Genomic DNA, 72,089 nt, shown 5'->3' on the forward strand with positions numbered 1-72,089 from the left:
CTTGGCATCATGCAGGTAAAGCATATTAATAATTCATTGGGAAGGGCTTCCCTGGTGGCGCAGTGGTTGAGAGTCCGCCTGCCGATGCAGGGGACACGGGTTCGTGCCCCAGTCTGGGAAGATCCCACACACCGCGGAGCGGCTGGACCCGTGAGCCATGGCCACTGAGCCTGTGCTCCGCAATGGGAGAGGCCACAACAGTGAGAGGCCTGCGTACTGCAAAAAAATAAATAATAAATAATAATAATGCATTGGGAGTTCACGCTCCATCAAGATGTTTATGCTCCATCCTGGGGTTGTATGAAATAACCTATAGTATCTTCTATCCCACCGGAACTAAGAGGGTATGAGTCACCAAATCTGACTCAGGCTTATCCAACAGATATTACAATCCAGATTTTCCAAGGACCATCCTGGCACTTCAAATATTTTTCCCATTGTCACACCATGTATCTCAATTTGAGGTTCACAAAATAGAGCTCTTGTAGCTACATTTTTGTGACCTAAGCTTCCCTGGCCTACCATCATGCACACAAAACAAGAGCTATAAACATAAAAAAGTATTTCTTTGGCTCATGCCTACCCACAACTTTGGGAATTCTAATCGCAACTGTCACATGCATTCCCAAGCAAAATGGACTATTGGAATAGCCTCCTAACCAGACTCCCCACATTCCCTCTTTTTCCCCAAGTAGCTACTAAAGGAATCTTTCCAAAGTACAACTCTGATGTCATCCCTCTGCTTTAATTCTTCAATAGCTTTAGTAATTGTTCAATTATTGATACTCTTCTTTGCTCTTAGGATAAAGACCAAGATCCTATAAGTCCCTCATAGCTGGATCTTGTTCTATCTCTTCAGCCACATCTCGCACCATGCTCCTTCTCTTCATGTCAGCCACACCAGCCTCCCTTCAGATCCTCAAATGCACCATGGGGCCTTTGCACATGCTGTCCCTTGTGCATAGACTGATCTCTGCCAATTTCCTCCCACCCACAAAATAAACTCCCACTCTTCCTGAAGACCTCAACACAATCTTCTTTTTTCGCAGATAAGCTTTTATTAATTTCCATGACTAGGTCAATTTCCCTGAATATATTCTTTCATATCATCATGCACCTCTCTTCTAGAGCTGTCTGTGTGTATCACTATTATAATTATATATTTCTTTATCTTCATCCCACGGTGAATTTTAAGTCCACCATTTTATCCCCATCATCTTTCACACAATCTGATCTATAACTCACTACATATTTGTTGGATGGATGAGTGCATTGGTTAGGGTAAGGCTAAACTGATAAAACAAAGAGACTCATAAGTAATTTAAAGATTGAAAAACGATAGTTTATTTTTTACCTAAAATCTAGTGGTGAGCATTCCATGTCAGTGGGTAGCTCTGCTCCACACAGTCATCCAGAGACCCAAGATGTTATGCTCATCTGCATGCAGAGGTTGAGTTGATGGGTTCCAGCCAGTGGGAAGGAAAAAGAAAGCTAGGACATGCATATCCAGGTGTCTAAAGTCCCAGAGCTGCAAGTGGCACACACCACTTCTCACATTCCCCATGGCAACACCTAACTGCAAGGGAAGCTGAAAAAGGTAGAGTAGCTTGGCGGCCATGTGCACAACTACAACTCTGTTATTATAGAAGAAGGGGAGAACAGAATTCATGGGCAGTGAAAAGCTCCCACTACATAGTGAATGGATGAATGAATGAGTGAGTGAATGAATGGGTAAATACAGTCCTCTCAGCTTCCACAGGGCAAGCACCATTTGCCCTCACGTTCTCTGGCTTTCTGCCAAGGCCTCCAAAGTCAATAATGCAACACTCAATGCCCAACAACCAAGGTCAGATGTCTTCTTATGTGCTAAGGCAGCTGGCACCTGTGCTGCTAAACCTGTTGATCTGTGTTCTCAGAGCCCCAAGGAAGATCAGCTAAAGTTTCTCCTCTCCTTTTACTCACATTTGTAGGACAGTTCTCCTCTCCCTGGAATTGAGACGTGGGTCCACTGTGGACGGTCTGGAAGGCAAATTGAGTGATGGTACTGAATGTACTCAAAGATGATCCAACCCTCTAACACTGAACCATTACCCTGGCACCAAGCTCCTGAGCAGAGGGTCTCATTGTTCAGGTTAAGTTCTTTCCCAGGAGGCTCATTGGTCCTTTGGGCAAAGACTCCTGGGGAAATTACCCTGCAGACAGGCTCTCCTGACTACCCAGGCATGTTTGCACTAAAGAATTTCACAGAGACAGTGCTCAAATTCAGACCACAACAATATGGGATAAAGAAAATGTCTTCAATTTGACTCATAAAACATCTTGAGGTGATCAAAACTCACAGAGTTGTCAACAAACAAAAAAAGTGTGTATATGCTGTTCCAGTTACTACTGCTGCATAGCAAACACCCCAAACTCAGCAGCACAGAACAGGCACTTTATTGGTCTCACAGATTCTGTGGGTTGGGAATTTGAACAGAGAACAGCAGGGAGGGCTTTTCTTTGCTCTCTGATAGTTGAGTATTCAACTAGGAAGCCTCAAAGACTGAGGGTTACTCAACAGCTGAATGGAATCATCTGGCAGGATTTATGGTCACGTCTGGTGATTGATGCTAGTAGTCAGCTGGAATCTCAGCTGGGCTGTTGGTTGAAATGTCTTTATATGACCTCTTTGTATGGTCTCTCCACATGGGCTAATTGGGCTTCCTCTTAACATGGTACCTGGGTGCCAAGAGCAAATGTCCCAACAGAGGAAAGCAAAAAAACATGGCATTTTTGTGTTCAAGCTTCAGAAGCCACATAGTGTCACTTCCACAACACTCTACCAGGCTAGGCACTCATAAAGGGCCACCCAGTGCAAGAAGAGGGGACACAGAGCCTACCATTTGATGAGAGGAATGTCACAGTCACATTGTAAGAGCATATGGGGTGGCAGAGATCATTGCTTCCATCTTTGGAAAATGCAGTCTACAACATGTGTCAAACTGCCTCTGATGGCAGATTTTTTTTTTAATTAATAAACTCAGCAATATTTTTGAAGCAGTAATGATTTCGGAGTTTTTGCTTTAATGACTTGAAAGGCAAAGCAATATAGTTAATTCAGACAAAAATTCTTTACTTCTACCAATCAAAATAAAATCAGAGCTAATAGTCCTCAGTGGGACTTCACTGGTGGTCCAGTGGTCAAGACTCCAGGCTCCCAATGCAGGGGGCCTGGGTTTGATCCCTGGTCAGGGAACTAGATCCCACGTGATGCAACTAAGACTCAGTGCAGCCAAATAAATAAATACTTAAAAAAAAAAAAAAGAATTTAGAAAAACTTTTTTAAAAAAGTCCTCTATGGCTTTGAGGATCAATTGGCCAAACAGGCAGATTGTAACTTGTGTCTATATCCCATGGACACGATCAAAATGAAAGAGTGGAATGGTAGACGCCTTGGGAATTATTTCTTCACAATTAGGGGCATGGTGAAACTCACTGTGAAGCTTTATTTCTCTTAATATCTTTATTTCTGTCCCTGAGTAACCCAAATGTCCTCAGACCTCACTAGCCTGTGAAGTCACAGTAAAAAACACCCACATCTTGCTGTTTTATAGCCTCTATTTACATGCAGTTGCTGCCATTTCCCCAGCCTCAAAGTCTCACCTATTCTGACACTCTCCACGTGCTATGCTCAGAAACAAGTCTGCTCACATCCCTCTGCTCCAAATGTCCACTGTCAAAGAGCCACTTGAGGGAGGTGTCCTGACCCTGCCACCGCTGCCAGTGTCCTCCATGAAGACATCACGCTCTGAGGGCCATAGTCCCACCTGACACTCTTGTGCCACCCTGAGCCCTCAGGTGGCCAGGCTTCACCCTGGGAGAATGGCTTCCTCCCCAGTGCTGACACCCAGACTCCCAAGCAGGTGTCACTGGTTCACCAAGGCTCAAAACATACTTCATCAAAGTGACCCCATCTCTTCTGCTGTCTCCCTCCACTGATGCCTGAAACATCTTTTGCTATCAAAATCAGACCAACAGAAACAGATGGCCGTGCCAATCTCAAGCCACGAATCCCCAGGGAGCCTGAGCTGGGCTGGGTTCTGTGCAGAGACATGGGGAATAGACTATGAGAGAGAGAAAGGGAGAGAGAGGGACGTGGTATTAACAGTTGCTGAATCTAGAAGGTGAAGCTTATACATCTATTTATTGTTCAATGATTTCAATTTTCTGTAAGTCTGAAATATTTCAAAATAAAAAGTTGAAGGAAAAATTTAAAAATAAAAGGACTATAGAAGACAGAGGGGCTTCCCTGGTGGTGCACTGGTTAAGAATCCACTTGCCAATGCAGGGGACACGGGTTCGAGCCCTGGCCCAGGAAGATCCCACTTGCTGCGGAGCAACTAAGCACATACACCACAACTACTGAGCCTGTGCTCTAGAGCTCACGAGCCACAACTACGGAGCCCACATGCCACAACTACTGAAGCCCGCGTGCCTAGAGCCTGTGCTCAGCAACAAGCCACTGCAATGAGAAGCCCGTGCACCGCAACGAAGAGTAACCCCGGCTTGCTGCAACCAGAGAAAGCCTGCACACAGCAGCAAAGACACAACGCAGCCAAAAATAAAAATTAAAAATTAATAAATTTATTTTAAAAAAGACAGAAATAAAACTTCTTTAATGATTACATCCTAAATCTGGTTCAATATCTAGGTTATGGTCATTAAAATGAGAAACGGTGATGGCCCGTGCTAAGGCAGTGACAGTGAGTGTAGAAGCTAGATTTGAGAGAGGTGTCTGGCTGGAAACAAAAGGATGTGATTTATTGGATATACGGTATGAGGGAGGGAGGAATCAAGGGTGACACTATGATTCAGGTTATGACAGACGATTCAAGAAGAGAACAAGAGGGCTTCCCTGGTGGCGCAGTGGTTGAGAATCTGCCTGCTAATGCAGGAGACACAGGTTCGAGCCCTGGTTTGGGAGGATCCCACATGCCGCGGAGCAACTAGGCCCGTGAGCCACAACTACTGAGCCTGCACGTCTGGAGCCTGTGCTCTGCAGCAAGAGAGGCCACGATAGTGAGAGGCCTGCACACCGCGATGAAGAGTGGCCCCCGCTAGCCACAACTAGAGAAAGCCCTCGCACAGAAACGAAGACCCAACACAGCAAAAATAAATAAATTAATTAATAAACTCCTACCCCTAACATCTTCTTAAAAAAAAAAAAAAGAGGGGGCGCTTCCCTGGTGGCACAGTGGTTGAGAATCCACCTGCCAATGCAGGGGACACGGGTTCGAGCCCTGGTCCGGGAAGATCCCACATGCCGCAGAGCAAACTAAGCTCATGCGCCACAACTACTGAGCCTGTGCTCTAGAGCCCGTGAGCCACAACTGCTGAGCCCATGTGCCACAGCTACTGAAGCCCGCGTGCCTAGAGCCCGTGCTCCACAACAAGAAGCCACCGCGGTGAGAGGCCCACGCACCGCAACAAAGAGTGGCCCCCATTAGCCGCAGCCAGAGAAAAGCCCAAGCAAAAGCAACAAAGACCCAACGCAGCCAAAAATAAAAAAGAAAGAAGAAGAAGAAGAGGACAAGAGATCAATTCTATTTGGACAGGACATCCAGGTGGGGATAGTCAGAAGGTGCACTGGACCATGAACAAGACGTCAGTGCTGACGTTTTAAGGAGTTAGGAGTCAATAGAAGCTGGAGCTGGTGCATGCATCAGGTCCTCCAGGAAAAGTAAGAAGGAAAGGGAGAAGAGGGGGAAATGAGGATGGGCTGCTCAAGGAGGCTGAGGGGAAACCATTTCCAAGATGAAGCACTCGGTGTTAATCCCACACTCCATGTCATCTCCTGGTATAATTCATTCCTGGGCAAATTCCATTCCTCATTAACAGTTTTTCTTTCCTTAGATTGTTTTTTATTATCTCAGTTTTGTTATGCTGGTACAAACACCAAGTACTTCTCCTAATAAATGGCATTTTTTGTCTGTTATATCACCCAAATGAATTCAAGCGCTTATAATTAGCAAGGTTTACATAACAGGTATAATTTCTTGATAATAAAGTCTGGCCATTATTGTTGATTTTTCTTAATGGAAGAATTTTGTTTTTGAAATAAACAGCAGGCATTAACCAAAGATATCTAGATAGCAATAATATTCAACTCTGATCATAACCTGTTTGCTACTCTCTTGAAACTAATCATAATTCTACAACAATATAAAAACATTAGGAGATTAATAAAAGCCATTTTATCAGACAAGGCTCATTCTTCTTTACTGCTATATTTGTCACACAAGGGAAAATTACTTTATTACATGGGTAGCAATGCATTTATGACAAGGCACTTGAAAAATAAGTCTGATGCTCATTTTGAAATTCCATTTCTTAGTAGTCATAAGCCATGCAGTCATCAAGATAGTTTAAAAAGAAAAAAAAGCTATCACGTGCTTTTAGTGCTTTTAAGTGCTTTGTTCTTAAACAAAAGGACTTAGTATGTGCAAATATTAGCAGTTTAGACTGTTGACGTATGGTTTAAGTTAAATCGTAAATGAAATTCAGTACTATGGCTATACCAGATCTAAATAATTAGGTAAAAGAAAGGGATTTTTTAAATTATTCAGTAATTTTATATTAGTCAAGCAGATGATTCAAAGAAAGGGGAGGAATGCCACTTCTGCACTTAGAAGATAAATAGGTAAATCATTGGTCTTATTACCTATGTATCACTGGCTTAGCCCACCAGTCACTTAGGAACTCCAAGGCTCTGCCAACTATCTGCCCCACTCCACTTCCACCCCTGAACAAGTAACTCTGAGAAGAACTGGATGTGGCAGAGACTACCCAGCAGAATCCATTCTCCCATTTCATGACATAAAGTTGTAACTGGAAAGCAGCTGCCCAGCCAGGGAAACCCAGTTCCCACTCCTTTTGCAGTTAGGTAGAGACGCATAACTCATTCTCACTGTAAAGTGGAGCCAGGGGTGATGTGTGGACCTATCCTTTTAAGAAAGCAGACATCTCTGCTCTGTAATCTTTTTATTTTTTATTTTATTTTTGGCCATGCCTCATGACATGCAGGACCTTAGTTCCCTGACCAGGGATCGAACGCTTGCCCCCTGCAGTGCAAGCGAGGAGTGCCAACCACTGGACCACCAAGGAAGTCCCCCTCTCTTTTTTTTTTTTTTTGCGTTACGCAGGCCTCTCACTGCTGTGGCCTCTCCCGTTGCGGAGCACAGGCTGCGGACGCGCAGGCTCAGCAGCCATGGCCCACGGGCCCAGCCGCTCCGTGGCATGTGGAATCTTCCCGGACCGGGGCACGAACCCGTGTCCCCTGCATCGGCAGGCGGACTCTCAACCACTGCGCCACCAGGGAAGCCCTCATAATCTTTTTTTTCCTCCTCCACCAGCTCAATGCAAATGACAACTAGGTCCAACAGGAATGCAAAATCTCCAGATGGAAGTCTCCTGGGCCCCTGAATCACCACGTGGAGAACCATCCACTCACCACTGTACTGTACATGAGCAAAATATAAATTCTTATTGTTTGAGCCATTATACATTTTGGGTGTATATGTTGCAGCAAGTTATCTTCTCTACGATACCAGAGATGATGTGTATGTGCTCATAGATAAGTCAAATCAGCTATCCAGTCAGCTACTGTGTACCATAGCTTTTTTTTCCTCTCTTCTGCTCCATTCCCCCAACATGAGGCATCCCGCTATCAACCAGGTACCACCACATTTGCTGGGCTTCACTACTCATGACCTCAGTCAGGTACATCTGCCACTTCTGTTGGGATCATCAGACATCGCTGCCACAGCAACTGGGTACCTTGCCTCCACTGGCACTTCCCCTGCGGAATCTGGGTACTGCATACGCTCTGACCTGACACTACCACCCTCTCTGCACCCTGCTACCTCTTCAGCTGGAGCCCTTGAAGTATTGAAACGCCTCCAAGCTTTGTGAGGAAGTAGATGAGAGTGTCTCTCTCCATTTCAATGTCAAACTCATTCAGCTTCAAGCAACTGCAAGAGAAAACCCAATTCATGCTGGCTTAAGCAATAAAAGCATTTACTCATGTCACGTGACAAGAAGTCCAAATGCGTTGAGTTCCAGATTGGGTGCACAGATCCACAACACCATCAAACATCTCATCTCTTTCTCTCTTGACTTTGTCATTCTCATCTGTCAGCTTTTCATTCTTAGGCATGTCACCCCTTGCTCACAAGATAACTGCCACAAATCCAAGCAGTACATCTTCATACAACATCAGCTGGGCAAAACGGTAGGAGAGTTTTCCCCAGAAGCCCATCTGCAGATTTCTCCTTCCATAGCATGAGCAGAACTCGTTACATACATGGCCACCCTGGCTCCAGAGAGCACTGGAAAAGGGAAACCCGGTTGAAAGGAATGAGATCGCCATTCATGACTAAAACCCACCGTGATTTTAGCCCCTAGCTTGCCCCACCCCACCAAAAAAGCAAGACTGTGCTTTGCCAAAAAGGAGGGGAATGGCTATTGGGGGTGGAACGGCAACTAACGGCGGCTGCCACAGATTCCAGGACCACCATACTGCCTCCTACACAGGCAATGTAGTCAAAGGCTTCTCTGCCTTCTAGACCCAGACATGAGTCCATGCGGGACTGGCCAGGTACAAGACTAGGTGGCAGACATCTGCCCTCTATATCTCACACATGCACACACACACACACACACACACACATTTGCTGTGTCTATGGTTTTGATAATGGTCAACCTTTATTAAGCCTGTCTCTCTCATAATATGATAGCTCATCTAGTCATAAAAAGGCTTCCTTGTAGCAGCGCTCCACCAGCTTGAGAGAAGAGCTTACCACACAAGTGTATAGTATATCTCATAATAGTCATCATTTGGGCTCAAGCCACAGATTACCAGCCCAGTCGTACCACTTCTCATCTGCCTTGACAGAGCTGGTCTGAACAGACTTCAAACTGACAAGCACGTATTTTTGGATACATACACATCACTGGTCAGAATGTATGAGGAAAAAAAAGCCTTCTCCAAAAAGAAGATATTGCTGGTTGTTCAAGTCACATTAACAATAAACACTAATAATGACAACAGGTTGTTTATTCAGTATTAACTGCATTTAAACAGTGAGAAAAATCAAAGACTGCCATAGGGAGCACGCTACTTGTTAGGAATGGTATGTGTTAATAATTCCAAGAGAAAAGTTCTAATTCATCCACAGTTTCAAAGGGTAACATTTCCCAGAGGAAATGAAATTAATCATAGCAAAGGAAAATGCAACAAAGTTAAATGTATTTTTTTAGGCTGTTAGTACTTTTCTTCTACCTATTTAACCTTTTTGGGTTTTTTTGTTGTTGTTGTTGTTGTTTTTTGCAGTACGCTGGCCTCTCACTGTTGTGGCCTCTCCTGTTGCGGAACACAGGCTCTGGACGTGCAGGCTCAGCAGCCATGGCTCACGGGCCTAGCCGCTCCGTGGCATGTGGGATCCTCCCGGACTGGGGCACGAACCCGTGTCCCCTGCATCAGCAGGTAGACTCTCAACCACTGCGCTACCAGAGAAGCCCTCTTCTACCTATTTAAATGAATTCCCAAAATGATGGGCTCTGGTTGGCAAAAAACTCCAGAACAATCTGAGATGAGGCTTTCTGATCGCCCATACTTCATACTTAGGGCAGTTCACAGGCCTTTGAGATAAGATAGGCAGTGCCGCTGACACTAGGCTTCTGACAGAGAGGGTAAATTTATTAAAGCACATTATCTATCTAGGTGGTAACAGGTAATATGTCTTCGGGGCTTCAGTTTAGGTTGGTGATTTCTAATCTACATACATTTCCTTGGAACTGACTATAAACTAGTTAAATGGTTGGCTGGTGACAAAAGGATGAGGAAAATAATGCATGCATACAAAGCAGCACAAAAGATTTAGAGGGATTTGTATCTGCTCTGTAATTATGTTAGCACGTGGGAAATTAAAATTCTTGTTGGCATCTCCCTTCACTTCCTCCCCGCTGCCCCACCAGGCCTCTTCACTTGTCCCCAAGAAGAGCTCTTGGAGCAAAAAGGAATGGTAGTTTGAGGTGGAAGAAAACAAAGAGAAAGGAAGATGAGAGAATGGGATGAAAACACAGCCCAGCAAGGGCCTCCCTGCTCCCCAGCGAGGCAAAGGGCTCTTGCACAAGCAGGAAAGGCTGTTTTAACTAAACTGTGTGGTCCGTTCAAGGAAAAAAGCTGTTCAGATGAATTTTCTTACCTCATACTTCCCTCATTACAGCTTGCACTTTGGACTGTTTAGGTTATTCCTTTAGACCAGGGAAGGGCAACTGCAGCAGGGACAAATCCAGCCCACCACCTGTGTTTGTACTACCCTCAAGAATGGTTTTTACATTTTTTAATGGTTACATTTTAAGTGGTTACATAAATACCTACGTATTACTCCCAATTTTCCCTCTTGGCCCACAAAGTCTAAAATATTTCCTCTCTGGCCCTTTGAGAAAAAAGTTTCCAGTCCTTCTCTAGATGAGATCTCCAGGGGTCAGCACTGCCAGTACATTCTTTTTTTTTTTTTTTAATCTCTTGGATCCAATAATGCCAGGTGGTTGGATAGATTTGAAAAAGTTCTAAGAGACCATCCTAAACACAGGAAAGACATTTCTCTCACTTGCAAATGAAAAACACTGAGGCTTAGAGGTGCTAATTGGCTGGTCCAAAGTCCAACTGCTTGTTAGTGGCAGAGTTAAACCAGAATCCCCACTGCAACATACCACCCAGATCTGATGATGCCAACATAAAGCATTACATCACCTTTCGAAGTCTCTCTTCCTATCAAACTGATTAACCTCTGTGCATCAGTAAGAAACAGAGACAACGCTACTTTGTGTACCTCGATGAAGAGAGACAAAGGCATTTAGTAGGAAATTAAAAAAAAAAAAAAAAAAGAAACTATTCTTATTCCTAAAGAGAGGTACAGTTTGAGACTCAATCCCTGGGTAAGTGACAAACCTGACATTGTCCTAAACAATCCATCTATGATTATATGGGCCTGTTGGGGAGGTTCAAAACTGATTTGTGGGGCTTCCAGGGTGGTGCAGTGGTTGAGAGTCTGCCTGCCGATGCAGGGGACACAGGTTCGTGCCCCGGTCCGGGAAGATCCCACATGCCGCGGAACGGCTGGGCCCGTGAGCTATGGCCGCTGAGCCTGTGCGTCCAGAGCCTGTGCTCCGCAACGGGAGAGGCCACAACAGTGAGAGGCCCACGTACCGCAAAAAAAAAAAAAAAAAAACTGATTTGTCATGTACTTAATGGTAAACTGAGAGAGGAAAAACACATTGAGAAAACAGAAATAAATTTCTTTCATTATGTGTGCTCAGAATTACATCAGTGAGAAAATAATTTGCTTGGTACATTTTATGCCCATTTTGAATGTGTCAAGTGATAAGAGTTTCCGACTCTTTCCTGTGGAGGCTACTCCCTAAACTAATATTTTCGTTGTTGTTCCTGTTTTCTAAGGCAGTATCTCAAGGTCTAATAGGTTTACTCACCACTCTACACAGATGCTGAATTGAAACCTTTCTAATAATACCCAAAATGTATTATAATTTTTTGCTATGCTTCTAAAAGCTTGGGGATATAAAAGCTTGATGTGTATATTTTAACAAATATTGATGCTTTCTTTGGAATTTGGGAGCAAAGTGTCAATGAATGGGGTGTAACTAAACACCTTGACCTGCCTTCTGAGCAGTTGTAATTGGTCTAATACTATTGCGTAGGTGAAGTGTGGCTTTATGTTATCTAGACAGCATTAGAGAGAAACCCTTCATTCCTCTGTCCCCAGTGCTCTTTTGAAAGTCATGCTGTTCTAGTTAGTTCAATGCTATTTATTTTTACTTGTGCTCATTACTTTAGTCCTCAGGAGTAATGTTCAATGTTTAGTAACAATAAATTTTATTTCCCACGTGTCAGTCTGGTTACAAAGCTGATACAAATCCCTCTAAATCTTTTGTGTTGTCTAGTATGCATTCATTATTTTCTTCATCTTTTTGTCACCAGCCAACCATTTAACTAGTTTACAGTCAGTTGCAGAGTAATTTATGTAGATTAGGAATCAAAAGTATTCAAAGCCCTCCAGGCATCTCACCTGGCCCTCTCTGCTATGGATTGGGTTCTTCCTCTACCAAAGCAACCCCTCATACACGTGCTTTAGAGCTGCAATGTTGGCTTTATTTAACTTCCAACTTCAGAATACACACTTTCTAATCATAATCAACTGACCAACTGTTATTCATTTCCACCCATGTAATGCTCTCCTAAGGCGCTGCTCTGGGTAAAACAAATAAAACCAAAATAAATGACAACAGATGGCAAAAAGGCAATATGAAACAAATGATTTTTCAGAGTTGATTTAAACTTAGCTAAGGATTCCGGAAAGTCTTGTTTCAAAAGTGAGCGTCATACATAAAAGGTAGAGGGAACAAAGTGATCCGCAACTAAAATGTCTCTCTCAGTGTTAATTTATAAAAGGATGGACAAAGACAACCTATGTTAAAATGTATTTTTACTGTTTAAGCTGTATTGGACACTTTTTAAATATTATTCCTATGAAAGTCAAAATGGAGTCACTGTTGCTAAAAGGGCCCTCTAAAATGGAGCCGTGATGCCAGTGAGCAAGTGTGACATGTGCAAGTCTCACCCTGGATGGAATCTGACATTTTGACCACATCATCTCAACACAGGCAACCAGAACATCTGCCCAAAGTTCCAGAAACTCAAGATACTCATCGGACCCTTACTCTAAAATGGCTCCTGACAGCCTATCTATTTATTGCACCCTTACCCTAAAACACCTCATGACAGCCATCCCTTAAGGACAAATATTTCCTTTCTTGGGTCAGAGTACAGTCTCATGGTTTTTGCCTTTGTAAGCCCCTGACTCTTTCTCTTCCCCAGAATACTCTCGGTTTTACGCAAATCTATGTATCCAGAATTGTAGCTCTCAAGACCCCAGATAAAGCTCTTTTCTTATTTGCAGCCTTCTGCATTTGGGGGAGGGGGTGTTTTCTTGTGGGTTTGTTTTTGTTGTTGTTGTTTTGATTGACACTCCAATGCAACAAAAATCCTTTGTCCATTTAGGCTATGTCAAAAAGGGGTGATGTTATTTTCTCTAAGGTTAAATCAATCAACAAATATTTATTGAGAGCCACTATTCACTCTGTCTTATGTTAAGAGCTGTAGAGAATGTCATAATTGGCCCCAAAGAGATGATGATTGTAGACCCCTCAATACAAAGATGTCAACGAGAAGGCCAAATCCAGAAGGAAGGAAAGCATGGAAGGAAAGAGAGACATATCTAAATACTCCTTTTCTCTGTACTTTTATCTACATCTCTCCCACCCATCACGAGGGTTGTGAAACTTAAACTTGATCCATTAGGACATGGGTGCCATTAAAAATTTTAGAGCAAGGATAGAATAAGACCGTAGAAACCACAGCAACAAACTTTTCTTGAAAACAATGTTTTGGATGTTATTTGCAAAGCTCTGTCCGAATTTTCTAAGGCTCTAATGAAATAAGTCACAGACACACACACACACACACATACACACACACGCACACACATGCACACAAAAAAATAACCCTGCCTTCAGGTGAGATTGTATCTAGACCATGTTCAGCAGGCTTATGCTTTGTTTATATGGTTTTTTAAATTATATTATTAAGGAAAAGATCTTTGAGAAGCACCAAATTTATAATTGTGTCCTTTTAGAAATTTGGTCATGAGAGGTTGAGTCAAAATGAAAGATTTAAGGCTGCCCAACCCAAAGCAATACAACCAAAATCTTCATCAAGAGCAAACAAAAATTCACCTAAACAGAATTATGGTGTTAGGTAGATAAAACTTACATATCAAATTTTCTTACTTAGGATATTTTCTTTCTTAGGATATTCTGAAATTTTATTACATTTGACCATCTAGTAATTAGTTAGTACGTAATTTTTTTAATCCACCATTATTTTACCATGTCTTCAGGTAAAAAAAAAAATTGTGGTCATGGTTTCCTTGTGGGTTAGTAATTAATCTGTTCCTGCTAGGGTTGATTTTCCACACCTCTTTTCATACTGAAAGCGTCTTCCAAAATTAGTTTAATCTTTTGGACCATTCTAAATGAACAATAACCCAACCTTCATTAATAAACACATTACAATTCTCTCACATGGTTTCCCTGCCTCTTCATCAGGGATGGTCAGGGCTAGTGCCGGGAGAATGTGTGCAATCTTTCTTCAGCGTCTCTGACTAGAAGCAGGCAAACTCCCTTGGCTAGTTTGCATGTTAAAGGTACTTCTGGCAGGTGTCTTGTTGAAGATCTAAAAGCTCCTCTCTTGTGTGTGTAAGGGCAAACTCTCTTCAGTGACATGAATTAACAGTAAGAAGCATATTCAACAAACTTCAATAACGCTTTGTACCCCTTTTTTAAGCCATAAAAGCTATATTAGAGAAAGTTTGGACCTAATGTTCTCTACCATGTTACTCTGCCCTACTTCCCCCAGTGGTCAACAGCATAAAACCTTTTAATATGCCACTGCTTCCTAATTCTAGCAAACAGAGGCAGAAAACTCCAAGTCCAGTGTTTTAATTATTTTTTAAATCCTTTTCAATTTCTAATTCCACTTGCAGATCACTCACTTATTTTCTATACAGAAGTGCTTGAATTATGCATAAAACCTTTTAAAATGCATTTTTCAGATAAAGCACTTTGTATTATTAAGCATTGTAAAATTATTATTGCACACCACTTTTATTATGTAGCTCATTTTAAATGGGCCAGAATATTTTAATCATCCAAGAAAAGCCATAGTTTATAGCTTAAAATTGAAAATATATCTGCACATTTTTTCCATAAAATATGCATGCATGATTTTCAGCTCCATTTAACTAATGTGTTTTGGAAATATGTTACAATAGTAAACGCAACAAATCTCAGACAAGGAAGAAAGGTAATATAAAAAGTGTGATTAATAGCAATATATTTTTTTTTCATTTTACAGAAGTCCTTATTTCAAAATATGAATCATTTTACATAGATAACCTCTGTATTTCTGTGCCGTTTATCTAAACTGTAGTATATTAGAACTCTGGGTGCAGAATTGCAAATTACATCAAAGAAACAGTCAAAACAACATAAATTACCCATAATGCGTTTCAAAGAAAAAATTGCAACTGTTAAAGAATAATCCAAAAAATCAGATAATGCCTACAGCATGGATATAAGTAGGTTCAGCAATGTAATATATTTGCAATCATATTATTGAAAATTATTTCTTAATTGAACTAGTGATGTGAAAATGAAAGTTGTGAGGTCGTTTGGATTGATATTCTTCATAGTCAGCTCCTGGTAAGCATCTAAAACATGCATGGTCCTGTATGTAAGACATGTTTCCTTGATGGTTTCACTTTTCTCAGATGTAACTCCACGGCAAAACTGAGCCAGTCTTTAAAATGTGTATTAAAAATTTTGGATGGGAGCACATTTCTCTAAGGCAAAATTGGTTTGTGGTTTCTACAGTAAGAAAGGGAATTACTGTGCACAGTGTAGGAAGTCTAATTTTATGGTTTGCACGGCTGGGTAGTAGCTAGAGTTTTCAGCTCAACCACGCATGTCATGAATAACAATATGTCAGATTTACAGAGCTATTTCCTCAGTGGAATTCCAAGAACTACATAATCTCATTTAGATTCATAACATCTCTCCCAGGAGCCACAAAGTAGAAAGTATCTCCATTTTAAACAATGGAAAAGGGGGAGGCATATAGAGATTGAACCACGTCTTGCACCAGATAGATTAGAAAGTACTTCCTTAATAATGGCAGGACTTCCAACAATCCCCTTAGAGAGATTCCAAGTGTGCAGACCCTGCTGACCACGTGCAGGTGCCACATTTTCACAGTGGCCAGCTCAGACCACCATTGGAAAACAGACAAGCCTCGGTATTGGGAGAACCAGACTCATGCATGTTCAACAGTGTCCCCCAGCACGTTTCCCCACCTGGACCACTACCAACCACCACCAGCAGCCAAGCTGAGACTCACACCACCTGACTCTATCTCGGGACTGTGCCTCCTAAGGTCTAGCACTCATCCCTTGGCTCAACCCCTAATGGCTCTTGTCTCCCTAGACTTTGGCTTCTACAAACTACATCTTCTTCCCTGCTTATTCCTATGGATTAGCATATCTAAAAACAGGACTCTCCTCCTCAACTTGGACTTCTGGGACTCAGGTCTCCTTCCTGGCTTCTCCTTCAATGCGGGAGCTGCTGATCATCTTTCAACCTGGCCAGAGACTCGACGCTCCCACACATTACTCCATAGGACAGACCCTTGCCAGCCTATCAGCAGGCTGGGTCCCCTTGGCCCCGGCTGCCAATAGAGGGCAAGCAGCTCCTGTAGCAGTGGACTCTAGCATACTTCTATATGACTCGGATGGCCTGAACACGGGGCTAAGGAGAAGAGAGTCACAGACCAAGTCCTCAGGCAGCCTCGCCATTCTGTGGCCACAGGTGTACTGCCCAGTGACCAGCCGGCAATGCTAATCATCTTCACTTTCCCCCTGTGTTCTTCACTGGGGACACAGCGGGAAAGTGAAGGTGATTAGCGGCTGGACAAACAGCTCTAAGATGTATGTTCTGCAAGCAATGGAATGTAGCATAGTACAATCTTCCTAGGAGATGTGGCATTGTAGAATCATGGTCTTCTTGTTCAAAATCCAACACCATGCTTGTATTGCTCTTTTAATCATCTACATTACCACCAAAACAAAACAAAACAAAACAAAAAACAAAAAACTAGCAGCATGGGGGGGGCACTTTTCTTCTGAGAAACAGACCAATTTCCTGAGATACTCTTCTGCTGTATCAGTGAGCAGCTTGCAAACAAGACCACTTTAAGACAGGCAAGATACTGCCTCTTGTGAAGGTAGAAAGGTCACTTTGACTATTTGACTTGGCCTTAAAAAGTATGCCTCATAAATGTTGATGTTTTCTCTTGGTGCTGGTCCTCCCTGGCCATTTTCTGACTTGGCTCTACCTTGTTCCCATAGCCTCTCACCATCATTCCAGCCACTTAGCTCTGCCTGCTTTTCAATGCTGGTTACCAATGAGCCAAGCCCAGGCTGAACCAGTTAGTTCCTCAACCATTAGAACACACCTAAGTTCAATGCCCTAGTGCCCTCCTCAGCAGCCTCTCCCAACTGAACAATTGGTTTAAGTGATTTTCAATCATTACTCTCCGTTTACACTCTCACTCCCAACCTCTCCAAACAAAAAGGAAAAATCAAAGAATTATATGCATATTATATATTTTTTTCACTGAACATCCACTTCCCTTATTTTTTCTTTCCAACATAATTTTGCTTTTGTTCGGTATGGAAGTGAATCTAGCTGAAATATTCTCCTTCCCAGACTCCCCTGCAATTAGGGTAGCCCTGAAACCCAGTTCTGAACTACAGTTGCATAAGGAAGTCTTTGGAGAGAGCATCCCTTTCTAAACACAAAAGACAGACTCAGAGGTAAACAGGCTGGGCCTTTCTTCTTCTAGTATAAAATGTGCATATGGAGCTAGATATAGAAAAGCCAACTTACAATCATTAAGCAGCAAATCTGAAGACAAACCCCATGTTAAGGATGGCAGAAGAAGGATAGAAGGAGCTAGGGCTCGGATGCATTGTGGGAATGCTTCCCCAGGTGTGGGCTGCCCACCTCTGGACTTATAAGAAAAAATAAATAAAACCCCTATTTGGTTAAGGCACTGTGGTCAGATATTTCTGCTCTTCTATTACTTGTAATCAAATGCATTCATTCCTACCTAACACTTGCTTTCTTTTTTTCCCGTTGAATTTCGACTAGACTGAACTATAATTTTTGCATCCTAATTGTCAAAGCTCAGGGTCTTACTTTCACACTTCTTGGCTTTAATTTTTAGCTGTAAACACATTGCAATATTTGACCTACAAGACTCAGGCCTCTTCATCTTTTGCATAAAGTGTAATAATGATAAAGTAAAATAATATTTAAGCATGAATACTTCAATTATACACCTTGGCTTAAACCAAGGGAACATGAAGTAACGCAAAGAGCAAAGCATTTCATCTCAGAAGATCTAGGTTTACATCCTCTCTTCATTACTCACTAGCTGTGTAGCCATGAGCCAGCCACCTAACTCTCTCCAAGTTTCAGTTTCCTTATCTCTAAAATAGAGAGAACAATAATGTCTACTCACAGGGTGGCCATTAATGCTCAATGAAAAAGCACAGAGATGAACAATAGTGGTTATAATTATTGACCATAATAACTATTAAAGAGTCTTTCTTCATATGAATAAAAATGCACTTTTACCTATTTTCTTTTCTGAATGTATTTTCTATAATTTTGGTAATAGCCTTCTAAACATTTCCAGACAAAAGAGAAGGTAAAAGAACTAGAAACTACCTTTCTTGTCGATGCTCAGTTCTAATTAGAAGGATTCATCCAGTCATGGATTGGATGCATTAATAATACAATGCATCTGGGACACATTGATAATCACAGCCCATACCAGTGAAGCACAAAAGAGCAGATACCTTCCCCCATGTATGACATAAAAACCAAGCACCCAAAGCCAACTAAAACCAGAAAACTGGAAATTTTCTAGTGGGCATATTTTGTATATTCATTAAGGGGAATTTCTTTCACTTCATATACTATGAATTTAGCTATTCTTCGCCATGCCTTAAATAGAGATTATCCTCTAGGTTATATGAGTGCGTGCCATATTACTACTATTTTTCAGAAAGTATAGAAAAATTAAAAAGTATTTGTAAAATTTATCTTCTTCCCTTTCCTCCTTTCATTTTTCTACTTATTAATAATTGGCCATAAATATCCAGGAACTACAAAGATTTGGGAAGAATTTGATATGTATCTTACAAACTTACAGAAGAAAGTACCTAAAACCAAGGACTTAGGGATTCCTAAGGACACTGAAAAGCAGTGCATGTTTCTAAACATCTTCTCACAGTGACAACTTAAGCTTTCCTTAAGTTGTCATTGTCATTTCCATAATGCTTAGATCCTGTGATTTTAAAGTGCGTGTATTGTCTGCAATATGCAGCACTGTGCTGATGAGGGCTACAAATGTTTCCTTGTAGATTTTAGGCTTTTGTCCTTCCTGTCAAGGTTGGTAAGTGTCACTGTCTTCATTTCTGCCTGCATTTCATGAGGATCGGACATTAACTTCTGTACCAATTTCTATGAATCCTCATTGCATCCTTGTTGATCATCAAGGCTGACAAGGTTAAACTTGAGAACGTGAAAGTCGGCTGAAAGCAGATTGGAGAAGTGTGCTCAGGGAAGTGTCTGGATGTTCCCAAGCCTGTGGGAGGAGGATGTTAGCGGCCCTCCTGGCATCCCTGAAGCCTGAATCCAGCCTCTGCGCCTAGTCTCCAGCTCTGACCCTGAGTCCAATCTTGTCGCATTTCCTGCTGGTTCTCAACACGGAGTCACGGTGTTGCATAAAGGAAAGCATGTCATATGGAGTTGGACAGAGAGGATATTTGTGCAATTAGTTACCTTCTCTAAAATGCCATTTCTTCTTCTACTTACCTGCTATAAAATGTAAAAATTACCAACAATATATGGGCATGTTCTCAAGTTTCTGGGCTAGGGAATAGAGGAGTTTAAATGGTATGGCTCCTCCCAAAAGCAACTTGTTATCAAGAGGCTTAAAAATATCTAGATCAGGGGCTTCCCTGGTGGCGCAGTGGTTGAGAGTCCTCCTGCCGATGCAGGGGACACGGGTTCGTGCCCCAGTCCGGGAAGATCCCACATGCCGCGGAGCAGCTGGGCCCGTGAGCCACGGCAGCTGAGCCTGCACGTCTGGAGCCTGTGTTCCGCAAAGGGAGATGCTACAACGGTGAGAGGCCCACGTACCGAAAAAGAAAAGAAAAAAAGAATCTAGATCATTTGACCAGGAAATTTCACTTTGGGGAATCTATCCTGAAGAAGTAATCTGAAATGCATTTTCCCAAGTGTGTGCTCACTAGAGTGTCCTTCTCCCAAAACTCTCTCTTAACACACTGAACCTGCAGTTTTCCTCCTGTTTTCCAGCCCCAGCTCTCTTTTTTTCTTATTACATAAGTCTACTTCCTTCTCTTGGTGGCAAGGTTTCTTCTCTAAGGAGAAGACAAATGCAGAATTCTCTTTGGCAGTCGGGAAAGGGGTGGACACTTACTTCCTCAATGCACCTAAAAAAGAAAATAATCTCTTTTTTATTGGAGGGAATCTAATCACAGGATATTTAATACTTTGAGCATAAAGACATCCTGCCTAATTATCCTCTTCCTTCTTTCACTCAACAAGTATTTATTAAATACCTACTATGTGCCAGGTGCTGTTCTAGTTGCTGGGATATATTTAGTTGGGGAGGCAGGCAATAAGTGAAAGATGGAAATGACAAGATCAAATTTACAATGTACAGGAATCACCCTGGCTGCAGTGTATAAAATAGACTTTGGTAGGTGGGGGAGAATGGAGATTAATAACAGGCTGTAGTAGAAGTGGTCTAGGAAGCAGGTGGTGCTGGTCTGGACCAGGAAGGAAGCAGTAGAAATGGTGAAAGTGCTTGCATTCAGAATGTATTTTTTTTAATTGACGTATAGTTGATTTACAATGTTTTGTTAGTGTCTGCTGTACTGCAAAGTGATTCAGTTATACATATGTATACATTCTTCTTTTAATATTCTTTTCCTTTACGGTTTATCATAAGATACTGAACATAGTTCCCCATGCTATACAGTAGGACCTTGTTGTTTATCCATTCTACATAAAATAGCTTACATCTGCTAACCCCAACCTCCCAATCCATCCCTCCCCCAACACCCTCCCCCTTGGCAACCACAAGTACGTTCTCTATGTCTGTGAGTCTGTTTCTGTTTCATAGATAGGTTCATTTGTGTCATATTTTAGATTCCACATATGAGTGATATCATATGGTATTTGTCTTTCTCTTTCTGACTTACTTCACTTAGTATGATAATCTCTAGTTGCATCCATATTGCTGCAAATGGCATTATTTCATTCTTTTTTATAGCTGAGTAGTATTCCATTGTATACATGTACCACATCGTCTTTATCCACAGAATGTATTTTAAATGTAGCACTGACATGATTTGCTGACACACTGGATGTGAAGGTATGAAGAAAAACAATGATAAATGATATCAATGATAAACAATGATAAACTCCATAGCTTAGTTTGACTCAGCACTTACTTGTGCCAGGTTCTGTTCTAAACACTTTAATTCTCATGATAAGTCTGTGAATTAAATGTAATTATTATCCCCGTTTTATGGATGGGAAGCCTGAGGCACAGAGAGGAAAAGTAACTTGCCCAGGATCACACAGCAAATGAGCTAGTAAGTGACAAAGCTGGCATTCAAACCTGACAGTCTGCTCTGATTCTCCCCAAGTGGGTCCCATGATCTTGGAGTTGGTGGGGGAGAAGGGGTGACAAGTTTTTAGGAGTCCATTTTGGTGTACATTTCAAGCCACATTCCTAACTGAGCTGTAAGAGTAATAAAGCTATTCAGTTGCTCCACTCGGACTCCTGTGTCTGCTTCTCAACTGGTTCAGAATTTAGAAGGAGAGGGTTGTAAATTACTGGCTCCCTCAGAAAGCCCGACACTAACCTTGTCCAATTTTACTGAAGAAGGATAAAGGATTGAAATTAGATAACCCCATCTTTCCAATCTACTCCAAACTGGGGATACTTAGCTCAGTTAAGGAGGATTCATGTTTCCCTTGTGCAAGGACTAGCCTTTCTTCCTCAACACTTGCACCATCACTATATCAACATCTCCCTCAGTCTTCTTGGTCCTCTGGCAACCTTACCCACAGCTCAAATTTCTCACACAATCCAGGTTTCCTCCCACAGTGAGTGAGACTAGAGGAAGGAGGAGTTCCTTGCTGATGGGTTAGCCCAGGGTCTCTAAGGGCCGAGACACCCAGTTATATATCTTATCCATCGTTCAAGCTCCAAGTGCACTCCTCTTGTCCATGAGCACACGATAGCCCACTTTGCTCTCTCACCTCACTTTACTGTAACCTTATACTCAAAAGCAAAAGCTTTCAACAATTACTTATTGAGTACCATTTATGCACCTAGAATTTAGCAGCAGATAAGAGATAAATATGGCTTTTCTGTGTCTGTGCGTGCTTAGAATTCATTCAGCCTGTGTTAAACGGCTGTAAGGTATGTGAATCTATTTTCCTCCTCTAAATCCCAGACAAGCTGAGTGCCACTCAGGACTAAGCCTGAAAAGTTTACTCTATGTTCAAAAATACAAAGGCCCTTACAATTCTCCAATAAATAATGATTTAGATTAGGGATTTTACCTAAGCTCCTTGGATAGCTTTCATGGGGCTTACAAATCTTCTGATATTGTTTGCAAATTTTTGTGTGCATATACGTCTGTGCATTTCTCTCTGGAAAGGGTCTTTAGAATCTCCAGACCTCCATGAACCAGAAAAGGTGAAGAAACCATTGCTTTAGAGCAACTTCTGGTGAACAGGCTCCTAAGGTAGAATCTGGTAGGGTTTCTTCACACTCTGAGTCCTGGGGCTCTGGTCATACCATTAGGAGACATCAAGTCAACTGGATGCAAGAGCACTATACATACTGAACCTAGAGCACTATGGGTTCTGAACAAAGAGCACTATGGGAACTGAACCTAGAGCACTATGGGTTCTGAACCAAGAGCACTATGGGTACTGAACCTAGAGCACTATGGGTTCTGAACCAAGAGCACTATGGGAACTGAACCTAGAGCACTATGGGTACTGAGCCCACGAGCTCTTCTCCTGCCTGTCGTCTTGCACAGCGACTGCTGAAGGCATTTCCCTCAGGCTTTCTCTCCTTCAAAACTCCCCTTCCTACTCTTCCATGTAGCAGAAGAAAGAGGTAGACAAGAAATCCACACACTGAGAGCATAAAAATCTGTGATTAGACTCTCTCCAATCAAAAAGAAGTAAGTTTCCCTTTCACTTTTTATTTTAATTTAGTAAATTAAAAATTCAAAACTTTAGTATGACTTTATTATATCTTGACTTGTAGCACAAAAACAGCAAAGAGGCAGTGAAACATTATCAGTGTCTCAATTTGGAGAGTCTTTTTTCAAATATCCTGGAAAGCTGGGGGACCATATAAAAATTCACGATATAATGACAAACTCACCATAGCTACGAGTCACTCTTTTGCTAAAATAAGGTGCTTATATTCACGTCTTGATAAATTTAAAAAATAGCTCTCCCACTTTCCTCAATTTTCTGTATTTTCTCCTCCTTCTCTGAATATAAATACCCACCTTGCTATACTTCTGTTGCTTTCTTAAACTGTATTTTTTAAATTGGCAAATACACACATCTCCAAAGGGGAGAAAGACATGCTACAATTTGCCCAGAATTTCACATGCCAAGGCACAGGCTGGGGTTTCCTTTTTACTCTTAAGGAAGTGAAATATCAACTTTCTAAGTGAAAGCTTCTAGAGGGGCAGCTTGAAATTCATACACAATGACACCCTAAACAATTCACCAGGGAAAACGGTTGCAACCCACAGCTGGTACAAACGGCCTGCAATTCAAAACGTTCTCAAAGCTATTTCTTAGCAGGACCTACAACTCCTAAAACAATCATTTTGCCAATCTTTCGTTTAAGGTTTTGGTTTTATAGAATTGATTTAGAGTAAATCTGTGACAGGATGACAGAGAATATGGTGTCCCTTTCCACTGAGAGCTAATGTAAGAGAATTCAAGATATGAATTTGGGAGCACAGGGGGCTACAGACTGGCAGCAAACTTCCTTTTCAGGAAAAATTTTCTCTTCTCTGGTGGCCTGTTTGGTTATGAAAGGGAAAGCACGCAATAGCATGATCAAGGACAAAACGAGAGAGAGCTGAATTGTTTTACATTTTTTTATGAAAGGAATTGTAAGTTGCCAAGAGCAAGGAGGGGATTGCAGATTAAAGAGACAAAGAGAGGAGAGAAGGAGGGAGAGGAAACTGGCAGTTGGCTGAAGGCCAGGGAGCTAGACTTTTCAAAACAGGAGGAACTAATATTCAATTTTAAGTCATCTGCTATAAGTATTTTGTTTCAATGCAACTCCCAGTTTTACCATAAAACCTTATGAAATTCCCTGCTTTTATGAGTGGTGTCCAAGGTAAATGAAGGAGAAGACATGATGTTCTGCATTTTGATTGACTCGGGGCATAAACAAGCGGACAGACACAGGAGTCAAGATGACAGTGAATTTAAAAATTCTGAAAAGCAGGAAATAGACCAATACATGGCTAAGAGGACCAAGTCTTCCCCTGGGAATCATCAGATGCTGTGTTATTTAGGCTTTGTCAGACAAGCAGAACCACCGTGTGGGATTTACTGTAAGGATCACACCTTATACGACAGTGGGAGCTGCTGAGGAGTTCTACGGGAGGCTGTCACCTCCTTGTTCGCTGTGGGCCTGAAGTCTCTGGAGAGCCTCAGGACCAGAGGCTGGGAAGAAAAGCTGGGAGAGCGAGAACACACGTACCCAAAGGACAATCTGGAGCCCTCATGCCTTGCCACCTCCAACAACACAGGTGGCCTGCAGGAGCTGGCACTCTTCACCGTGGAGCCACACACACGCCTGGCCCAGGCCTCCGAGAAGCTGAAGGAGGTGATCGAGCAGGAGCTGAAGGAGCTACGGGCTTGGCTGCTGCTTGTGCTGTAACAAGATGTGCCAGCAGATCGGTGACAACATGCCTGAGCTCCAAGGCTGACGGGAGCCCTATGCTTAAGTTCAATAACTAGTGGCTTACCATGGGCAGTGGTGAAAGGAATCACTCCCATTTTCACAGGGTTTTCCTGGACCCATGGATCCTAATGATACAAGAAATAGCACGATATACTGGTCACTGATTTAGAGCATATATCGCATCCTGGAGGACTGGATCTTAACCCTGCAAGGTGTTGCTACGCAGCTGGCATGGCAACTAAATCTGCAAATGGCTAGTCTGGCATTCTAACAGGCCAGTGACCTCCGGTGATGAGGAACATAGTAAGATCAATAAATTCCATTAGCACCAGTCCATGGCTGTACTTCAATTACTAGTAAATGAGTTCCTTGGTCAGGAGCAATGCTGTGGGAATACCTCAACATGAATCATATTATGTAAGTCCACAGATGGTGGTTTTGGCCAAAGCACTGAAGGCAAGGAAAACAAACTCATATCAAGAGTGTCACCTCCAGTAGGAACCAAGTACTGCCTCTTCCAAGATGGATGTGGTCCAGTGTAATCAACCTGCGACCAGGTGGCTGTCTCATCATCCTGGGGAATGGTGCCATCTCATGGGGCTCAGAGGTGGTCTCTGCTATTGGCGGGTTGGGCCCTCAGCAGTCACTGTAAACAGATCAGCCTTAGTGAGTGGAAGTCCATGTTGCTGAGTCCATGCATAATCTCCATCTCTGATGGCATAGCCACTTTGTTCATGAGCCCATTGGGCAAGGATGGGGTGACTGGGGAAAGAGCCTGATTGACATCCACAGAGCAGGACATCTTGTCCACCTGACTGTTAAGATCCTCCTCTACTGAGGTTGCTCTTTGATAAACAGTCACATCTTCATGCTCTGTGACCATTCAGAAAGATCTATCCACACACCTCCTTGTCACCAAATTTCCAGCTGTGTTGCTTCTTAGGCAGACACATTCGAGTCCATGATGCTGACCATCTAGTCAAACCATTAACCACTGTCTATGAATCAGCATAGAGCCATATCTCAGGGCATTTCTTCTTCTAGGAATAATAAATCACTAGATGCACTCCTCGAATTACTATCCAACAATAGGACTTCGCTTCACCACTGTACTTCAGAGCCACCTCAGAGGGGGCCAGTAGTACTTACTGAGCTATCTGCTTTGGTTTGTGCCAGTATATCATGCAGATCTATAAACTAGGCCTGAATTCTGTTCTTCCTCAGTCAACATTAGTCATAGGGAACTCCCTATGAGGCCAAACGTGTGGGATGAGAAAGAGGAGGCAAGACAGCAAGAGTAGGGGCCACGGGCATCTGGGTCTCCTGCTCATTCGACTTACCTTCAGGACCTTCAGGACCCGCTCAGGCTGTGCTACATGCCCAGCTTTATGGTTTGCTGGGCCAACTCTCAGGCAGCTCAGGCTCATTTGATGGCCCATGGCTAAGTGTTGAGTCTCTAGTAAGTCCTAGTAACAAGCCATAACCTGTTTCTCAAAAGAAGAATAGCCATCTACAAAAGATGGCAGAGCTTTGCTCCAAAATTCTAAAGGCAGTATATGCTGTAATTCACCTGTTGGGGCTCTCAAAGCACCACACACATCTTGATCCACACAGACACTTCAAGTACCATTGGATCCGCTAGGTCGCTTGGCAGAGCACTCTACACAGCAACCTGGACCTATTACAAAGCCTCCTCTTGCTGGGTGACATTTTGGCCCATTTCTACAATCACCTGATAAACAGTCACACATGATATACAATCCCACATGATATAGAACCACTTGTATTTCTTCTCTGCTAATCTAGAACTTAAGTAAGGAAAAGGGGGCTATTTAATTTGTGTTCCTCAAACACTCTAAAAGATGGGATGTGGGGACTCTGGCTTTTCTTATTTAAATATATATGGAAAGGGTAGCTCCATGAGGCTGGAGCTCTTCAAGACACCCAGTGACATGTGTAAGATATAGGTCCTAAAATGGAGGAAAGGGGCCAAACCTTTTTTTTTTTTTTTTTTTTTTTTTTTTTTTTTTTTTGCGGTATGCGGGCCTCTCACTGTTGTGGCCTCTCCCGTTGCGGAGCACAGGCTCCGGACGCGCAGGCCCAGCGGCCATGGCTCACGGGCCCAGCCGCTCCGCGGCATATGGGATCCTTCCAGACCGGGGCACGAACCCGTATCCCCTGCATCGGCAGGCGGACTCTCAACCACTGCGCCACCAGGGAGGCCCAGGGGCCAAACCTTTGATAACCATAAGACCACTTATCTGAGGCCAAAACAATTTATCACAAAGTAAAAATTCAGTTAATCATCTCTTTGGTGTTTTTCACTGCACTAAGCATCCAGTTTGACTGACGGCCCATCAGTCGCTTTAGTCCCACAGCCTGTAATTAACAATCCTGTGCTTCCATGAAGAGGAGGACCTTCCGTGAAACAGAGAATCATTTTGACTATGTGAACATTATAGTTTCCAACTCTTTGCTTCTTATCATATTTACTTTGTATTCTTTCAGGCCAACCTGAATAAAAATGCTCATTTAACCCAGTTTAAGAACCAAAGAGGACAGAGATTTCACTTGAAATGGGATCGTTTTTATTCTTGTCTCTCTGCCTCGGACATAGACATTTAATATTTAAATGCTACTCCCTGTGAGATCTGGACTTTGTGGCTGTGACAGAATTCAAATTTCGAATTCCACCTTGTGTGAAAATAGCATTTCAAAGTGTTTGCCCCGGGAGAATAATAATAAACCTGAGTCTTGGCATTTTTTTTAATGGACTTTTTTCTTCAGAGGTCTCTTAAAATATGATTCATCCTCTCTCCTTCTAGACACCGGGAATTCAGCAATGATGCTTTTCACTTTTTCCCAAGTTTAGTCTGAATCTGTTACCAAATGACTCATGGTAAGCAGAATGATTAATGGCAAAATGATTACTGTGTCTGCATTTAACACATTAATTATAATATTTTATAATATGCTAACCTTGCCCTTTTATTCTAATTCAAAATGTTATATTAATTGTCTCTAATTATAATTTGAGTATTTAAAACATGTCTGTTGTTTTCCTTTGTTGTTAGTATAATCCTGAAAACACCTGCCCACAATCTACTAAATACTAGGGTTGCAGTGATTAATAGGAACAAATCCTGTGAAATCACTTTTTATCCTTAAGCAGTCGGAAGAAATTGGGCCATTAAAATATCTTAGCTTAAATGCTACACTGCTCTGGAATGTTTCATAAGGTTGCATAGAATCTGTCACTTCACATCCCATAAATCACATAAGTCAACAAATGCAGGGCAGGGTTTAACCACTTAGTGTTCACGACTGACTGTGGCCTGGGAAAGCTCAGTGGGCATGTTTTTCATTAAAAATTTATAAAATTATGGAAAGATTAGTTTTAAGATTTTCTTTAAAGATGATTTTCTTGTTTGAGTTCTCCCAGACTTTTTTCACAGTCTCTATTGTAATAGTATTCAAATGACTTCCTGAAAGAGAACTGACTTTTCCTGAAAGTGTAAATATAGAACTTGCACTTCCTGAAAGAGAAGTGTAAGTTCTATATTTTGACATATGCCAGAATGATCAGCTAATTTCTGCTTTAATTAGGGTTGGCTCTTTTGCTGTAGACTATTTATATGACTAAAAATGTAATTAACAGAAAGGTAGAAACGTTAAGAAAATCATTATTATGCCTCTATTTAGCCTTTGTTTTCAAAGTTTGTTATGGTCTGTTTTTATGAATTGGGACGTTCTGCCTTGGTTGAAAATATTAACAGATTAAGGAAATTTGAATTTTACATCAGGAAGTTAGAATTGGCAAGTATTTTCAAGTCGTATATCATTGCATCATTGGCATATGTGGCAACAAGATATCCCCCAAACTTGAAGACAAGGCTAAACGTGAAATTGAAAAAACTGTTTTTCTTCAATAACTAAAATAAATTGCTGGAAAACGTAACCCCATCCTAAGCAATAATTTGAAAAAAATGGCTGAGGAGTTTCAGTGCACCCAAACTCCTGTCACAATTTCAGAAGACTAGGAGTCTATTTGCAGCATGCTCAGTTGCATGATGAAAGAACGTTTTACTGAAAGAGTAAGCTTGATGGCTAGAAAAATGCGAAGACTTACTACCCAGAACCCTCGGCGTATACCTCCTTAGAGTAGAAATGGATGCACCAGGATCTCATAATTCAAAGACACCAGACACCAAGTCACCCAACCAGCCCCCTCGCTCTAATCCCATGCTGCTACCACCTCTTTGGTGTAATCTGGCTGAGGATGTAAGTGTAAAAGGCTTAGAACAGTATTTGGCCCATGGTAAATATTAGATAAATGATAGCTAATGGTAATATTATTTTTTTCTTTATTTTTCCCTTTATCTGAAGAGTTTACTAATGCAAAAGCTTCCACTCAGCACACTGAGAAAGGCTCTTTTCTACATGACAGTTATCTCTGTAATATAACAAGGAGAATTCGTTTATATTTTAGGAAATTGTGACCTCCAAAACATCTATTGTGCTTCTGTTTTCAGTGGTTTCAGACTAACCAAGCTTCTACCAATAGTTTCTGCTATTAGTTGACATGACTTTTGTAAAGAATGAACTTTCATTCAAAAGTGAGGCAGGGACTTCCCTGGTGACACAGTGGTTGAGAATCCACCTGCCAATGCAGAGGATGTGGGTTCGAGCCCTGGTCAGGGATGATCCCACATGCCTCAGAGCAGCTAGGCCCGTGGGCCACAACTACTGAGCCCATGCGCCTAGAGCTCGTGCTCTGCAACAAGAGAAGCCACCACAATGAGAAGCCCACGCACCACAATGAAGAGTAACCCCCGCTCGTCTCAACTAGAGAAAGCCTGTGCGCAGCAACGAAGACCCAACGCAGCCAAAAAAAAAAAAAAAAAAAAAGGTGAGGCAGAAAGGACTTCCATGGTGGCCCAGTGGTAAAGAATCCACCTTCCAATGCAGGGGATGTAGGTTCGATCCCTGGTCAGGGTACTAGGATCCCACATGCCGTGGGGCAACTGAGCCCACGTGCCACAACTACTGAGCTCACACGCCTTAACTAGAGAGCCTGTGTGCCACAAACTACAGAGCCCACGTGCCCTGGAGCCTGCACACCACAGCTAAAGAAGAAAAAACCTGCATGTCACAACTAGAGAGAAGGCTGTGTGCCACAACGAAAGATCCTGTGTGCCACAACTAAGACCTGACGCAGCCAAAACTTGATTAATTAATTAATTAATTAATTAATGATTAATTTTTTAAGTGAGGCAGAAGACAACTAATAAGTACCTACTATATAGCACAGGGAACTCTACTCAATACTCTATAATGGCCTATATGGGGAAAGAATCTAAAAAAAGAGTGGATATACATATATGTATAACAGATTCACTTTGCTGTACACCTGAAACTAACACAATACTGTAAATCAACTATACTCCAATAAAAAAATTTTTTTAAAAGGTGAGGTAGGGCTTCCCTGGTGGCGCAGTGGTTGAGAGTCCGCCTGCCGATGCAGGGGACACGGGTTCGTGCCCCGATCCCGGAAGATCCCACATGCCGCGGAGCGGCTGGGCCCGCGAGCCATGGCCGCGGAGCCTGTGTGTCCGGAGCCTGTGCTCCGCAACGGGAGAGGCCACAGCAGTGAGAGGCCCGCATACAGCAAAAAAAAAAAAAAAAAAAAAAAAAAAAAAAAAAAAAAAAAAAAAAAGGTGAGGTAGACTTGCTTCCTATCCTCAAGGAAACTTCATCTTAGTGGAGGAGTTAAAATATATCATCAACAACTGTAATACAAATAGAAAGTAATAGATGTCATTAAAAAGTAGTAAGTAAGCCCTTGTAGAAACCCTGGTCACATGCTTCCTCCTTAGATTGAAATTTAATCCAACTATGCTCTTCAACAAATTAAGGATAATTGTTGCTAACAGAGTTATATAAACTATATCATGGGGATAAAACTTTCACACTATGTATTGGTCAGAAAAGAATAGTTTATAGTGCAGTAACAAATAAGCCAAAAGTTGCAGTAGCTTTTAAGGAGGAAGTTTCCTTCTTGCTCATCATAAGTGGACAAGGAGGGTCTGCTCACCATGGTCACTCACGGGTGTAGGTGGACATAAGTTCCATTTCAACATGTGCTTCCACAGGAGTAAAAGGTACAGCTTTGGGGGTTTTTTAATTTAAAATTTTTTTAAAGCATGACCAGTCACATTTCTTAACATTTCTGCCTGGAAGAGCCACCCTCCATTTCTGCTCACATTTCATTTATCAAAGCAAGTCACCTGGCCGTGCCTGAGCTCAATAGGGTGAGGATACATAATCCTCCCACCAGGTGGCCACTGCAGGCCTGTAAGCCAAAGCATCAACCACACTAGGACTCACACCTCAGACAAAAAAGTAACTCCCTTTATTTTCTAGCGCTGATCTCATCTCCCTCTAGAGCCCAATTCCCAGTGATGGTGAAAGATTCCTGTTCAGTATTTCCCGAAAGTCCTCCGATTACTTTTAACCCCGAGTGCCTAAAGACTTTCAGCCATCATGGCAGAAGGTGGACCAAGGCCCTCAGGCCAGCTCCTTTGCCCTTTTCCTCTGCAACTCTATGCTCCTCCTGACCTCTAAGCTGAGCCCTCAAAATCTGGAGCTTGTGATATTTAAAGGGAAGCTTTTAGAATTTAGAGAGTTATGTTCTTTTCAACAAAGCCTGGCTTTCAATAACTGCCTCACTGTAGATTTAACAAATCTGGTATAAATGGTATAAATTGGACAGTGATAAATCATCTATGTGAAAACATGGTACTCTATTTTTATGTCTGCACACACTTTTCTTTGACAAGCTTCCACTACCACTTGACAGTAAGAAAACTAAATTTAGTACAATCCACCAAACTTGGCCCAGTCCAGCAGTCTTCTAATCAACTTCAGAAATTACTGTCTCAGTTAATATCATCCAAGTCTCTTTCCCAGCTTCCTTCTCTTCCTTCCGTCTGACTCTACACCCTGAGAAAAAGATGGGATTGCAAACCAGCCAGCCACTGTCCCACTCTCTTCCACTGGTGAGCTCTGAGCCCACAGAAAATCTCAAGCATCGTTACCATACCATGTGGTGGTGGGGACCCAGCACCCTCTCCATCCCTCTCAGCTGCATCACTCCATGGGTCTTTCATACTCACCTGTGGCAAGGCACATCTGTGAGCCCCTAGTCTTCATGGGAGCTCCTCGCAAGAAGTAGGCACCAGCTTCATGTTCTAGAATCACCCTTCAAATCCCATGAGATACTCTCAGGAACCCCTTAGGCTGGTGGGGGTTAGAGAGAACAGGTCAAGTATCCTCTGTACCCCTACAGAAGGAAGAAAGGGGAAGGGACCAGGTGCCCCATGTAACATTCCAGGAACTCTGTCCTCTCTAAGAATTCCCTTCTCCTCTCCCAGATGGCTTTATACTTTCCCTCCAGGCAGGAGGAAGTTGAACCAGCTCTTCTAGGAGCACAGTCATTTTGGCTTACATCTGACAAGTGTCATGGGGCCTGGATTTGGGTGATGCATAGGTGAGTAGTCACGAGAAAAAGAAAGCTGAACTTGTGGTCCAATGTTTCAAGTTGGACATTTCATATGTAAATATTTCATGCATGATGCCTCTACAACTTGGTCTTTGAAGATCAAGCTCATGACTTACCTTTTGTTCCCCTGAATGTCTAGTATATACACAAGGGCCTAATTAATACTTCTGGAATACTGACTGGATGATCTCTGAAGCAATACTTTGAAAAGTTCCTGACTGTCATTCACCCACATTTCCTCTGCTTCTTTGACTCCAGGTCCTTACAGCAGAGACCACTGATGCCTTTGGCCCCCAGGTCAGAGATAATATAATCTGGGGGTTAAGGTTCTCAGGTGCTAGATTTCAGACCAACTGAAGCACAGTCCTGGTTCTCCAGGGATACACAATCAATCAAGTATTGAAAAGAAGCCAAGAATTGGATCATGTCTAAAGAGTCAGGGTCGGGCTCTACTTCTTATTTTATTAGGAAATATCTATCTATCTTCAGGTCAATCTAAGTGAGGATCTTTGAAACTTTAACAATTTTTCATGTTGTTTTCACAATCGTAAGGAATAATAATAAGGAATAGAATGCACTTTCTCTCAACACACACACACGAGCACAGATCTTAAACATAAGGGAGTATTCTTTAGCTGTTTTAATAGTCAGTAAGACAGTTATGTGAAAAGTTTTGTAATCTGTAATAGGCTTTAAAAGTATGAATCAGTGTTAGTATAGATGACCATTTTTATTACATCTCTTGAACTGGTACACTCACGGAGTGAGGGATCCCCCTTACTTTACCATAATAGGACAGAGTAGACATGACTATGGCCACTGGCGTCACAAAGACATGGTTTTGAACCTGGCCCTGTCACTCACCAGCTGGGACCCTGAGGAAGGTTCTTAACCTCCCTCAGGCTCAGTTATCCCATCTGTAGAATGGAGATAATAATACCTCTTAATAATATTTACCTCAGAGGAGTGTTGTGAAGATTAATGTATACTTAAAGCATTTAATGGATGTATAACATTATGGATCATAGAATGAGCTCAAGAAAGAGCCTATTATTACTTTTCATGACTTTTTTACTTTTGTTGATGTCACACTTTGCTTCTCTTGGACCCTTACTCCATAATCCAGGAAAATATACATTTCTGGGCAGCCAAGCACTCTCTTTTGAGAGCACTCTTCATACAAGTGTTGTAGAAGGAGGCTTAATTGACAAACAATATCAAAAACAGGGAAATATTTCCCTCGAAATATTGAGCATCATCTCTTATCTTGGAGAGCCCTTAAAAGCTAAGCAAGAAGCTGGGGTGACTGTATGAGGCCAGCACACAAAGGGTCTCCAGCACCATGATCAACCTTTGCTCAACAAGCATCTGGCAGTTCCCAGCCTGATTACATCCACCGCCACATACGTGATGGATGGCATTCACGGGCGGCACGCAAAGGGGGGCTTTGGCACAGATGAGATATGCTGCAGGTTGTATACACTCACCCTCATCTTTACTCAAAGGAATGTCAGTGATGTCCCATGTCTTCAGACGACCTCGTCGTACAGATCACTTTGAGTTTGCTCTAATTTCTAGCGAGTAATTCATTTTAAAACTTTGGGAGCTATTATCAATCACAAATTACTTGTGACATACCCCATGAACAACATATCTCAGTTGGGAACTGCTGCTCCAGGAATTAGTTAAAAATATTGATGCTAAGTGTTATTAGTAAATGTTGCAATAACCTTACCTATCCTATCACTTGTATTCAGTTATGTTACAATTTAGAATCCACTAAAAAAAAAATCTGTTCAATTACCTATGTTCTTTTCTTCAATGATCCAAAGTATTTAAAAGGACAGCATGTTTTAGAAATGGTTTATTACAGGGGCTTCCCTGGTGGCACAGTGGTTGAGAGTCCGCCTGCCGATGCAGGGGACACGGGTTTGTGCCCCGGTGCGGGAAGATCCTACATGCCGCGGAGCAGCTAGGCCCGTGAGCCATGGCCGCTGAGCCTGCGTGTCCGGAGCCTGTGCTCCGCAACGCGAGAGGCCACAACAGTGAGAGGCCCACGTACCGCAAAAAAAAAAAAAAAAAAAGAAATGGTTTATTACATTTTCTTATCTCAAGCATTCTTCATGTAGCTGCTCGTGGTTATTTTGAATATCGTGAGTTAACTGCCACCAAGCTTTCATTAGACAGTTTGCAGTAAGGCATGATTTATAAAGTGACTTATGTCAAAACATGTTTCCATTTTTTCTTCATGTAGTATAGTTAAGATTGAAATATTATATTCACTCGCCAGCACATGTATGCCTATAGAGTTCATATTTGTGACTACTTCTAAAATCATTAGATGGAAAGCAAGTAAAATTAAAGATACTTAATATAAATGGTTATTCTCAAGACACACTGCCCACATTAAAGTATCTGCAGATCTGGTGCTCATCTCAATGGTCAACCAACAGATGGAGCACTCTGTTTGTCACATTACTTTGGAGCTTCTAAATGTGCCTAGTGGGAATTCCATTACTTGCACCAGCTGTACAGGTGACCTCCATGCCTTCCACTTGCTAGATTCAGAATACATGAGGCAATTTTAAGCATGATTTTAAAATACAACATATGCAAATATGCCTGTACTTGACATAGTTACTCTGGTGCCAAAAAATAAAAATAAAAAAACAAAAGCTGTCCTTTTTGCTTTAACCCTTGGAATTATGGGATGTATGGTTTTCCATCTTCTGAGTCTTTCTGCAAAAAGTTATTTAATGCCTTTCTACACTGGGAGAAATTTTTAAGATTTTTTAATACCTACGGAAGGGGTTTGTTTTCTGGGGTAAAACGTTATAAAGAGTTCTTATTTTCTTATCAAACAGAATTAAATAATTAAAAGGTGGAATTTGGGAGACATCTGGAGACATTCTCAAGCTAGAAATATCTTCCTTCGGAAGGCCTGAAAGTTCTCCATTAATGATGCATTATTTGGGGTTCAGCAATCTCTGTCTGGGCACCCTTTTTATAAAATGCAGTAAGCAGAGCCAGGATTGAAACCCAGTTCATTGCTGCACCACTCTTGCACTTGTCCCTACTACAAACTGCCTCCCTTTGAGGATGGTCACTAACAAGTAAATGTGAGTTTTTTTCCTAAGTGAGAGGAAATTAATCAGTACATTAAAACACCGAGTAAGAAGAAATGAGGACCCAGGAAAAAGGGAAAAGGAACAGATAAGGAAGCTGAGAGGTGTCAAAAGAATAACGTCTACTTCAGTTTTGCCTCATGGCCATCGCTTGAGTTTGACTTCTAAGAGCTCTGTCTACAATGTTACCTGGTAGTAACCCACTCCACTTTCAAGACCTCCTGTCTGAAATTTCAGTTCAATTTCAGTATATGTTACAATATGTTGGATCAGATTGAATTAGAAATGGAACATCCAGCTATTTTTATTTGCTGCCTTATTGAATGGGTAAGAATAACATTACAAAATATTGCAGTAGCGGTGAGCACCCCTAAAAGCAGTTTGTATTGATATATCATTTCCTACTGAAAGGAAAAGATCTCCTTGGATAAATGTCTCATTCCAAGTAGGGGGCAGAAAGTGCATGGAGATGCATCCAGGAAGGCCTTTTGAAAGGAAGCTTCAACAATGAATAAGCGCACATCAAAGGGAAATAGGAGCCCTTAAAGGGATACCCACTGGCCTAAAGGAAATCAGAAAGAACAGTAACTGCAATGAATTGAAACTCACCAGTGCTAAGAAGCATTGAAACACATGGAAATGCTATGGAGAAACAAGGAGGAGGAAATGTCTTGGTTAAAAGAAATTTAGTGGACATCCGATCAAGCATTGTTTGGTCCTTGCCTGGACCTTGTTTCAAATAAATCAAAAATAAGAAGACATGAGGACAACTTGAACATGGACGGGACATCAGATGATATTAAAGAATTGTTAACTTTATTGAGTGTGATCACGGCTTGGTGGTTATATATTTTTTTTCAACGTACTTCCCACTTTTACTGGGCAGACCAGATACACCAGATACATATTTACAAAATGGGCTTTACAATGTATAGTTTTATCATCTGGCTTACAACTAAATATATTGTGAACATTTTCTCTTACCACTGTTAAAACAATTGCATAGTATGGAGAAATCATAATGTATTAAGCACTCTTAATACATTGAGGGAATTTAGATATAATTTTTTTTCAAGGAAACTTTATTCTCTTTCCAAATCCTTGAGAAAACAGGTGTCCTTGTCTTATACAGCTTCCTACTGATGACAGAAACTTGCCCTTCAACTTAGCTTTTTAATCTGCTTCTCTGTACCATCTGATCAACCAAGTAATGCATTTTATTTTCTCAAATCTCTCATTCGCTCCCACTTTTCTACCTACTCTCTCAGGGATACACAATTTCCATTACTCCAGCATCCTGTCTCTCACCTCTGATGTCTGCCCTCTCCCTTCTCCTTTGCTCCCCTTACAAATGCTTCCTTTCCTTTCATTTTCAGGATACTTTTTTAAAAATTAATTTATTTTATTTTGTTTATTTTTGGCTGCATTGGGTCTTTGTTGAGGTGCGCAGGCCTCTCATTGAGGTGGCTCCTCTTGTTGCGGAGCCCAGGTGCTAGGTGTGTGGGCTTCAGTACTTGTGGCACCTGGGCTCAGTAGTTGTGGCACACAGGCTTAGTTGCTCTGCGGCACGTGGCATCTTCCAGGACCAGGGCTTGAACCTGTGTCGCCTGCATTGGCAGGCGGATTCTTTACCACTGTGCCACCAGGGAAACCCTTAAGATACTATCTTAATTGATTCTGATCACAACTCTATTCAATGCTTTATGCTCAGTTCCACATTGGGAGTAACCTTTAATAATCTGAAGATAGAATTCAATTATTTAAAAGAAACTATTAATAAGCCCTTGGTAGAGTTACATGTATCGAGAAACACAGGACTTGGGAACAAGATATGGCATTTTTTTTTTAAGTAGTTTTTTGGAGAGGGCAGGGAAGAGGAAAGTAGTTGGTACTTTAAGGAAATGTTAGGGACCATAGGGAAATCTATTCACCATATCAAGGCTACCAACAAATGATCATCTCTCAGTTGGGACATTGGAGAGACAGCCTTTAAAGGTCATGAAACCTGCATGGCAAATGCTGCACATAAATGTGGGTTAATAATAACTTTGTATAGCAAGGCAGATGCCAGGTAGCATAAAAGCACATGCAGACAGTGTTAATTCTGGAGTCCCGGAAGCTGTGAGGTGCTCATCCATCACATGGCCATCACAACCAGGTAGGAACGGCTGAGGAAAGCAGCAGAACTGGCCATGCCAGCATTTACACATGGAACACTTCCTGGGCAGCCAGGTGTCATGGGGCACAGACCCACAGTTCTGTTTGCACATGTCATGCTCACAGTTCCGTCCATAGAAAGAGGGGGGGCAGGCACAAAAGGACCCCAGCATGCAGGTTCCCCCATTCAGACAGCAGGTTCTGTTTAGCTCCTTACTGTTCTGGATTCCCGTGGATGGTACAAAGTGGGAAGGCCGATGACGAATTGCAGGCTCCTCCTGGGACTGAAGGCCGTCGTCTCTGAAGGCCAGGTCTCCCTGTGATGGACGGGCAAGTTCACAGTGGCCCAATCCAGTGACTAATCCCAGTTCAAATCAGTGGTTATATTTAAAAAAAAAAAAAAGAACTTACTGGAGATGCAAATGAAAGTATTTACAGGTGAAATGACCTAATTTCAGGAATTTGCTCTAAAATGCTTTAGCAAAAAAAGAAAAAAAAGTGCAGTAAAGGAAATAAATGAGACAAAATTGACCAACTCTATATTTGTTGCATCTGGCTGATAGGTATTTGAGGTTCATTTTACTAATCCTTTACTTTTTTATCTAAAATACATAGTTACACTTTTAATTTAATTTATCTTTAAATTAAATAATTATTTAAATGTTATTAAATTGTATCTACGGTTTAAATTTTTATATAAGGCTTTTTATCCATTACATTATTACACCCATGTCTACATGACACCAAAATAAGGAGTTGAGATGAGAAAGCTTTGTGGTTGCCAGCCTCCAAGATGACTACTGTTGATCCCTGCCTCCTAGTACTCATGCCCTTACCTAGTTCCCTTCCACATTTTTTCAGAGTTGGTCTGCGTGACCAGAGAAACCAGTGGGAGTGATGCTGTGTGACTTCTAATGCTAGGTAATAAAAGACATTTCTGCTCCTGCTTTGCTCTTTGGATCACCCACTCTGAGTGTCGTGAGGATACCCAAGCAGCTCTATGGAGAGGTCTCTGTGGCATGAACTGAGCCCTACTGCCAACAGACTACACCAGCTTGCCAGCTATAGGAATGGGCCATCTTGGAAAAAGATCTTCCAGTCCCAGTCAAGCCTTTGATGACTGTAGCACTGGCTAACATTCTGACTACAACCTCATGAGAAACCCCAAGCCAGAACAGCCCAGCTAAGCCACTCTGTGTAAGTCAGCGTTCAATCAGAGAAGCAGAACCAGTAACAATATATGGATTTAAAACAAGGAATTGGCTTATGAAATTGTTGGGTCTGGCTTAGCAGGTCTGAAGTCCATAGGGTGGGCAATCAGGAAAGAAAGATCACAAACAGGCTGAAACCCCAGGCACAGAGACCAAAGCTGTTGTTCACAGGCACTCAGGAAGAGAAAATCAAAAGCAAACAGCAGGGCTTCCCTGGTGGCGCAGTGGTTGAGAATCTGCCTGCCAATGCAGGGGACACGGGTTCGAGCCCTGGTCCGGGAAGATCCCACGTGCCGCGGAGCAACTGGGCCCGTGAGCCACAACTACTGAGCCTGCGTGTCTGGAGCCTGTGCTCTGCAACAAGAGAGGCCGCGACAGCGAGAGGCCCGCGCACCGCGATGAAGAGTGGCCCCCGCTCGCCACAACTAGAGAAAGCCCTCGCACAGAAACGAAGACCCAACACAGCCATAAATAAATAAATAAAATAAAGCAAACTGTCAACAAGTAAAAATAAACAAACACTATAAAAAAAAAAAAAAAGCAAACAGCAAAGCAAGCAAGCAAAGCAATCAAGGTTGAACTCCTGGATGCAGGCAGAAGCTGCTGTCCACAGACAGAAGTGTCTCTTTCATGTTCATGTGCTCTGTCTCTCTCTCTCTGTCTCTCTGTCTCTCTGTCTCTCTCTCTCTCTCTCTCTCTCTCTATATATATATATATATCCCCCACCCTCCTTTCTCTTGCCTAAACCCTCTTTTAAAAGGCCTTCCAATTGTTTAACTCATGCTCATAATAGAGAACCTCCCTTTCAACTGGATAAGTCAGGCCCACCCAAGATAATCTCCCGAACTTAAAGACAAGTGATTAAAGACTTTGATTACATCTGCAAAATCCCTTCCCACCAGCAACTAGATTCGTTCCATTAAATAACTGGGAAGAGGTATATGTGTGTTACAAAATGGTTGTGCTTCTTTTCCATCCTCCAACTCTCACAAAACAACATATCTAGGAGCCCACCCTATCTGGAAACGTACTAGAAAGGGAATTCTGAAGGACACAGTTCAGCCCAGCCAAGTCAACAAACCCCAAACTCCTAACTGACAGAAACTGTGAAATATAATAAATGTTTATCACTGTTTTAAGACTTTGGGTTTTGAGGTAAGTTGTTACCCAGCAGTTGATAACTAATACAGGTTTGATGGAACAAATTATCTGTAATCAAGTGTAACAACAAGTGAAAAGCTGTTGCCTGAGATCAGCTGAGTTTTACTAGATTTGTACTTACTGAATTCACAGAATACTTGTGAGTGGATAATGGGGGTGGGGGGTGGATTGTGGGAGGGGCTTATTTGGGTGGGGTGGGTTTGGATAGTCTTCATAATAATCAGACCAGCAAAATAACAAAGTATAGGGAAACATCTTGATTGTCTCAAAAACACCTCATGAGTCCTGAAAACTTGCTGAGGAATAAAGCAAAAAGACTTAGGAACCTACATTAATGCAATCTCCCTGACCCACAATGCCTCATCCCTGACATGATCATACAACTTTGGGGGTGGTATGAAATGGGACAGCGTCTACAGTCACACACATGTGGGTTCTTGCCCCAACTCCATATCTTACCAGTTACATGACTTTGGCCACTTTACATAACTTCCTGCTATGGACTGAATTTTGTTCCCTCCCAAAAAATCATATGTTGAAGACCTAAACCCTCGTACCTTAGAATGTGACTGCACATGGGCCTTTACAGAGGTAATTAAGGTTAAAAGAGCCATAAGAGTGGGCCCTAATCCAGTATAACTGGTGTCCTTCTAAGGAGAGGAACCCCATGGGCACTTTCACACAGAGAAAAGAGAAGGTGGCCATCAAAAAGCCAAGGAGAGAGGCCTCAAGAGAAATCACACTTGCAGACATCTTGATTTTGGACTTCCAGTCTCCAGAACTGTGAGAAAATTAATTTCTGTTGCTTAAGCCACCCTGTCTGTGGTATTTTGTTATGGCAGCCCTAGTAAACTAATATACTTCCTGAGCCTCAAATTCTGCATCTATAAAATAATAATACTTACAGCTCTAGGGTCTAGACCCTCCTTTAGCTGTCAGAATATTTGGGGGTTTAAAGACAGACAAAAATCTTTGGTCAAGAAGAACCTTAGATTTTATTGAACGACTGAGGTCCAGCCTTGGGAGTCAGGCAATGTTCCAGTCACACCTGACTCAGGTTTTACAAGGCAGAATGTTACAATATTTTCCCAATCTTCTCCGAGAAAACACCCTCTCCCAACAACTCACATAATAAAATGGGAAGGAAAAGAGGTGCCTGGGGTTATCTAGTCCAGGAGCTTTATCTTCTGTGATAGCCCGTGATTTAAGAGAACCAGTATACACTGTCCATTGTTCTTTAAAGAAGGAAGTTACCTGCATTTTGCATATTAGTGAATCTGGTTCCTATCAGGGAAATGGGAGGAGAGGGAGGAGAAGGTGTTTGTTAGGAAATAAGAAGGATTTCCTAAAGAAATTACTTGGAGCAACAGAAAGATAAAATGAATAGCCGTTCGGCAAATACCTGGATATCCATAGCCGTTCTGCTCTGATGTCCTTAGGAGAAATGGAGAATGAGGAAAGACAAAATTTTCTGTCTGTCAAATTCAGTTCTGACTTTAGTTTCATATTAAAATTTCTTGTGATTAATAACTTTAATTTTTCTTAATATCAACCTCAGAGGTTATTATAAGGATTAACACAGTAACTTATAAAGCACCAAAAATATAGCAGATGCTCAGTCCTTTCTCCTTCCCTTAGGACAACAAAAGCAATTCCTTGTGCAAGTTTTTATATCCTCCAACCTTCTTCTATATGTTGCATACACACACACACACACACCCCTTAGCCTGGTGATTTTGAAGCCTGAAAATAACAGAAGACTCCACCAAGATATTCTCTGAGGTGAGGGACTTTCAAGGGGCACATCACTTCCCCACGAAGAAACCCACAGGAAGTTGTCTTTTTTTCCTGGAATGCCTGAATGTCTCGAGGGTGTGATCATTGAATTCATTTTGATTCTGCTTTATGGAACTCTTCCCTCTTTTTGGTCCTGACTTGAGCAATGCAACAAAATGAGTCCTGGATGTGGCCCATCCAAGTCGACGATGCTTTGATACATACCTCACCTGTTTACCTCTAAATGCCTCTTCAGGAACAGGGAAGCCCTTAAGCACTTTAACATTTATTCTTTCCAAAGACTTGCTTGACAGACTTTTACAAGCACAGTTTAAATTAGGCAGGATCTCAGAGTCAATATTTTTTTCCTTTTTCAGATAGCATTTTTCTTTTTCTCCTGGCAAGGGAAAGGTTTGGGAACAATACATATTCGTTTGGTCCAGGAGAGAGACAGGGAACTGGAATGTGTTTATGTCACTGTTTTAAAAAAGCATTTAAACAAGGTGCTCAGTACACAAAGAGATGCCTCCAGAAACTGAAGAGGGATGGATCTCAGCATATTTAATGTTAGAATCCGGTAAACAGTTCTAAAGGTTGGTTTCCAAATCTCTGCCCGAAAATCATTTCTTTCTCTCTGTGCACGGATACCATGGAGCCAGTGGACCAGAGGAGGTAGATGGATAATTGGGCAGCAGCACAACTCATTTCTCAGTTGGCAACCTTTTAAAGACTTTTAAATCCTCAACAGCAACTGGCCTTTCCATTCTTCTTTTCCTCCTTCTGGCTGATGTCTGCACCGACTTTGCTGCCTCTGTATTGATGGGCCTAAAAACTCCGCCCACTGCCTGTATCAGGAACAACAGCCAACGCAAACCATCTGAACAAAACCAGCCATGTAATAGCATGGGATGTTTCCTGGTATCCAAGTTTCTGCCTAATGGAAAAAATCTGTTTTCAGCTTGGACTGCAATAGGAAAGTTATTTATCTTGTGAAAGACGGTGAAATAAAACAGTCCTTCCATTTGGTCGGCAAATATGTAAAGAGAACAGAATCTGTAACCCTCCAAGATCTGAGCACTGGGAAAAGACAGAACCAGGGAGCTACACAAACCGAGTAGGAATTCCCGAGTTCATAAGGAGTAAGAGCTTTTTGCCGACCTTTTTGTTGTTGTTGTTGTTGTTGTTGTTGTTGTTTTTGCGGTACGCGGGCCCCTCACTGTTGCAGCCTCTCCCTTTGTGGAGCACAGGCTCTGGACGCACAGGCTCAGCGGCCATGGCTCACGGGCCCAGCCGCTCCGCGGCATGTGGGATCTTCCCGGACCAGGGCACGAACCCGTGCCCCCTGCATCGGCAGGCGGACTCTCAAACACTGCGCCACCAGGAAAGCCCTGCCGACTGTTTTTGAGGGAGTAACCCCCCTTAGCAATACTGAAATGAAAAATTTGGTGTTTGAAACGTTGATTCTCAACTCAGGCTGCATATTAGAATCACCTAGGGAGATTTTTAAACTAGATCCTTGGTCCTGGGTCCCGCCCCCCAGAGATTTTGTGGGTTTTTTTTTTTTTTTAATCTCCACCAGGGATTCTGATACACAGCCAGGATGGAGAATAACTGTATTAGAACGTGAAGAGAGTTCATAAACAGAGACTGGAGATCAGAACCCTAGCTGCAGAAAGAAACCTCCCAGAGCAGATCAGCCTGACAGGTATATAGCAACAGAGAGTAGAAAAGTGGTTGCCAGGGACTGGAGTGTAGGGGAGATATGGAGAGGTTGGTAAAAGGGTGTAAACTTTCAGTTATAAGATTAATAAGGTCTGGGGATCTAATGTATAACATGGTGACTGTAGCTGGTAGCACTGTACTGTATAATTGAAATTTGCTAAGAGAGTAGAATGTAAATGTTCTCACCAAAAAAAAATAAGGTTAATATGTGAAGTGATGTGTTAACAAACTCAATGGGAGAAATCCTTTTATGACATATACGTATATCAAATCATCACTTTGTATTCTTTAAATATCTTACAATTTTATTTGTCAATTATACCTGAATAGAGCTGGGGGAGGGGAGAAATACGGCATATAGATACAATGGAATATTATTCAGCTGTTAAAAAGAAGGAAGTCCTGCTATTTAAAACAACATGGGGGTGGTGGTGTGATGAATTGGGCAATTGGGATTGACATGTATACACTGATGTGTATATAATTGATGACTAATAAGAACCTGCTGTATAAAAAATAAATAAAATAAAATTCAAAAATTCAAATAAATAAATAAATAAAACATGGATAGGGCTTCCGTGGTGGCGCAGTGGTTGAGAGTCCACCTGCCGATGCAGGGGTCACGGGTTCGTGCCCCAGTCCGGGAAGATCCCACGTTTTGCAGAGGGGTTGGGCCCGTGAGCCATGGCCACTGAGCCTCCACGTCCAGAGCCTGTGCTCCGCAATGGAAGAGGCCACAACAGTGAGAGGCCCATGTACCACAAAAAAAAAAAAAAATGGGTAAATCTTGAGGGCATTGTGCTAAGTGAAATAAGTTAGACAGAGAAAGACAAATACTGTATGATCTCACATGTGGAATCTAAAAAATAAACGAACTCATAGAAAGAGAGTAGATTGATGGTTGCCAGGGGTAGGGGGAACAGGTGAAGGTGGTCAAATTCCAGTTCTAAGATGAAAAAGTTCTGGGGATCTATGGTGACTATAGTTAACAACACTGTGTTGTATACTTGAAAGTTGCTAAGTAGATCTTAAAAGTTCTCAACACACACATACAAAAACACAGTAACTATGTGAAATGACGGATGTGTTTAACTGAACTTATTGTGGCAATCATTAGGCAATATACACATACATTGAGCCATCACCCTGTACACTTTAAACTTAAGCAATGTTATATGTCAATTGTATCTCAATAAAGCTGGGGGGAAAAGAAAACATCAGCTAATAGGTAATAAAAATAATAAATTATCACCACTTGGCAACCCCTAATGAAATAAAGGATTTAGGCCAGTAGTTCTGAAGCTTGATTGTACATGGGAATCACCTTTGGGAGCTTGAAACACACTAACGACCGGCTCCCACCCCCAGAGATTCCGATTTGATTCACCTGGTGGGGAGCTTGGCAATGAGACTTGGGAGGATTAACATCTTCCTGGGTGACTCTAATGAGCAGGCAAGGTTGAGACCATTGATATGGGCAATGAGCATCAATAGCCACTGGAACATCCAGATAGAAAAGCTGGTCTAGTATAGATGGATCAGATGGATAACAGCTAAATCCACTGATCTATCCCACCATCATAAAAAGATGGGATGCAACTGAAAGTACCCAACACCACTTATGATGTGTACTTGTCAAAAAGTCAACCTGAAACTGATGTAGCCTCTTAATTTAACTATCACCTACAGGAAGTAAAAGGGACTTACACGAAATAAAGGACACCCTCAGGATGTAATCAGCAAAATCCAGAATGTGGTGAAGTCTACAAGACAAATAATTCAGTTTCTCTAACAAATAAATTATAAGAAAATTATAAAGGATAGGGAATTGATAGATTAAAATAGTCATAAAAGACAGAACCAATGCAAATACATAGACCTTATTTGAATCCTGATTTGAACAAACCAACAGTTTAAAAAAAACAATAAGACAATCAAGGAAATCTGAATATTGCTAGATATTTGATGATATTAAGACATTTATGTTAAATTTTTAGGTCAGCAACTTTTTCTATAAAGGGCCAAATAGTGTTTTAGGCTGAGTGGGTCTACAGTCTGTTGCAACTACTCAACTCTGTCATTGCAGCCTGAAAGCAGCCACAAACAACACATAACAAATGGCTGTGACTGTGTTCTTTACAAAAACAGACAACTGCATGGATTTTGTCAACCTCTGTTTTACAGATACATTCAAAAGAGCTTCTGGATGAAAGAATGGAGAGGAGGGGAAGGTGGCTGAGCAGTATAAATGAAACAAGGTCGGTCATGTGCTCATAAATAGCTGAGGACGGGTACATTTTACTTGTGGTTCTCAAAGCGTGGTCCCAAGACCATCGGCATCAGCATCAGCTGCAAACTTGTTAGAAATGCAAATTTCAGGCCCCCCACTAAGACTTACGGAATCAGAAACTCTGTGGGTGGATCCCAGCAATCTGGTTTAATAAGCCCTCCAGGTGATTCTCATGCACACAAGCTAATGTTATTCATTCTCTCTGTCTCTCCCTGTCTCCCTCCCCCTCTCCCTCCCCCTCCCTCAACTCTCCTACATGTTTGAAATTTTGTAGCGTAAAAAGTTTTTTTCCCATCTGGTTTTTAAAGTGGCTGTACCAGATAAGCAGTCCCTTTTAGGAAATACAGTTGTTTTAGATGGCATATGATTGCTGAAGCAGGGAATTTAAAAATTCAAATGAAACAAGCTTTTTTTTTTTTTGAGAGTTAAACCATTTTATTGCAGTTGGTGGATAGGGAGGGACAGGCAGTGACAAGCCTCAGTAGGGGGGCAAATACCAGCTAGGTCAAGAAGGGAGGGGCAGGGGATCCAGAAACAGGACCTTGGAGGGGAAGGTAAGCAAAGAAGACTTCATCCTACCACTCTTACAAGTCCTTCCAGGTCACTCAGGAGCATCTTGGGGCCCTTAAAGAATGGGTCCTCCTACTCAAGGCTCTGGGCCTGGAGCTGAAAGCTGCTGGGCTCCGGGTTAGAAAGGGTGTGCCTCTGGAGCTCCCCACCTAGCTTCCTTAAAAGTTCCCAGCTACTGTTACAGTCCGGAAGCCTGATTTCAGAGCTAGATGAAGAAAGTGACATGGCGAAGATGGCAGCCGGGGGCAGCTTAGACTGGAGGATGTGAACGGAAGTCCTCCAGCTGCGGCCTGAGTGCCGCCCCTCCGTCTCTGGTTTCAGCAGCAGCACCAGGTGCCGGCTCAGCTGGCCCTGCAGCAACTTCTGTTCCTCCCGAAGCATCTCTGACTCCTCCCACGGCAGTTACTGCTCATTCTGCAGCTCTCGGTGAAGGCCGCTGGTACCCCTGCACTTTTGTGGTCCTGTTTGTATCTGGGCTCTGGCGCGTTCCTGCACCTGGCTTCCCAGGCCCTGCAGTTCCCTTCTCAGCACCTCCAAGCGTTGCTCCAGGAGACGGGCCCTTCGCTCTGGGCCCCCCTGCAGCAACCTTAGTGATGCTTCCAGGGCACAGATCTGGTACTTCTGCTGCTCTTGCTCTTCCAGCAGGGCCCGCACAGCCTGCCTCAGTGCCTCAGTCACCTGAGCCTGGGATCCGAGCTGGGATTGAAGACTCGTAACTAGCCCCCAGAGAGAAGACGCACCGTTGGCCTCAGCCCAACTCAGCCTCTCTGGGACAATGGGAGTCTCCAGAGTCCAAAGCTGTTGAGCTTGGACTCGATTCAGGTCCCAGCACCGTGGAGACCCCAAGAGGATCCAGCCGCTGCTTAATCCCGGCCACATTTCCGTCAATAGCATTGAGAAGCGCGCGTCGAGCTTCTCAGATCAGCTCGGGCGCCTACTCAGAGACTGCGGCAGAGGTTTGGCTTCCTGGCATCTTGGGCCCTTGCTCTCCCGATCGTGGACACCCGAGGCACAGCCCAGGAAAGACCACACAACGTCAGATCAAAAGAGGTGAGTGGGGATGCAATGCTAAAGGTAAGGATGCAATATCAGACCAAAACTGCACCTCTGGGACTAGTCAGGGGAGAGGCAACCTTGGGGACCTGGGGGGAAAGTGGGATGGATACCCTGATACGCAGCTATCAGGTGGGAGTCAAATGTGTCGCATCTTGGTCGAGACCTCCCCAGACGCAGGACGCTGGTGCCAGCACACCGAACCGGTGCCAGCGACTACTATGAAACAACCTCTCCTGAAATGCTTCTTCTAACTCAAAACACATGACTAGCACACACAGATTTTTGTATAGTCCTGGGCTTTTTAAAAAAGTATTATTATTAAAACAGGAGCTAACCCACCAAAAGTTTATTTTATATGTACTATTGGCTGAACATTTTTATCAATTTTTCAGGGGAAAAGTCATTTGTTTAATCTGAAAACACCTCTGTTATCAAGAACAAATTATTTTGCAACATATACAAATATCAAATCATTATTTCATATGCCTGTTATCTGTCAATTATGCTTCAAGGCAAAGGAATATTTTTTCCTAATACTCTACTTTGTTTTTTATAGGTATCAGATATTATTTTCCAGGTTTTGTGACATTTTAACAATGATTTACGATATTTATTATGATGATGTCTTGAGTTAATTTGAGTTGAAAAATGTGCCAACTTTCAGAACACAGCAGCAAATTTTTTAAACTTCTCATTATGCCAGCAAATAGTTTGCGATTGTTTTGGAGATGAGGTATGTGGAGCACGTCTCCATTATTCCTTAAAATTTATTCTAGCTATTATAGAACGAAGATGCTCTCTATGTGGCAAAACAGTCTGTAACATGCCATTTTGTTGCATAAATTCACTATAGACTCTCTCATTCCTCTACAACTAAGCCCTTCTTTACTTGTGTCTAAGTATATGAATCACTCGTTCTAAAATTACTGATGGTGACAAGAAATCTAGAGGAGGCATCCAAAGTATAATATGTTGTATCTAATATAACGTGAACAGAAGTTACATCATTCCTACTTCTTGATCTCATTTGCCTAAATGCATTTAGTCTATCAGGATTGAAATATACTATCAAAAGTTGTCATTTTTATGTTAAATATTTAGTATCTTAAAAAACGTATTTTCTACAGAATAAGTGATCTGGGCTTATTGTTTTCAATCTGTATAATAAGATACAGATTCTCCTCCTATGAGAAAGTGAATTATTTTATCAATTAAGATGACCCGGCTGCAAGAAATAGAAACTGCCTGGGGAACTTAAGCAGAAAAAGACTGTATGGAAAGAAGAGAAGGTAACTAACAAAACGGAACAAAATGTGGAATAAACAGATTCAGAAAGGGCAGGAACTAGAGCAACCCTGGAGAAAACAGAAGCCGGACATGATGAATGGTCACTTCAGGGAGTGCTGCAGAGATAAATAGTGCCGGCCATTCGGGGTCTTTAGATCACTCTTTTCAAGAACATAAATGCCTCCAGCCACCTGGCTTGGGTCAGGGGTCATCATTTCACTGATTGATAGTCCATCAAAGCAAAGTTGGGGTGCTATTAAGCGAAATAGCAGATGGGGGCAAAAATGATAAATGTCCACTGAAATCATTAATTTTCTTTTTTCTTTTTTTAATTGAAGTGTAGTTGATTTACAATGTTTTGTTAATTTCTGCTGTACAGCAAAGTGATTCAGTTATACATATATACATTCTTTTTTTAAATATTCTTTTCCATTATGGTTTATCATAGGATATTGAATATAGTTCTCTGTGCTACACAGTAGGACCTTGTTGTTTATCCATTCTATATGTAATAGCTTACATCTGCTCACCCCAACCTCCCCCTGGCCCGTGACAACCACAAGTCTGTTCTCTATGTCTGCTTCTCTTTCATAGATAGATTCATTTGTGTCATATTTTATATTCCACATATAAGTGATATCATATGGTATTTGTCTTTCTCCTTCTGAGTGATTTAACTTAGTATGACAATCTCTAGTTGCATCCATGTTGCCGCAAATGGCATTATTTCATTCTTTTTATGGCTGAGTAGTATCCATTGTATATATGTACCGCATCTTATTTATCCATTCATTTCTCAATGGACATTTAGATTTTTTCCATGTCATGGCTACTGTGAATAATACTGCTATGAACATAGCAGTAATTTTTAATTAGAGCTTTGTCTGGATATACACTCAGCAGTGAGATTGCTAGATCATATGGTAATTCTATTTTTAGTTTTCTGAGGAACCTCCATACTGTTTCCACAGTGGCTATGACAACTTACATTCCCACCAACAGTGTGTGAGGGTCCCCTTTTCTCCACACCCTCTCCAGTATTTGTTACTTGTAGAGTTTTTAATGATGGCCATTCTGACTGGTGTGAGGTGATACCTCATTGTAGTTTTGATTTGCATTTCTCTATTAGCGATGTTGAGCATCTTTTCATGTGCCTATTGGCCATTTGTATTTCTTCTTTGGAGAAATGTCTATTTAGGTCTTCTGCCCATTTTTCAATTGGGTTGTTTGTTTCTTTTGTTGTTGAGTTGTATGAGCTGTTTGTATATATTGGAAATTAAGCCCTTGTCCATTGCATCATTTGCAAATATTTTCTCCCATTCTGTAGATTGTCTTTTCATCTTGTTTATGGTTTCCTTTGCTGTGCAAAAGCATGGTAAGTTTGATTAGGTCCCATTTGTTTATTTTTGTTTTTATTCTATTGCCTTGAGAGGCTGACCTAAGAAAACATTGGTACGATTTATGTCAGAGAATGTTTTGCCTATGTTCTCTTCTAGGAGTTTTATGGTGTCATGTCTTATGTCTCAGTCTTGAAGCCATTTAGAGTTTATTTTTGTGTATGGTGGGAGGGAGTGTTCTAACTTCATTAATTTACATGCAGCTGTCCAACTTTCCCAACACCACTTGCTGAAGAGACTGTCTTTTTCCCATTGTATATTCTTGCCTCCTTTGTCAAAGATTAATTGATCGTAGATGTGTGGGTTTATTTCTGGGTGCTGTATTCTGTTCCACTGATCCATGTCTCTGTTTTTGTGCCAATACCATGCTGTTTTGTGAAATCATTAATTTTAAAATACCACTTAAAAGCAAGTCAATCATAGTAATCCCTCATTCAAGAAATATGGGCTGTCCATAATACAAAGTCTATCATCTCTTTAATTCTGGTTATATAATTGAAGACACACACACACACACACACACACACAGAGAGAGAGAGAGAGAGAGAGATATGAGTAAAAATTACAGATAAAGTGTGTTAAGTTTGAATTATATTTGGCCTAATAATATAAGGGGCTCATCCATTCATTTATCCACAAATATTTAGGCACAATTCTAGATATTGGGGATACAAGACTGAAAACAAAAATTTTTTTAAATCCTTGCCTCATTTTTGTGAGAGAGAGAGAAACAATAGACAAAATAAATAAGTAAATTTTGTTGCATCTTAGAAGTTGACAAGTGCAATGGAGAAGAATAAATAAGGGAGGAAGGATAGAGGAAAGGGAGTGCCAGTTCAAGGTTGCAAGTTTAAAGAGAGTGATCAGGAAAGGCCTCACTGAGGTGACAATGGAGCAAAGACTGGCGGGGAGAAAGGATGTAAGTCAGGCAGGTATCTGGAGGAAAGAACTCCAGGAAGGAGCAGCAGATGTAAGGCACTGAGGCAGGTGCTCACCTGGAGTGTTCAAAGACCACAAAGAAAGAAAGAAAAAAAGAAAAAAAAGACCACAAAGAGACCAGTGTACCTGGAGCCCCTGGAGTGAGCCCTGGGAGAGGGGCTGGAGGTGGGGTCAGAGTAAGAGGGTGATCAGGCCATGACAGGACTTGTAAGCCACTGTGAAGCCTTTGGCTTTTTCTCTAAGTGAGATGGGAAAATCACACCGCAGAGAACCCATGCTCCCACCTAAGAATTCATCTTCCCTTGAATCATCTTTCCAGTCCAAAACCTATCAAATATCAAAACATTCTGGGGGGCTTTCCTGGTGGCGCAGTGGTTAAGAATCCGCCTGCCAGTGCGGGGGACACGGGTTCGATCTCTGGTCCAGGAAGATCCCACATGCTGCGGAGCAGCTAAGCCCATGTGCCACAGCTACTGAGCCTGCACGCCTAGAGCCTGTGCTCCTCAGCAAGAGAAGCCACCACAATGAGAAGCCCACGCACTGCAACGAAGAGTAACCCCTGCTCACCGCAACTAGAGAAAGCCCGCACACAGCAGTGAAAACCCAACGCAGCCAAAACCAACTAACTAAATAAATTAATTTATTTATTTTTTTTTAAAAAAGCATTCTGGGGACTTCCCTGGTGGTACAGTGGTTAAGACTTCGCCTTCCAATGCAGGGGGCACTGGTTCGATCCCTGGTCAGGGAGCTAAGATCCCACATGCCTTGTGGCCAAAAAAACCAAAACATAAGACAGAAGCAATATTGTAACAAATTCAATAAAGACTTTAAAAATGGTCCACATCAAAAAAAAATCTTAAAAAAAAATTCTTCCCCCCTCACCCCACCCCAGTTTTCAAAGCCCGTCTGTACACTTCCTAGAGAACTAAACATTTCTGCAATATCCAGGCATTGTCTCACTCCTCAAGCACTGCTACTCAACTGTATCTGTCAATGTCCAACTGGGAGACAGAAATCACACAGTAATTTTAACAGGGAAAGTTTATAACGGAAGATTAGATAATGGAGCATAACTAGTAAGAAGTAAACTCAAAAGAATATAGGAATTGCAGATGTAAGGAGCAGTGACCAGCCACCCTTAGGGCTGAGATACAGTGCCCAAGGAAGAGATCCCCTCCTCCTAGGGCTGAGATCTGTACCTTGTCAAGAGAGCACAGTCATCGCTCACTGGATTGAGGGGAGTTGCTGAGGTGCCATTACTGTTGGAACTTGCTGGAAATCCACCCTCCGGGGTGCCAGAGAAAGCAATTCACAGGGAGATGCAAAGCTGCACAGGGAGCTACCAGGGAAAGCTTCTGGATGCTGGATACTGTTGGTTGCTATGCACTCATTTCTGGAGCCTAACACTGGAGGAGGCATTCACTAAACAAACTGGGTGGTGGAGAGGCCACGTGCTGCAGAAACTGAGTACTGAAGAAAGTTGGGCCCTGCACTGCCAGCCTGTAAGATAGAAGTCACATAGAGAGCAGAAGCCTGCCAAGAGAACACTCTGGAACCAGGACCAAAAAAAAAAAAAAAGAAAGAAAGAAAAGAAAAAAATTCTCCCCCCAGGATCCCTCTAGCGTCCTCTACCAACAAAGTTTAACATCATGCCAGTTGGCACAGAAGAAATATTTCAAGAGCCCTATTCCATTTTCATAGAGCAGGCAAGAATGGATGGATTTGAAGTTGAGAGGCAATAAACTGATAACTGGCATATCCTCTTTTCTTATTTGGATGCAATATCCACAGCATAACCTGTTGATGAACTGCAATATTATACTTTTTTAAGAGTTGCTACTTTCTAATGCAACATACCCTCCCAACCAAAAACAATCCAAAACCATGCCTAAGTGTGAAACTCCAGGTCCTGAAAAATAAAGTATAGTCTATCCATTCTGAAAATTTGACCCTTAGAGGATACCTGAATATCTACTTAGGGCACTGAAAGGTACCCTTGTCAAATAATGCCCTGTGTAGGTCTGGGTGCATGCTGTTCTATATAATCATAAATTTAAGTTATTTTATTCACTTTAAATTCTTGCCTCTTAGTATTTGCTTTTGTTCCTTCTTTCTGATATAAGCACGCAACTGTTGTCCTCTTCTACTTGGATGTATTATGAATGAATAGCGCAGTAAGATGTATCATGATGGAAAGAGCATTGGCTCTCTGTCAGGCTGACCTGGTTTTAAATTCTGACTCCATCACTTTCTGGGTGTGTGACCTTAAGCAGATCATTTAATCTCTAGAAACTTCAGTTTCCTCATCTCCAACTGGGACAATAACACCCACCTTGCAGAGTTTAAAAAGACTCTCTGGAGCATCTCCTAGAGTACTTGCCCCAGAGAAAATACCTTTTTTTTTTTTTTTTTTTTGGGTACGCGGGCCTCTCACTGCTGTGGCCTCTCCCGTTGCGGAGCACAGGCTCCGGACGCGCAGGCTCAGCGGCCATGGCTCACGGGCCCAGCCGCTCCGCGGCATGTGGGATCTTCCCGGACCGGGGCACGAACCCGTGTCCCCTGCATCGGCAGGCGGACTCTCAACCACTGCGCCACCGGGGAAGCCCGAGAAATTACCTATTTTTAAAGATGGCCTGCATCTGTGATTTTTGCTGCTCTCATATCTTTAGGAATTTTACTCAGCTGCCTATGGTGAACATTGTAAGCATGCCAAGTTAATTCAAACTTTCATTCCAAAGACAGCCACAGAAACATAACGTAAAGCTTTGTAAAATGGTCCACTAATTACCATAGAATTTCTAAACAATATTCCAGAATTGTTGGGAAGAAAAAAACAGTAATGGGCATAGACACCAAAGGTTAATAGAGATTCTCAGAAACATTAGCTGTCTTGCTGCCTCTCCCTGACTTTTGTTATTCTTTATAGTGAGAGATATTTTTTTAAGTGAACTTTGCTTCTTAAAAGTGTCTTGCTATAATTCTATTCTCGACTTAGAAAGTCAAATAACTTCTTATAGGAAAACTAACCACTTCTTTATATAGAATGCAGCTGTTGACAACAGTTTACCAAATGGAATGAGATGCTGCACTAAAGGACTATGAAAATAAAACCCAGACCTTAGATCTGTACTTTGGGTAGAAACACCAGAATGAACTCAGACTCAAGTTTCTCACTGCAATAAACAAGTTGTTAGAACTTTCATCTAGTTTAATCCAATCTCAATTTTCAAAGACCGCAATGGACTTTCTAGACCATATGTTCCTTCGGTTCATAACATATCACCAGTGACTTTCATATTCATCACCGGACCTGATGCCAAATATTTTTTCTACTTTTTTAAAGTAGATGTAGCCAGAGAGGAATGTAGCTCTTCCTTGGCAAGAGGGTTCTGAAGTTTCCCCTAAGCCAATTGAATTCTCAACACAAGATCAGACCAACAAGAATATAATGGAACCCAGGTGTTAGACTAATTACTAATTTAGCCATAAATGAAGAAAAGGGAAATATTGATCCATGATGCAAGTTGTTGTGTTATTACAGAACCTATCATAATGAAGTAACGACCTCATTTTGCTCAGAGGTTAACTGTACGGATGGTCCTGTATTGACCGAATGCTAATGAGTTGTGTGTGTGGCAGCAGGTAAGCAGGAGATGGCAGAAGGAAACTGTTGTGATAGGTACATGATTACAATGGAAGTCATGTCTCGGGTAACGAGCAAGATTCACATCACATCTTCTCAGTCACAGCACAGTTTCTCCAGCTCTGTTTATAGCAATCGGTGGGATTATTTGACAGCAAGATGACATTTTGACTTTGGAACAAATTTTTCTCACAGAAAGCACAATTACCCACTGATGCTGTGATATGCAATTAGATACAGCCATACTGGGCAATTTACATTGTTTTAAACATGCAAATTGTGGATATGTTGTTCATTAGCACAGGAGAGTCTTCAGTCTTTGTCTATGGCCCTTTGGGTCTAAATGCCTTTGTCATATGCAATGGATGCATTCTGAAACTTTTTAATTGCCTATTATTTAAGTTTGAAGTTTTAAATTTTTTAATGTAGGAGTATTCTGGCAGCTAAAGCTAATATCTGAGATGGGTCAGATCTTTATTGTATGCAGAGACTGTGTTTCAAGGAACATTATTTGGCTTATATTCTATCTAAACCCATTTAACCAAAAAATCCATATTATAAAGGAATTTTATTACAGTGTAAAATGTAATATGCTGGAAATATGTATGAATTCTTATGAGTCCAGTTGTTTTGTTTAAACTCACTGAGGCATCAGTAATGTACTATACTGAGTATGTAAAAGAGAGAAAACCTCCTTTCGTATGCTTTCCACATTTTACCAAGTTCAGGAAGGGAATTCTTTCTCTGGAGAGGGAGAGAGAGAGTGTGTGTATGTGTGTGTGTGGTGTGTGTGTTGGCATGCACATGCATTCATATCTGTCTATATTTAGTCATCTCTCAGTTAACTGCATATAAAATGGCAAAGTTTTCATCTTACACTGACATCCCCTGCCATCCCTCACAACCACCCTCCTCTCTCCTCAGAGTGTATTCAGGAGAAATCAGTACGTTTTAACATTAGACTAAACAAAACATAATTAAATGGAAGAGACGTCTAAAATAAATTATTTGTTATCTGTCATAGTCAGATAACTTAAGCATCAACAATGCACTTAAAATCATGAAAAATAAGATAAATGTATTTTCTTTCTGTGGTATAGGTGACATTTAAAACATCCTCATAGAGGACTTCCCTGGAGGTCCAGTGGTTAAGACTTCACCTTCCCATGCAGGGGGTGCGGGTTCGATCCCTGGTCACGGAGCTAAGATCCCACATGCCTCGTGGCCAAAAAAAAAAAAAAACAGAAGCAATATTGTAACAAATTCAATAAAGACTTCAAAAATGGTCCACATCAAAACAAAAAAAAACTTTAAAAAAAATATCCTCAGAAAACACTGGAAACTCGTGTTGTCCTATTGACACCTTATAAACATGTCGTTAGTCAAAAACAAAAAAATCCCACTAACTTCTTGGTGTGATATCTGATTGCCAGAGATTAGGGGACTAAACTTCTGCAATATTTATCTATAACAAGGGATAATGTAACTACCGTGTGAGGGTTATTGTGAAGATTTAATGAGAATAAGCAGGGGGTAAGCAAATTATGGATGCTGAGCCAAATCTGGTCCACCATCTATTTTTTTAGCCCAGGGCTTCCCTGGTGGTGCAGTGGTTGAGAGTCCGCCTGCTGATGCAGGGGACACAGGTTCATGCCCCGGTCCGGGAGGATCCCACATGCCACGGAGCGGCTGGGCCCGTGAGCCATGGCCACCAAGCCTGCGCGTCCGGAGCCTGTGCTCCGCAACGGGAGAGGCCACAACAGTGAGAGGCCCACATACCGCAAAAAAAAAAAAAAAATATATATATATATATATATATATATATATATGTATATATATGTATATATATATATATTTTTTTTAGCCCACAACGTAAGAATGGCTTTTACATTAAAAAAAATTTTTAATCAAAAGAATAGTAATATTTCATGATGTGAAAATTGTGTAAAATTCAAATTGCAGAGTCCATAACTGAGGTGATACTGGAACACAGCAACACTCGTTCATTTTGTGTTGTCCAGGCTGCGTCTGAACTACAACAGCAGAGCCGAATAGTTGTAGCAGAGACCTCATGGCCTGCAAAGCCTGAAATATTTACTTTGTGGTCCTCCCCAGACAAAGTTAGTTGACCTCTGAAATAGGCATGAGGCTTGGCACATAGTAGGGGCTCAATAAATGATATTCATTGACATAAATATAGCCTTGGCATATTAATAACTATTATATGGACTAAAAATGTTTGGTCCTCCAAATGCTGGTCAGGTCTCCAATACGTAGTGTGGAGACTCAGCTCAACAGAACAGCCAGGCCATGCGGGGCTCCTAAAAGGCTTTCTCCATCCCTCCCCCGCTACACCAGGACTTGCCCCTACTCACGTTCTGCTCTGCAGAGAGGGTGGAGGGGCATCTTCCATGTGCCTCACCTATGGCTTTCCGTGCTGGTTTAGATCATTGCTCAGAAGCCCTCCCTCCCTCTCCCACCATCTCCACGGATGGAACGTACCTTGGGAACAGCCACATGACTTGCCTCGGAACAGAACATGAGCAAGCATATCATGACCTACTGGAGTCCTCGCTTTCAGAGTATTCATTCTAGACCTCAGTTACAAGAGCAAAAGCTGTTAGAACTAAAAACAATCTATTAATGAACTGGCCACCTATGAACTCAATCCCCAGTTCAAACTTTCCTCACCATTGGGGCCATTCCTGCCCATCAGATCAGAACCTTCATCATCTCTCTCAACTGACCAACGTTTCTGCCTGGTTGGACCCAAGTTCGCCCCTGCCAGCCCAGATGTCTGCAGCCCACCCAGTTGCTGAGGTTACATTTTTAGGTCTGCAAGAATACCGAAATAGATAATTCGCAAATATTAAGCCTCAGTTAAATGTATTCTTTCTGCCAGCCACATGGAAAAGAAAAGCTCTGGTGAAAACATAAAATGCAGTCAGCTGGGGTTACAGCTCATTTTTGCATGGGATCAGCTTCAGATTCTCATCTAGAATAGACTGCTTCCAAATTCACATGTTTAAAAGTGAGGAAAGAAAAGAAATTGGGTTCATAGTCATTTCAGCAGTGAATGGTCTATGGACCCCCTTGACACTCTCTCGAGACCCCTAGTGTCCCAGCCTCTAGGTAACTTTAGAAGAAAAACAATTTGGAGGAATGTGTTACCATCATTTATCGACCCACTGGAGGAGGTCTCACACATCGCTCCAGTTGGGTTTCCTACTGGGCAGGGCGTGTGCTCACCATCATTCTCTACTAGCAAAAAGAAAGGCTTCATGTCATCCAAGAACAGGGAATTCTGCTCTGAAAGGACATTGCCTCTGAAGATTCCACACCACTGGAATTCTTGGCTCAGTTATGTAATGAAATTATCCAAATGCTTTCTACTAACACCACCCACCTGATCAGACTTCCTTCATTCCTGGTTCATTTTTTAATAATGTTTTTAACTTTGTTTTAAAAAAACGTTTAGTGTAAATATTCAAAGCCAACTCAAGTCTTATTTTAAAGTTACCTCTTGGGGAGGGGAGGAGCTGCTTCTTTGCCAAGGGCACTTTGGTTGCTATTTTCTATTTATAAGAAAGAGTATATTTCCATGTCTGAACAGTTAGACAGGCATAAATGAATAAATTAGCATTTGCCTACATTTAAATTTCAAAATCTAAACTACTGGACAACTGACTCTTGATTGATTTATTATTGCTCAGAGTTATTGTTTGCCAACTGAAGCTAAATGTTATAGTAAAGGACAAATTACCAACCAAAAAAATGATGCCTCGGTGCCCTGGTTTTGGAGCTCAGAACTCGTCCTGTGTCCCGTGACTGAGGGCTGGGTGGTCCTGATTTTCCTCTGCTGCAAGCCCTAGTCAGTCTGTTTGGTAGCACAGCCCGTTCTCAACCATCTATTTGAGGCTTCGGGCTTCCGTGGATTGTGAGATTGGGTTATTCAAAGGCCAGATATATCCAGGTACACTTTGCCAGCCCCCAAAGGACTTAACGACGTCTCTGTTGTTTCTGAGAATGAAACCCACGATCCTTCACGTCACTCTTCCATTTTTGAGCAGCAACCCCAGCGACCTAAATAGGTATGTGCTTTGATAGACATCGCACTTCTTCATCCATATACAGATTTCTTTTTCTTCCCGGACAGTCGGAAGAGCATACTTCCCAGGCCTCTTGCAGTTAGGAGGGGCCATGTGACTGGTTCCGGCCAATAAAATGTGAGAAGTGACTTGTGTCACGTGAAGGCTGAGGCGGTGACAAGACTACAGTCCTCGAGCTGCTCTCTGGTCTCTCTGCTGTGCTGCTGGGACAAGCTGAACTGCCGTCAGGCTGGTCCCTGAGAGTCTGTGAGGGGCAGAGCTCCACCAGCACCCTACCCCACAGCCCGTGCCCCGCCACTGCCCGCTCCCGCTCAAACTAGACGTGCTTCTTGAGCAAGAAAGAAAGCTTTCTGCAGTGGGCCACTGAGATTTGGGAGCTCACACATCCCTGGAACACAGGGCAGCCTGTCCTACTATGAGGGTGTCGGCTGTCTCAATGAAGCGACGTCTGTCTCGGGGGAACTTCTTCCATGTGACTGCTACATGGATGGGTCTCTTGCTTCTCCTGGAAGAAGTCTCTTTGACTTATTCCCTCACACTCAAGACTTGATTTTAGAGGATAGATAGGATTTGTAAGGTGAAGAAAGGGGAGTGAGCATGCCACACCAGAGAAACAGGTTGACCATCGTAGGAAACAGTAGGACTTAATAAGCACATTCATTTGATGAAAATAAAAGGTGCTCAGTTTCAGCTTGATCCTCCTTCCTACATGGGAGAGTGAATAGTGGTCACAAACCACAGGTTGAGGTGCTCCATGGAGGTACTCATTAGAAGGAATTTCTTCCTTCCCACACTTGACTACATCCAGCCAGCTTCTTGAGGGTTTGTGTGAATGCCTACCCCCCAGAGGGACTTGGACTAGGCCAAAAAGGTCAGCTTCCCACTTGAATGGACCTATCCCTGGGCTGCCACCACAAAGATATCTGACAGTTTTAAAGGTGGAATAGAAACTTTTCAAGGCTGACAGCTTCAGTAACGGTTGGGGTGGGGGGTACTGTGTTTTTGTGATGTGTGTGTACGTGGTGGGGGTGTGAGCATATGGGTCAGAAGAAATAGCACTGTTATACTTGCCACTGTCTTGAGAGGGACAAGGGTGAGAAAGACTGCATCACTACTGAATTCCCTTAGGGAAAACAATTAATATAAGATTTTTTTAAGTGGAAAAGTGTTAGATTACACAGAAAGATAGACTTATATATAGAAAGAAATACAAGAGTTTTGAGCACTTGGTATGTTTCTGAAACTGTTCTAAGCACCTTATATGGATTAGCTCATGGATTAGCTCCTAACAACCATGTGAGGTACGAGCTCTTCCCTTATTTATTTATTTATTTATTTTTTGGCGGTCACTGTTGTGGCCTCTCCCATTGCGGAGCACAGGCTCCGGATGCGCAGGCTCAGTGGCCATGGCTCACGGGCCCAGCTGCTCCGCGGCATGTGAGATCTTCCTGGACCGGGGCACGAACTCGTGTCCCCTGCATCGGCAGGCAGACTCTCAACCACTGCGCCACCAGGGAAGCCCTTACCCTTATTTTATAAATGTCTGAAACCGAGGCACAGAGTGGTTAAGTCAGTCACCAAGATCTCACAGTTTGCCCAATGGTGGAGCCAGGATTTGAATACGACAGTCTGACTCCATAGCCCACGCTGGTGTGGAGATTGACTCATACATGATCTGAGTTTGATTGATAGATACAAACCATTGAGTTTCCCTCTGGCAACGCCCTAACTCTGGAACTCATTCTACTTGGGTGACACACAGCTCTCTCCATCAGGCGAAGACAGTCCTCTACTCACTAAGGGCTTCTGCTCTTTCTATCAAGTGTCTATTTTGGAGGAAAAGTAAAATATCTTTTATAATAGATGGTCTTTTAAAAAATCTCTATTGGGCTTCCCTGGTGGCGCAGTGGTTGAGAGTCCGCCTGCCGATGCAGGGGACATGGGTTCGTGTCCCGGTCTGGGAAGATCCCACATGCCGCGGAGCGGCTGGGCCCGTGAGCCATGGCTGCTGAGCCTGCGTGTCCGGAGCCTGTGCTCCGCAACGGGAGAGGCCACAACAGTGAGAGGCCCTCGTACGGCAAAAAAAAAAAAAAAAAACATTAAAGGGGCCAGAGAAGCTCATCAAGATTAGGAGACAACCACCTGAGAGGAGATTAAGGCAGTGCAGGCCTTTACACACCCTAATCTTATCAGAAACCCAACCCGTGACCACTGCTATAAAGACCCTCATTAAATCCCCCGGGGGGGGGGGGGGGGCGGGGCAGACGACACAGTTTTGAGAGGCACGAGCCTGCTGTGGCCCCCTTTGCCTGGCAAAGCAATAAAGCTCTTCTTTTCTACTTCACCCAAAACTCTGTCTCTAAGATTCGATTCGGCACCGGTGCACAGAGGTTGAGCTTTCAGCATCAATCTCAGTCAAATCTATTTAGCTTCTTTATGCCTCATTTTGTTTCCTCAAAATGAGGAATGTTTACCCGTCTGTTTCCTCCTTTTGAAAATGGAGACCGTAATAGTACCTACCTCAACATTGTTTTGAAGATTAAATGACACGGTGTATAAAAAGTGCTCAAGACTGTGCCCAGCACAGAGAAAGTTCTCAAAGCATGGTAGCTATCCTATTAATATGATCTTAGAAGTATCTTCTCAAGAGTGTCAGGAGATTCAGATAGAGCAGAAGAATGACATTGAAAAAGGCTGGAAAGCATCCACTGGCCTGTGATTCAAAGAAGTCTTTGGGAACCTTGATGAGTTTCCATGGTGCCGTGGAGAAAGAAGCCAGAATAGGTGGGGGGAGGGGACCAGCGGGGATAAATGGGTTGTGACGGGGTAGGTGGTGATGTAGCTCTCTCTCCTGGAGCTACTTGTATCTCTCTCACCTTCCTTCTCTGTCTCCTCTATGGGCTTATCTTCTTCGTTCCATCTTCTAAATGTCAGTGTGCCCTTTGGCGCTGCCACCGTGCTCTTCTTCCTTATTTCTCTCTTATACTCCACGATCTGAAGGACCTCAGTCATGGCAATGACACCCATGTGCCAATGACCTCCAACCTATGATTCCAGCTCAAATATCTTGCAAAGGTGCCAGTCCCAACATTCTCTTGACTGTCCCATAGGAGGCTCCACCTCAGCATGTTCATTCATCATCTTACCCTCAAAAGCTACTCCTCCTCCTGTGTTGCTGGATTAGAGAAATTGCATCATACAGATGTCCACCAAGTCCTATCAATTCTGTCTCCAAAATATTTCTTGAACCTGCCCTTTTCTCTCTATCCTTGTTAGTTCAAGTCCACACCATTTTTTCCTTGGCTTATGGCAAGTGCTTGATTACTGACAGCCTTGAGTCCCCCAATCCATTCTCCAAAACTTTTTCAGGTTGATTTTTTTTAATACAGATCTTATAACATTACCTGTAAGCCATCTAACATGATTCAAAATGGAGTAACACCTGTCAAGAGCCCCTATTAAGTCTCCTTCAGACACCCAAGAACTGGAAAATTACTGAAGACTGCAAGTCTATTCTCCGAAAAACCACATCCTATAGAGACACAGCCAGCCCAGGTACTGCTGTGGACCAGAGTAGGCATCAACCCTGTGAAGCCCAGTAAAAGACTCAAATCCCCACCCTTGGGTGCCAATGCCACTCTATGCATCTGGCCCCTTTCCTCTCTTGGGAAGTGAATAAAAACTCTCTTCTCCTCTTGCTAATATTTCTGTGAATTCTTTCACAACCCACGTCGGCTCACCTAACATTACCTGCCTGTTTAAAATATTTCAACAACTTCTTATAACCTTCCACATAAAATCCAAATTCCTTATTATGGCCTACAAGGTCCATTGTAGTCTAGACTGATTCTAGAATATCTGTCAGAATTGTACCTCACCACTACCCATTTGCCCTTAATGTTGTATCTCTATGTTGTATCTATGTTGTAGCTATGTTGTATCTCTCTGAAATGCTTCTTAGGTGCTTATAATCTTTCATATTTCCATATTCTTCTACATAATGTCTAGATTGTCCTTCCATTCATCCCCACCTCTGCCCCCTGCTTCTTAGGTGCTTATAATCTTTCATATTTCCATATTCTTCTACATAATGTCTAGATTGTCCTTCCATTCATCCCCACCTCTACCCTCTGCCACCATACACCAACACAAGCTCACATATTCTCTACTTGGCTAATCTAACTTATCTTTCAAGACCTAGCTCAAGAGTCATCTTTAAGGACCTACTTTGACCACCCTCTCTCCATCCCAGTCCAAGTTTGGGGTCTCTCCTTCATGGTCCCATAGCACTCTAGATTTCTGAGGTAGAAACCATAAGTTGTCTACTCAATATCCTTTCTCCCCTCTCCTCACTAACCGAACTCCAATTCTGTACAGTGTACAAGGCGTCCATGTAAAAGTACTCATCATCCAGACTCCCTTGAGCTAAGAGTGAGCATGTGACCTACTTTGCTCAATGATATGGAAGTAGAATTTTATTGGGTGGGGCTTCCAGAAAGCTATGGTTTTCCTGATAAAAACAGACTTAGCTGGCCAATGCCCTTGCCATTTACCATTTTCCTGACCCCCTGCCTAGAACACAGGGCACCCAGAAGGAGAACAACCATCTTGCATCTATGAGAATGGAAGCCAGACACTGAGGATGGAAGAGCAGGAAGTTAGATGGATCCTGGTGCTATGTGACTTGCTTGAGCATTAGTGCCAGCCCTGGACTGCCTTCCTCTGGTCTTGTTACATGAGAAAAATAAACTTCCATTGGATTAAGCTACTACTGTTGAGTTTCTGTTATATGTAGCCCAACACAGTTCTAGCTGATAAACTCTACCTTCTTTCTTATCACTTGTCACATTGTATTTTAGTAGTTGCCTATTGTCTAAGTCTACCACTACACAGTAAGATTCATGAGCCCATGGACTGTTTTATCAGACTCCTCTTCTGCCTCAGCTCACGTCTCTTGGCCCACTTTTTAGTTCAGCCTGAGCCACAGCAGCCAGCAGGAGAAAACGGACAGCATAGTCTCTCAGTTTCACCAGTATCTCTGGTTTTATATTGGGAGGCCTCTGCCTCTGCTAGGGGACCCCAGGAGTCACTCGGCCGTTCTGATTCTTACACAAACTTGGAAGTGGAGGGAGTTAACATCCCAAGGACAATCCTTATTCAAGGGATTGACTACTGCCCACTTCCGTATCTCAAGTGGACAATTCTGAGGGGCATCCTACACAGCTTCTTAGAGGGTGCCCAGTGGGATTGAACCCTCATTGCCCACAGTGGTGAGTCAGTTCAGTAACACTTTGTGTCCTTCCTATTTCATTGTTTCCAGTTCCCACTCTTGTTTATTTCCCAAAATAAAACTTCTGCTTTTGGGGGGAACCTGAGCTAAGACAGCTATGACTTAGTGTGGTGCCCAGTTCTTAACAGATATTTGTTCATTGATACATAACTGAATGAATTAACTTCTTTTCCAGTGACACTTCTTTGTGAGAACTGCTCTTTATTCCATCAAAACATCATAATCATTTGAAAAGATAGGAGTGCTCATAGGGGTGGAATTTAATAGCTGCTAACTTCCACAGAAGATACTGGCCTTGGAGAGGGAGGGAATCATAACAGCAGCATCTACCCAGATTTCAATCAGTGAGGATTCACATTTATTATGATCAACTAGATGGGGAATCCCTGAATTATCAATATGAAATTTATTGTCCTAAATACAAGGACACTTAAGCACTAAGCCTTGGTTTTTTGATGAATTGAACATTTAGGAGAATAAAAGAATTAAAATATTATAAAAAATTTAAAGATTTGGTTAGGAAACCAACAACACCTATGAATATAAAATCATGTTTTTCTGAAAGATGTGACTCCAGTCCCAAAATAAATCATCAGATCTAAAACAGCTATAATAATGTTCCAACTGATGGTTTTAAATTATCATAAAATCAGGAGAAAAGTAAGTAGTTTTTAGGATAATAAGAAAATGTTAGCGATAAAGTATTATTAGAAAATACGGGACAACATTCTGTTTCATGGGCTTTGTTTTTAGATCGATGATTTGATAAAAATTCATGTGGCCCTTTCTATTTAATTTTTTAAAAGAGATAAAAAAACGACCACAGCAAAATGCCTCTAGGTCTGTGCACAGTGCCTTAGAAATAAAAATTTATTATGAAAGGATACAGCCTCAGCCCATCCAAAGAGCTCCTCCTACTGTTTTTTCAAAATATAAAAAGAGTCTGAAGAGAGGAACATTGATTGAAGAACCAGAGCATGACAAAATCAAGGAGTAGCAAGCAAGAGGGTTCCAGCTTCCAAGTCAGAGCTAGGTCTCCGATTCCTTGAGCAGGACGAGCCCAGAGGCCAAACTCTGACATGGACAGAGCATCCCGGGATTCTTGGGGCCCTACCTCCCCATAAGTGGCCTTGTTCACCTGCAACTTTACAGGGCTTTCTGGCAATAATATCTTAACTCCAAGAAATTCAGCTCTAATAGGAAAATAGCATAGGAGAGAGTCATGGGAGAGAATTTTTGAAAAAGGCACCTCTTCCCATTGTTTCCAAGCACTCCTTCAAGGGCAGTCTCTTTACTCTGCACACACCATCTTGAAAGAGGAAACAAAAGGTTTAATTCAGGCATAAAGCAATTATTTTTAAAACAAGTGGTTTGTAGTAAGTTTCTAACTTAGCTTAGAATTAATTTCTAATTAATTCTAATTGCTTAATTCATCTCTGACATTTTTGGTGAGTGGGTAGTAGATTTTGTTTTTCAACTTATGGGCCTGAGGACACACACCTGAACCACAAAGAGTAAGCTACAAATTTGGAAAATAATATGGGAAGGTGAGGATCTGGGGAGGAGAAAGACTATGAACTGAGTCTTTTTCTTCTTACTTGATAAAATTCTACATTTCTTGAATTTTTTACAATAAGAATGTTTTTGTGTGTAACTTCTGAAATTTTAATTTTTAAAGGATCATCTGAAATCATATTATTATCTGTGATCTGCTTACCCATCTAGATAGTGACCCACCTTCTCTATCTGGTCACTTTGTTCAGCCATTCCACACACTAGAGCCTTTAGGGCAACTGTCCTCAGACCAGGAACTGCAAGGGCTTCAAAGACCGTCCTCGTAATAAGCAAACATTTGCAGGATGCTGACGATGTGCCAGGCACTGTCTCAAGAACTTTATCAGAACTATCTCATTTAATCCTCACCCAAGTATGTCAGTACTAGGATGTACCCATTCCTCAAAGGAAGAAGCAAGGCACAGAGAGATTAAGGAGATTGCCCAAGTCTATTCAGCTGACAAGGATGGAGCTGGAATTCAAACCCAAGCAATCTGGCTTCAAGCCACATCCCTGTGGGATTCTCCCTGTGGGAGAGTGATGCACACCTGCTGACACCTGCCTTTAAACAGGCACCTGGTGAGTGTCTTACACATGTCATCCCACCCTACCCCATATAGCCCCATGAAATATGTGGTGTTGTCCCCACTTTACTAATCAAGAGACTAATACCCAAAAAATAAAACAACTCGCCTAAAATTGGACAGTTAGCGGGTGCCAGAGCCAAGATAGCAACTCAGAAGGTGCTCTTTCCACTCCCCACTTCCCCCTGCCCCCCCCCACACACACACAGTAGGAGGAGAAAAGGGAGAAACAATAAGTATAGACAATGTATAGACATACATGAAAACATCCTGGCACAGGTGAAATGGGTCAACTGCATGGTGATGGATGGTAACTAGACCTGTAACTACTAAGTGATCACTTAGTGTATACAGATGTCAAATTATAATGCTGTACACCTGAAACTTCAATAAAATTTAAAATCCTGGCAAAATAAATCACCCATGTTCTCAAAAAGACCAAAGCCATGCCACTACAGAATGGACTCTAAGATGAACTTCTATCCCTGGAAAGGTTTGTGCAAATGTTGACATCTAGCTGCCCATCAAGAAGGCATAAGGTGACAATTCAGACTACCAGACCTTTACTGGCCCTTAAATCTAGAAGGAATATTATTCTAGAGCAACTCTGGGTTTCCACAGTAACACAGGTCCTCTGAGAAGGTAAGTGCAGCCGTAAAATGAAGGGCTACTTAGTACTGGCTTTGTCTCCGTGGCTACATTGTCAGTTCTCTGAAGACAAACATTGAGTCTCATCCTCTTTGTCATCCTGGGCAAGGGCCTCACTCTGCTCAAGGTCACCTACAACCTTTAAGAGACAAATCTAAGGCCCATCTCTCTGTTCTCATCTTACTGTATCTCTCAGCAGTGGTAGACACTTCCTCCCTAAAACCTCTTTTTCTTTTAGTTTCCATAACACCTCACTTCTCCAGCTTTCCACCCACGATGCTGGCTCCTCCTCCTCTTCCCAACCTCTATATTGGTGTGACCTAGGACGCAGTTCTTGACCATCTTCTCTCGGATCTATACTCTCCCCTGAGATCAGCTGGTCCTGTCTCTGGTCTTCAAATATCATCTATAGGCAAATGATGCCCAAATTTATATCTGCAGCTCTGACTTATCTGATCTCAGTGTTTTGATGTCCAATAAGCATCTGAAACTAACCACATTCAAATCAAACTCTTAATTTCCACCCTCTACAACTCTTCTTTCCCACCTCAGTAGGTTGCTCAGGACAAATACCTCTTTTTCCTTCACACCCACATCTAATCCATCAATATATCCTATTGTCTCTTTCTCCAAAATATATTTTGTTATCAACCACTTCTATTTCCACCTGAGTCCTAAGCCCCTGGACTTACCTGAAATAGCCCAAAGTGTCTTCCTGATCCCATTCTTGCCATTTTCACAGTCATTCTTCTAGCTAGAATGATTTTTTAACCCTTCAACAGCTTCTGACTACATATGGAATAAAATCCAAACTCCTTACCAGAGCCTTACAAGATCCCTCGTAGCCCAGTCCCTGCCTGCCCCTCCTTCCCCATCTTCCATTCCCCCTCCTTTGCTCACTAGGCTCCAGCTACAAGAGCTCCTTCCAGAGCCTTGCACATGCCAAGCTTGCTGCTGCCTCAGGACCTTTGCACTTGCTGTGTCCAATGCTTGGGATGCTCTTCTCCTTCCCCACCTGACTCCATCTCCTTCAACACTCCCTCAGAGAGGCCTCTTCTCATCTCACACCTATCACTCTCAACCACATTTATCCTACTTGATTTTCTTTATAGACTCAATGTTAGTTTGTTTATTGTCTTTATTCCCACTGGAAAGTAAGCTTTAAGAAAGCTAGGACTTCATCCAACATTTTCACCAGTATCCCAGTGCCCAGAATGATGCCTGGCACAAAACAGGTACTCAATAGATATTCATTAAAGAAATGAATAGAAGTATTGAAGAGGTTTTGGTTAAGTGATGATTTCATGCCACAACTGGGGTTACAGTGGTTAAAAACATTAATCTCTGTTATAAACAAATGATTACAGAGTCCCGAGTTGCCCAAGTTGCCCTAACAAGTTTACATGAGATCTGGGACTGGAAGAGTGATGCTGGGAGAGGTTTCAGCCAGTGACTCTCAAGTTCAGCTCCTTTTGTTTTGCATTCTCAGTTTCTCGATGTAGGGAACAGAGTTTTCATGATGAACTGGCCTGCTTCTTCCCTGACCCCATAGTACACTTACATGAAACAAAGAGTAACCAAGGCAGAAAGCCTACTAATGGTGCCAATTTGGACCAAGACATGAATTATCCCATTGATATGGTCAGATATGTGTCTTGTTCCCCTAGGATGCAATCCAAATAATGTCATGAGACACTTCCAATATCATATGAAAAAGACCCACATGGACATTCTCTGAAATTACTAGTGAGTTTGTAGCTCCACTGCAAGTTCCATTTCCATTTTCAGAAATGTCCACATTTTTAGATATTAAAGCAAATATCATGAGGAGGATTAAGGATTAGGGGTTATCAATGTAAAGAGAAAACTATCATTCTTAATCATGACTGCATTATGTTAAAAAATTACTTCCTTTCATTGGATTTTGGTTTAAACCATTATACTGAAATTGGCTTCTGAAAAGTTATTTCAGGTAACTTATTTATAGTCATGATGCAGAAAAACACAATTTGCCACCAGTATCCTATTATTTCTACACTGCTCAGTTATTTGTGACCTGAATAAATAAGGCCTGGTGGTTTAATAGGATGATAAGCCTGCTAAGATATGTAAAGGCAAAGATAAAACCTCTGCCCGTTCTCTCCAAGATGATGAACTTGATTCAATGGAGCTGCAAGTCATGGTACTTCCAAAAGCAGAAATGTCCACCCAGAGCCCTTCCACATGGAGCCTACTTCAAAAGGACATCAGGGTGAAGTCATGGGGTGGCTTAAATAAGATGATTCAAAAGGAAAAATCAGGTTTTGTTATAGGCATCTGAATACCTCAGGAAAATTTCCAGATAGAATTATCCAGATCATTTTTCATCATTTTCACATTTCCATTTGCACATCTAATCACAACTGAATATTTCATTTCCAGCTCTTCTGTGAATGGTGCAACCATGAATGAATTTCTTCCCTGTTGGTAGTATGCTACATTGCTTGATAAGGCTTTAAAAGAGTCTTAGAGAAAAGGTGCCAGAATAGGGTGAACTCTCACATCTCTGGAGAAGAAAGACTAGAGATCTCCAGCTTACTGACAACTTGCCAGGCAACAAAATTACTAAAAGATACCGACATATTTTTATTCTCTAAACTCCAAATCCTTTGACCAATCCCCTGATATAGATATCTACATCCTTCATTTGCTTTTGTTCATCTAATAAATGACATGAAGATGTGATGCTCTGATGAGATGAAATCGAGTGTGTGCATGTGTGCGCGCTTGCATGTGAAAAGGAGAACATCTGTTTTCCCAGGGTATGTCAAAGATGTATGATTCTTAATGACTTTTGTTAGGATCTGCTCATAATCAAATGTTTAAATGTCTCATCCTCAAAATGTCTGAGCCATACTAAATTAATGAAAGAAAATGGTAATTGTTCACTAGGGGAATGAAACAGAATGCCACATTAAGAAATCACTGGAAACCCTGTTGTCGATTAACACTATCCTATTCTAAAAATTGGCGAAATAAGATCACAAGAATTGGGCTTTCCTGGTGGCGCAGTGGTTAAGAATCCACCTGCCAATGCAAGGGACATGGGTTCGAGTCCTGGTCCGGGAAGATCCCACATGCCACAGAGCAACTAAGCCCGTGCGCCACAACTAGTGAGCCTGCGCTCTAGAGCCCACAATCCACAACTACTGAGCCCGCAAGCCACAACTACTGAGCCTGCGAGCCACAACTACTGAAGCCCATGCACCACAACTGCTGAAGCCCACGCACCACAACTGCTGAAGCCCATGTGCCTAGAGCCCATGCTCTGCAACAAGAGAAGCCACTGCAATGAGAAGCCCGCATACCGCAACGAAGAGTAGCCCCCGCTCGCTGCAACTAGAGTAAGCCAGAGCACAGCAACGAAGACCCAACGCAGCCAAAAATAATAAATAAATTAAAAGATCACAAGAATTCAAGCTATATTCCCATTCAAACTAAAGGCATTTTTGCCTCCTTACCTAAACTGTACAGTCCTCTACAATAGGATTTGTGTCATGTCTCTGGGTCCTAACCAAATGCCCTACAAACAGAAGGGGCTGAATACATGTTTTTTGATGATGATAATAAGAATAACGAACCAACTCCCCTTAATTCCTACCATGAATGATATTCCATATATTTACTCATTAGACCCATATTTCTCTAAACATGTTCCACAAAAGGTACCTGTGCTGCAATACTGATGGTTGTTCCATTAAAAATGGAGGAAGAATGGGCTTCCCTGGTGGCACAGTGGTTGAGAGTCCGCCTGCCGATGCAGGGGACACGGGTTCGTGCCCCGGTCCGGGAAGATCCCACATGCCGCGGAGCAGCTGGGCCCATGAGCCATGGCCGCTGAGCCTGCGCGTCCAGAGCCTGTGCTCCGCAACGGGAGAGGCCACAACAGTGAGAGGACCACGTACCGCAAAAAAAAAAAAAAAAAAAAAGTCAAGCCTAGCAGCGCAAAGCAGGCACATGATGAACGCTCTTTCTCTGTCCATACAGGCAGTACTGGGGGGAAAATGAAATTGTCCTGAATTTAACTAGATCTGAATACACCTTTTATGTGTGTACACGTGAGGATGGAATTGTGGCACGTGCACTCATTCTCTGGTTCAGGAGTCAAATCAGGCCAGCCTTGGCCATCTCCCATCCCAGCTGGGATTTCCATATCCTTCATCTGATAAACCTCCACCTGCCGCTGCCTTTGTTCATTAGACCCATGATCACTCACACAATCACACACACTTAGAAACACCCGGGCATTCAAGCCTAAACCGAAAGCACAGTGCTTCCAATTGCCAACATGGGCTAAAGTGTATTTCTCAGCCAAGGATCTTGGGCAAAAGAAATATATCATTTAGGGCAATGCAAGTGCTGAACAGTACACTAGCACTGCATTTGGCACTGCATGGCAAAGTAGACTGAAATATTTAAATAAAATCAAAGTAGCACGAGGCATTGCAAAAATGAGCCTTTTGTGACTCGAAATTCATCAGTGATACACTAGCGCCCTCTGCTGGCTAGGTTTTCCAACAACTCAGATTGCTCAGTAGTGTTTTTGGGGGTTTTTTCCTTCTTTTTAAGAGCCTGCGATGTTTCATTTCGGTTCAATTTTTTTACACATAAACTAGAAAAAAATGTTAGTAGAATGGTACTTACTATAGAATCAAAATGCATGGAATTATTTAAAATTATTATTTCTTAACCTTTCAGTCCTCACCTGAAGAGGTAGCTTGGTCAAAAACACTTAAGAGATTTCCTATTGAGCTGTAATCATGGAGTATTATTATATTATTTCTTTTTAAATTGTAAAATATTCCATAAAAGGCAATTTGTGTAGGCATCCTGCTGGCACATTATATAGATTCTCATTTTTATTAACTATGGATAAGATTTTTGCCTCATTTTACATGGCCTATTGCTTTGGACTGCCAAATTTGGCAAATAAAAATATGTCCCATGTACTTGCATGACACATACTCATACTAAATATATTAAAGAATACTAAATTATTGAGTAGAAAAGAATCCATTGTTTTTCTGAAATTCAAATTGGGTTGCCTGTATTTATCCAGAGACCTTACTTATTTTCAGGTGTGCTCTGAATTTCATAATTGAAATTCTTTTCTCTTGTGATACACAGTGCTTATCCTACCATAATAATGAATAGAAGCAAAACATCTC

General features: G+C 42.1%; 1 protein-coding gene across 1 annotated transcript; it reads right to left on the reverse strand.

The window, feature by feature from the left end:
• Window positions 1-37,524: 37,524 nt before the first annotated feature.
• Window positions 37,525-38,019, reverse strand: LOC132499505 (teratocarcinoma-derived growth factor 1-like; the record flags this gene model as incomplete). The annotated part of the gene is made up of 1 exon (XM_060114169.1): window positions 37,525-38,019. A coding segment is annotated over one exon (495 nt), but the record flags the coding sequence as incomplete, so codon positions are not given.
• Window positions 38,020-72,089: the final 34,070 nt, after the last annotated feature.

Source organism: Mesoplodon densirostris, chromosome 11 (genome assembly GCF_025265405.1).
Source record: "Mesoplodon densirostris isolate mMesDen1 chromosome 11, mMesDen1 primary haplotype, whole genome shotgun sequence".
Lineage (NCBI taxonomy): Eukaryota > Metazoa > Chordata > Mammalia > Artiodactyla > Ziphiidae > Mesoplodon > Mesoplodon densirostris.